General features: G+C 39.2%; 2 protein-coding genes across 2 annotated transcripts; both read left to right on the top strand.

Moving 5' to 3' along the window:
* Positions 1–4,165: 4,165 nt before the first annotated feature.
* LOC121393956 (interferon-induced very large GTPase 1-like) lies at positions 4,166–19,158 on the top strand. Its single transcript, XM_041563815.1, has 3 exons — positions 4,166–4,368; positions 5,339–5,402; positions 11,937–19,158. Exon 3 carries the CDS (start codon positions 11,944–11,946, stop codon positions 19,156–19,158), a length of 7,215 nt encoding a protein of 2,404 aa, XP_041419749.1. The 5' UTR covers positions 4,166–4,368; positions 5,339–5,402; positions 11,937–11,943.
* A 28,154-nt stretch (positions 19,159–47,312) lies between these two features.
* On the top strand, positions 47,313–66,009 carry LOC121393868 (interferon-induced very large GTPase 1-like). Its single transcript, XM_041563628.1, has 3 exons — positions 47,313–47,424; positions 52,108–52,171; positions 58,585–66,009. The coding sequence occupies exon 3, from the start codon at positions 58,592–58,594 to the stop codon at positions 65,858–65,860; it is 7,269 nt and encodes a 2,422-aa protein (XP_041419562.1). The 5' UTR covers positions 47,313–47,424; positions 52,108–52,171; positions 58,585–58,591; the 3' UTR covers positions 65,861–66,009.
* Positions 66,010–72,089: the final 6,080 nt, after the last annotated feature.

Genomic DNA, 72,089 nt, shown 5'->3' with positions numbered 1-72,089 from the left:
GTTGGCAGTTATAGATACAGTGGGGCTCATTTATCAACACTGGGCAAATTTGCCCATGGGCAGTTACCTATAGCAACCAATCAGTGATAAGCTTTTTAAAGTCAGCTGCAAGTAGAATAATAAATGCAGCAATCTGATTGGTTTCCAGGGGTTACTGCCCATGGGCAAATTTGCCCAGTGTTGATAAATGACCCCCATTGACGGTTACAACTGGAAAATAATCAACAGGACTAAACTGTCTAAAAACTGAGCAGGTAAGCGTTCTATTATAGACTCTTTCCATAATAAGTTGTATTTGTTGCACAAACTTACTTTCCCCTTCCAATGATAAGACACTTTCTTGTTAACATGTCCTACCCCATAGAACTGCATGATGAAGAATATGATAAACAATAATGCTGCATATTTAGGAAGGACTATAATCACACAGGTACAATAAGTACCGCAGAACTGGTTGTGAAGAAGAAAAACGGGACTCGTTTTATGAAGTAATCATGAGTTTTGTTATGTGGGGCAGGAACCATTTTGTTTTCCCCACCCTTAGCCATCACCTCAATCTTCCCCAACAGGCTGGACATGTACAGTAAATGGGTATGGGCAGACCCCTTGATACGCACATAATGAAGGCAGGGCAACTTGAATAACTGAGTTGGCTGTGATCTATAGCACAGATGCCATTTATTATAATGTTTTTTTCTTACTTTTCTCTTATCCTGATTTATTATGTTAAACCTACATCATTTGCAACATCTTATAACAGTTGAACACAGCAACTTTATCTGAACCTTTATTTCTTCATATAAGACAATTGTTAACGTAATCATTTCTTTGTCCTGTAATGCAAATCGCATACAAACGCCCTCTTTATCAGCAAAACTGCAAAGAAAATATGTTCTCCTTATTTTCTGGATCCACATAGGCAAAATTGCCACAGTTTCCACAACAAAAGTATTTACTGCTATATATTCACACGCGTGCTCCCTATTTGTTTAGCCAAAATAACTTTCAATAACTTTCTGCAAAGTGTTTTAAACTATATTTCACAATGCCAAATATCTTCTACTTGCGACATTACTTATCCCATTCTAGCACTTCATTTTCCTTTGCATTTGCACACAATGCTTTTAAACAAATAATATCACTTCCTATGAAAAAATAAGCATCTTATATAACTTGTATCATAACATTATGCTAACAGTAATACACCTGACATTAGCGGACATAACAACTGAAAGATCAGGGGCTCAAAAGTAATTGGGAAGATTAAAAAAATGAAAATAAAATGTTCATTAGTAATACTTGGTTGAAACCCCTTTGCTGGCAATGACAGGCTGAAGTGTTGAACTCATGGACATCATCAGATTCTGGGGTTCCTCCTGTTTAATGCTCTGCCAGGCCTTTACTGTAGTGGCTTTCACTTTCTGTCCCAAGTTTAGTCTTCAACAAGTGAAATGCAGCTCAATTGGCTTCAGATCAGGTGACTTGGCCATTCAACAATATTCCACTTCTTTGCTTTAATAAACTCCTGGGTTGCTTTGGCTGTATGTTTTGGCTCATTATGAGACGCCTCCCAATCAATGTGAGTGCATTTAGCTGGATTTGAGCAGACAGTGTCTCTGAAGAGCTCACAATTCATTCTTGTGCTTCTGTGTCACATGATGGATAAACACTAGTGTCCCAGTGCCACTGGCAGCCAATCACGCCCAAGCCATCACACTGCCTCCCAAATGTTTTATACACAACTGTGCTATGCTTTGGATCATCAGCTCTTCCACACCTTCTCCAGACTTTTTTCTTGCCATCATTCTGCTGGAGCTTCATCTTGGTTTCATCTGTATTTAGGAAAACAGGAACTGTGAATGAGCCAGTGAGCAGTACTTGCTGCAAAATTGTTTATTCCAACAGCGTTGGTTACTGGCTCATTCACAGTTCCTGTTTTCCTAAATGCTTATTGTTATTACACCTGTGTCAGGGGTGTGTACCGCAGAATTGAGCCTATAATTGACCCACACTTAGCCACCTCTACTCCTGGCTTGGTTTCATCTGTCCAAACAATGTTTTTCCACAACTGTGCTGGCTTTTTTAGATTTTTTTTTAGCCTTTGTATTGTTGATGCTTATGAGTGGCTTGTACCTTGCAGTGCAGCCTCTGTATTTACTTTCATGCAGTCTTCTCTTTATGGCAGACTTGGATATGGAGACTCTACCTCCTGGAGACTGTTGTTCACTTGTTTGGCTCTTGTGAAGGGCTTTCTCTTCACCATGGAAATGATTCTGAGATCATCCACCACTGTTGTCTTCCGTGGACGTCCAGGTCTTTTTGAGTTGCTGAATTCACCAGTGATTTCTTTCTTTCTTTCTCAGGATGTACCAAACTGTAGATTTTGCCTCTCCTAATATTGTGGCAATTTCTCGGATGGGTTTTTTCTGCTCTTGCAGCTTAAGGATGACTTGTTTCACCTGCATGAAGAGCCCCTTTGACCCCATGTTGTCTGTTCCACATACAACCCCCCCTCAAATCAACTTCAGGTCTTTTATCTGCTTCATTGATAATGACATAAAGGAATTGCCCAAACCTGCCCATGAAATAGCCTTTGAGTCAATTGTCCAATTACTTTTGAGCCCCTGAAATGAAGTGATTGTGTTAAAAAAAGGCTTTAGTTCCTCACATTTTTATGCAATCTTTTTGTTCAACCCACTGAATTAAAGCTGAACGTCTGCAGTTCAACTGCATCTGAGTTGTTTCATTTAAAATTCATTGTGGTCATGTACAGAACCAAAATTAGAAAAAAAGTTGTCTGTCCAAAAATGTATGTATCATATATATATATATATTTATATATATATATATATATATATATATATATATATATATATATATATATATATATATATATATATATATATATATATATATATATATATATATATACAGGCGATGAGGCCTCCCCTTTCCTGGTACCAACAGGTCTAGAACCACAACAGGCTTTAGTTCTATTCGAATAACTAGAAATAGTGCAGTTTATGGGAAATACATTAATTATGAAAGTGAAAGCAATTCCTGCCCTATATACACATATATATATATATACACTGCACATACAGCTGTGAGACTGTTCTTATTCACAGACTAGAAGAGACGCCCAGAGCTACTGGCAGAAGGTAAATATATATTTATTGTTTTATAGTTTATTCATCTTAAAAGGAATTATAAGCCTATATATATATACACACTCTACTTAAACACAGTTACACACTTCTTTACAGAGAATTTTAGTCTTTACCTCAGTCCCTGCCCCATGGAGCTTACAGTCTGATTCTTGAATAACAGGATATGAATCACACCATCCTCAGGCTTTGCCTTTAAAACATTTTATTTCAGCGGAATTTCACACACAAGCTTTCGGGGGAAAACCCCTTCCTCAGGTGCATTACACACAAAGTGAACCTCATGCTTTAAGTGCCCCTTACATCATGTGACCATTCACCAATTTCATTAACCCCTTAACATCTTAGTACAAAAAGTCCTTATTCCATAGTCATACAGTCTCAATTCATTTTAGGTGCATAATTCAATACCTGTAATACATAAATAAATAACTCATCTTAATTTAAAAACCAGTTAATACAGTTAGTACATCATACAAATTAATCCAATATCAAAGTCTTACATTATTCAGTTATAAAAATATAAAATTTTCATTTAATCCCATCGGCATAAGAGAATCTAGTCGTTTTATCCACACTGCCTCTTTTCTTATTAACTGTTTCCGTATGTTTCCTCCTCTGACAGAACTTACTTGCTCTAATATTGTCCATCTTAACTGCGACACTGTGTGTTTACTGTGAAAAAAATGTTTGGCTACTGATAATTCAGAGATTCTGTCTTTCTTTTCTTCCTGTTTATTTCTTTTTCTTTTTGTACTAAGATGTTAAGGGGTTAATGAAATTGGTGAATGGTCACATGATGTAAGGGGCACTTAAAACATGAGGTTCACTTTGTGTGTAATGCACCTGAGGAAGGGGTTTTCCCCCGAAAGCTTGTGTGTGAAATTCCGTTGAAATAAAATGTTTTAAAGGCAAAGCCTAAGGATGGTGTGATTCATATCCTGTTATTCAAGATAAGGAATTTGGCTGACTTGGAGGCACTTGGGAGTGGATGCACCCTGAAAAAAGTAAGTGTGTGCTGAAGAAAAATCATATTTGGGCTTACAGTCTATATCCCACCCCATTCATACTCACTGTTTTACATTATACATAGTTACATATGTGGGAGAGTGAGCATAGGAGTAAAGCTTGTTTTGCCTCTATTTTCTCCATAGTGTTGCTAAAGAGCCAGGAGGCTGAGTAATCCTCACAAAGAAGTACTGTGAGTACTGGGGTGACTCTAACATATGTGTTGTGTTACTGGTAGTCCTCGAGGGGCCCAGTTTAATGAGGGAACTTATCAAATCTTTAAAGGTAGAGACCAGTGGGCAGAAATTGTTTGTAAAATGGATCAGGCAAACCCTGTGTATCAATAAACTGCTTTACGGGGGAACTATCATTAACATGAAAATGTAATATAAGCTTCAGTATACTTTAGTAAGATCTTTTCTAAATATAATTCATAAAAACTTCTGTTTTTATAAAAACAACTTTTGATTGACAGTTGGAGTTGGGGTGGCTCATTTTGCCTAGAAGATGTATTAGGCTATGGACATACATGTGGATACTTGCCACTTTTTTGGCGCGGTCTGACCCACAGTTTTTTAAAAAAGTAAAGCGATGCAGAAATACGCTTGCGGTTTAAACTTTTGCCAATGACATTCTATGCTAGTGCATTTATGCCGCAGTCAGACTAGCGGTGTGGACCACGCCAAAAACGTGGCAAGTATCTGCATGTGTCTTCACTCTTTAAAAGTCACTAGACTGACTGTCTCTCTACATGCAGGATTTGTGCCAGTTATTTTGTGTCATATTTTGCCAGATTCAAACACTTTCCTCTGTGTTTCTTGGCCTGAGCAGTTTCCCACTGAGCCACCAGGGATTCTTTGTTCTCATGTTGTTTGATTTTCCCCAGTGTGTATTATTGTATTCCACTTTTCTGCTCTTTTCTCTGCCCCCCTCATTATCTTCAGATGTTAAGCAGGACTTTGAAAAACCAGCCTGTCTCATTTACCTCAACCTCCAACCCCTCAATCACCTGCTAATACCCCAGGCCTGTGATTGTTTTCTTTAAAAATTACCCAAGTTACTTTAAGAATACATTGAAAACTATTTATACTAATCCAGAGAAAGCAAATTCCCCAGAATGTCAACTTGGATGCTTATCCTATTTCATCTCTTTTTTTTAACAGGTACAGAATGGGCAGAGGCTACATGAAGGTTTTCTGAACTTCTTGTAGATAATAAAGAAGAAAGGTAATTCAAGTCATAGTTGCGCTATCCTTTTTTCCTCTTATTTATTGTTGTCAGAAACTTGTGATTATATTATCAATGTACCCAGGGTGGCCCCATTTGATTGCATAGCAAGCAGCATAAACAACTCTGAAAAATGGGGTTGACGCCACAGTAGCAACGCCAATTATTATTTTCTCAGCTATATAAAACTTATGTAACCCTTTTGACATTCCTTCTGTCAGTGTTATACTCCATGTGTGGCGCTTACCTGATGACACGGGACAAACCTGAGCCACTCCGCAGTGGTATTGGGAGAGACTGGGTACCTGGTACTTACTAGCAAAGTGCCTCCTCCTAGTGGGATCCGGGAATGCACCTACGGGTGGCCCCACTAGGAATACAGTAATAACACACACACAGTATTTGTGTATCTGAATAACGGTTTATCTAAAAATAAATGGATAATACAGACAGCACTCCTAACCAGGTGGCAATAGGGCCTCGCTATCTGATTAAGCAGGTGCTATTTGCCTAACTAAAGGAATTCAAAGTCCTGTAATGTATAACCAACAACACAGTCTCTGAATCTTCAAGCTCTCCTTAGGGTACTGTTCCTTTAAACAATATACCTACTCCAAAAGTCTCTTTGGATGATTCACACAGATCCTTCAGGTGAGTCCAACACTTGCAGCCCAGCAGTGTGACTACCAGCCCCTTTGGATATTCAGATAGAAATCCACTGCTTCACACTCTCTATTACTCCAGGTACAATATGTGGCTTCCCTGTGCCAGCCTGATCCAAATGACTGCTTTGGCGTTTCAGCTCTCTGGGCCCACTGGCAGCTCTCTAGTCTTTCTCTCTGTCCACCACATGGTTCTCTCTGCTACTTCCTCTTCCTGCCAGACACTCACTAGCTGCTCTGTCACTTCCTGCTGCACTGAGATCACAGAACAGCTGGTTGCTAGGTAACAGCTTAAAGCATCCAAACGCAGCCTCTATGCCTGATCTTACAGGGATAAGGGCGAGGATTTTGCCCTACTTCCCTACACTTACTAAATTATACTTATCTGTCCGTTAATATAAATATTCCTTGATAATATAATACTCAGTTTACGTGTCTATATTGTAAGATTGTACATCGCTGCATATCCTTGCAGTGCTTTATAAATAAAGTTATACATACATACTAATGCTATTCATGTAGGATTAATTATATTCCCAAACCTTTCCTTGATCTATGACTTTCTCCACTGCTTATTAATCTCTCTGAATTAGTGCATGGAATATGGCTTATTCCAGATAATACTGTAGGGACCCATAGGGTTAATATGCCCCTATGGCTTTAAATCCCTAAATATCCTGATCTCCCTCTTTGCTCTTCAGATGCCCATGTAGCTAGATGTAATTTACATATCCCAGTTATTGGCCAAGAGGTGTTGTGACCACTTCCTGTCACACTTTGGTATAGTGAGTGAGAAGGGGCAGATCTTTCTCTTTGGCTTCTGGGTGCTGATCCAGCTGGATGTTTCCAGAGAGCCTGGGTACAACAAGGCCCTGTAAAGCTTTATTCTCTGTTGTTTTCATAGTCTCCACTTCTCATCTTGTTAAAGCCAGGTGCTAACAATCTTGCCATCAAGACCCTGTATAAGCCAGTGCCTGTATCCCAGCTATTGCTGGATCATTAACTCTTGTTTGTGTTATAACCCCCTTTGTGCCCGAGTTCCTCATTTGCCATGTTCTTTGGTCCCAATTTGCCTTGTTCTTCAGTCCTGTTTGTCCCTTGTTCCTGCTACTCTGCCTTTATTCTGATCTCCTGGTTTTGACCCCTGGCCTGTTCCATGGACTTGTATTACCTACCGCCTGTCAAAGACCTCTCGCTTGCTTCAGTTTGCAGCCTACCCCCGACATCTGGCTTGTTATTCTGACTTATCGTCAGGTTATATTTTTCATCTTTATCATCTGTTTAAGTTCCTCATTAAATCTAATTCTGAGTGCATTATGTATTTCTGGTTCTTCTAAACACCAAACATGGAGACATCATGTTACCAAGCACTTAGGCTCATACCTGCCAGCCATCACCTGCAGTCCAGCCTGACATTACATGACACTTATAATCTGCAAGAAGCGGAGCATTTTCACACCCGTTATTACATTTTGTTGGAACCATTGAGAAATGGTGCATAGATGGGGTAACACCCCTGAGAGCTACCACATTTTTATATAGACATATTTATTCTTCCATATTAATTCTCCAAAGCAATTGTTAGACCTTCAACATGTTCAGTTTAGCACTCATGTATCCTGATTTTAGAGAAAGCTCCTTTAGAGGCTGCTCTACACCAGGAGCCATTGCCCACATATGGTGGTGCTGTCCTAGAGCGTCCAGCTATTGGATACAAGTCTAAAACTTCATATTTGTGGTATTGAATGTTAATGTACAAAAAATAATATATGAGGCACTGCTGCAAGACACAACAAAGGCACAAAAAAGGTTAGTCTATCAAATATTTTTAGCTGCTAGACAAGTTTTAGCAAAATCATGGAAGTCTCCCTTTATAAATTTCAAATTACTTAAACCCAAAATTGATTGTATATTTATTAATGAGAAGCTGATCAGTATTGCATTAGATAAATAGCCCTTATTTCTTAAAGTATTGCAACCCTGAGTAGACTTTAGGTTTAGAGAGGCTCTCTCTTCTCGTGTATTATCTAAACATTGGAGAGTAGAACTGAATTTTCAAAATGTGCTGGTCCACAGTTCTTTAGATTGAGAAGTTGTCTAGCTCACTTTCTTTTTTTTTTTTAATCTTATCCTTTTGTGTTCTGACGTAATATATGTCCTATTGTTGGAACTGGAATATTTGGTATCAGAGTGAATGGCAGTTTCTCCGATACCAAGACAAAATGTTTTCACACTTTCATAAGAATGCTTACTGTAATACATTATAGGGGAACTCCGGGTTCCAAACCAAAATTTGATAGAGACCCACATAACAGAGAAACCCCTAATATACCCATCACAGTTACCCGTTTCTTCAAAAATTTTGAATAAATGGCATTTTCTATGCTGAAATCCAGCTGTTTAACAGTTCTTCTCTTTCTGCATCATTTGAAATCCTGGCAGGGAAGAGGGGACTAAACACTGATGTTACAAATTGTAACAACTTCTCCACAGTTTACAGACAGCATACAGGAACTACATAACCCACAATGCATTGCACTGGGATGTCCTGTTCCTTATTGAAATCACGTGTGCAGGGAATTGTGGGGTTTGGAGGATACAGGCTGAGGACAGATGGCTGTTGATACAAAATAACAGTAGTCAGACAGCTCAGCAAAGTAGTCAGACAGTTTTAATTTTTATTATTTGTGGTTTTTGAGTTATTTAGTTTTTATTCAGCAGCTCTCCAGTTTGTAATGTTAACAATCTGGTTGCTAGGGTCCAAATTACTCTAGCAGCCATTTGAATAAGAAACTGGAGTATGAATAGGAGAGGCCTGAATAAAAATATGAGTAATCAAAAGTAGCAATAACAATACATTTATAGCCTTAAAGAGCATTTGTTTTTAGGTGGGGTCATTGACCCCAATTCGAAAGCTGGAAAGAGTCAGCAGAAGAAGGCAAATTCAAAAAACTCTAAAACAATAAATAATAAAGACCAATTGAAAAGTTGCTTAGAATTGGCCGTCCAGTAACATGCTAAAAGTTAACTCAAAGGTGATCCATGTCTTTAAAGAGTAATTCAGGGATCTAGGCTCGAAGATTAAGGGAAGTTCTTCCAATGTCATTTTTAGAGACATTTTGCAAGTTTAGGAAGACAGCAGGAGCTTTGGGAGCTAAATAAAATATAATATAATTATATAAATATGTGGCTCAAGTCTTGGTGTAGGAAGGAAGGGGTTGGGTTCCTAGAGCACTTGACTGATTTTTCCTTGGGGTACAAGCTATTCAATGACAGATTGCACCTCAATGGAAGGGTGTCCACTGTGCTAGGGGAAATAATGGCTTAAAGGTGGGAGGATTGTTTAAATTAGGCAGGGGTGAGCTAGGGTAATATGGGAAAGCTAGGGTTGACAGAGTAGTGGGATTAGTAAGAGGTCATGGGGAGAAGTGAGGGGGACATATAGTTTACTAACTAAGGAGGTCCCTCTGTTAGGAGGAAAACAGATTAATACTAACTCAATCTAATTCTCCATTAAATAGTGTGAATATCAGAGGGAAAATCAGCAGCCCCCACTGTATGCTGGTGTAACGCCCTCTTGGTTACCCCCCTTGTGCCAAGGTTATACACCCTTACCATATACCAGGTCCTGAGTCCCCTTTGCTAAGTGAAAGGCTACTGGGAATTACCTCTCATGGCAGTGCCTCCACCTAATGGAATCCAGGAATGCACCTGCGAGTGGCCCCATTAGGAAAACAATACTGTTTGCAATAAAACACATACCTTTATATAAAATTAAAGGCAAAGTAATTATTCATTCACATCATAATAATGACCCACTTTTATATTGGGAATATTTGCAGATCCATCCTGGCACCTCCTTGCCAGGCAAAGTCCCACACTCCACTCCTGGTGGACAAAGAGTCTCAGTCCCTATTCTCCAAAGAGCTCTTTAGTTTCTCAGGTAGCGCTACCTGCCTAAATACCTCTCCCACTGGACAAATGTATTTGCTCCCAAGTGGCAGGCACATGAACAAAGCCTGTATCTGTACAGGAACACATGCTGGATCCTTTCTCTCTCTACCCTCCCCTGGGCACAACTAACCCGGGGGTTCACTCAAATGGGTAGGCTCATCCAGAGCCAGAACAGGCATCCATTGTCTTTATGTAAAGCCAGAATTGAAACCATGTTGTAAAGCAGTGCTGAAATATTGCAGAAACAACTCTATATGGAAGGAACGAAAACACAAAATTTTAGATGTGTAAACTATGCCAGTATAAGGGCATTTCTGTAATACATTAACTGGTGAAGTTTTTCCCAGGGGTAGACACAGGCAAGAAAGGGGAATGTCTTTAGAATGCTGCTTAATAAATATACATGTCAGTGTATTCCACTTCTAAGCAAGGAACGTAGTTGCAAAGGAAAACCTTTATAGTTTGATAGAAGTGTTGGTGAAAATTGGTGTAGGGACCCATAGGGTTAATGTGCCCCTATGGCTTTAAATCCCTACACTTTCTCATTTCCCTAGTTGCTGGGCAAAAGCCCATGTATCTAGTTTACTTTCACCTATCCCAGTTATTGGCCAAGAGGTGTAATGGCCACTTGCCACACTTTAATATAGTCTTTGGAAAGGGATGGTCTTCCTCTTTGGCTCCTGGTGTCCTAATCATCTGGATGTTACCTCTGAACCTGGGTATACCAAGGCCCAGTAAAGCCCTTTTGCCCTAGAGGGACCAGTACCTCTAGAGAGACAAGTCGGGGAGCAGCGACCCTGTGAATGAGGTTAGCTAGAGACAGGATTAGATCTGTTATAGACTCTCTAGGAGAGTAAGACAGTGAGGAAAGAGAGAAAGAACAGCTTTGTGCTCCATCAAGGATTTGTAGCAGGGAGTAGCTTCCCTAGGTTCCTAGATTGCTTACAGTGAAGGGACACAGAGGATAGGGTGTCAGGCTTTAGGTTTGCCTCCCTGCCACTCCGCTGGGTGGGATCTGAACCACTTTTGAGGTATATCTGCCTGTAAGTCTGCCTTACTACTTGACTACATCCTAATTGACTACATCAGCTTGAGGAAGCGTCGCTGTATATCTGTCCAAGAAAAGCCCTTTTTAATAAAGGCCTTTTAAAGAAACTTTCCTGCTTGGTGCTGTCTAATTGAAAATTGTACATCTGCAGGGGAGTCACATTCTCAGCTGTCTCATCCAACCTGTCCTAGCCTGCTGATGTTATACTGCATATGCCTCTTTGTTTGTTAGTAACCCTGTGGGTCATTTGTCTCTGACAAATAAATTATCACATAGTTTTACTGCAAGAACCTCCTGGCATCCATTCTTTTACATTTTTATTGCACAGTAGCCTGTGGGAGTTATAGTTTCGCTACACTACACATTTATTCTTCCACTTAGCGAAGGCCCTGCCTTAAGTGTTAGAGTGACATGTAACCCATGCTGTAATCACTAGCTGGACATTAACCCCTGTTTGGTTTGTATAATCCAAAATAGTGTTACATTGGTAAGAAAAAAATTACTTTTAAGATATTCAATTTAGCTGGCTCTTTTATCAGGTTACCAGACAAGCTAAAATTGAGATGGAAAATGGTACTGCAGCAAGGAATAAACCAATCCAAAATTATTTTTTAAATACAGGTACGCTGTTAGGGACACTTTCAGAAGTAATGAACTAAGTGGGGGGGGGGTGCAGGTAGGGGGACTAGCTAGGGTAGTAGATAGGGCTTTTCTTATTGGGGGGTTTGTTCTTAAGTACACAACAATAAAACACTTATATTTTAAATTTAGTTCAAGGGTTAAATATACTGTACATCTTCTTTAGGTATATATTATTAAGTTGACAAATGACATTTTGTACAATTTATGCCAAATTCTGTTCTCTACTAGGAAATCAATGGAGGAAGAGCAAACTAAGCAAATGAATAGAAACAATGAGGAAATTTCACAGAAGCTCCTTGACACAGGTCTGGACACTGGTTATTGGATTCCCCTAATTACAGAAAAGATTGGTCTTCAGAGTTCTCAAGCATTACAATATTTGGATTATGACGATTATACAGAACTAGAAGTCAAAATCAAATATACCTGGGAGAAAATGGCTTTGCGGAAACTGTTTAACCTGCCAGACAGCAGCAACAACTTGACTGAAACCCTACAAATTCATTCGAAATCAATGAAAGCAAGAAATGAACATGCTGCTGAAATACTGAAGGAACTAAAAGAGTTAAATGATGAAGGAAAGAGTCAAGATGATGAAATTGTCAGATGGAAAGAGAAGAAATTAAGGAAAGCCATGCAGATCCCTAATGAATATCAACCACCCACAGACAAAAAATTAGTTGATTTAATAAATTTCTTCCAGGGTCAAATCAACATAATAGAGGAATCATTTTTACAAAGAGAAAATCTGTCAGATGAAGACATCCTAAAACTGGCGTCTGGAGGATTAGCTCTTGAGGGGATCTATATAACTAATAACAGGAATGATTTGCTTCAGAAACATGAGAAATTAATTTGTGTTCCCCATGGTTTCAAGATATTTGGACCAGAACAGGGAAAGTTTCTATGGCAAAGGGAATTTACATCCATTGATAAAGAAAAGGATTTTCAAAAGTCAGTTGAGAAACTTGGATTAAGTCTTAGTTGTTGTATCACGGGAGGCTTTTTGGATCTTGGTATTGAAAACCACCCAAACTGCAGTGATTCTAAAACAGCAAGTGACACATTTGATGAGCAGACTTACATTTCTGCAACTAAATTTAACTGCATTCCTCTAGCTTCCTGTTATTTTACAAAGGACCAAATCAGACTTTCTGAGGCTGCTTTACAATGTTTAAAGGAAATTGAGAATAAAATCGAAGATCCTAACACAGATAAAGAAACAATAACAAATCAATGTCAATATTTTTATAAACGATTTGGGTCACATGTCAACTTGGGCCCTATACATTTTGGAGGAATTTTCTGGTGGAAAGCATCAAGCAAGAGATTGAAGGTTGACCAGTTGCAGGAAGCCAAGAAAACAATATCTAAAGTGCTTGATGGCTTTATGGCAGCTACTTACTATGGATGGGGAGCAAACGTGGATGTTATAAGCTCAAAACCCCCACTTTACCTTGATAATTCAAACATTTCAGAAAACAATTCTGTTTTGGTGATGAAAACTGGAGGTCCTCCAATAAAAGATTCTCCACAACAATGGAAGGCAGGTCTTCTAAACAATAGTAAAACATGGAGTATTATTGACCGAGGTTTCCAGCTGATGCCCATATGGGAAGTCATTCTGTGTAATCACCGAGATGAATTTAATAATAGTCTGAAGATTGCAACATGTCTTGCTAATTCATACAAATTGCTGACTAATCTCCCCATAGAAACATTTTATGGAAAATATCTATGGTATGACATGGATAAAATAAAATATACCTTGCAGGGAATGAAGTCATTTAAAGTTGAAAATGCTAAAGAACACTTGATGGCTCTTCTTGACCATAAACATGCAATAAACCAAGCAACAAATAACTCCTATTCTTGTGTAGACCTATGCCTAGATGATAGAGACTTTCAGGACTTCCTGATAAAAGTTGCTGAAAAATACAAATCTTCCCCTGAAAATGATATGATAAAATTGCTACTTTGTGCAATCCTTAAGCCTGAAATTTATTCATCTAAATATTTTACAAAGAAGTCATTTATATTAAAATGGATTCATGATTCAAAAGTAGAAGAATATCAAGATATTTCCATTTCTGCATTGACACAGTTTACTGACAAAGTGAACAAATCAAAGGAAGATATTCATAGGGTGCTCAGTCATCATCATCCAAATGCAGAAGAGACTCACAAGGCAAAAGTAACAGCAACAATACAAATTACTCGTGCATTGTGTTCATTGCTGAAATCGAAGAGAATCGTCAATGAATTTGATGTAGAACTTCTATTTCTTTGTACTGCTAACAAATCAGGATTTTGTCTACAGAATTATGCATTTCAAAGCATTTTGGGATTAAAAGATATTGAACATCTGAATGACAGTATTTATATAGCCTTTGATCGTAAATACACAAAACTAAGAAAGGAAAGTAAACAGAAATCCCAGGCCTATGTATTGCTTGCTGGTTTGACCATCGTAGGAAACAGTGATCAGCCATCATCCAAAGACAAATTACAACGTCTTAATTTCATGGTTAATTTCCTGGGCAATTCAATTACTGTTACTGTAAAAAAAATTCTGAAAAAATATTCTGACAATTCAGATTTCATTAGTCTGGAAAATGACCTTCAAGCATTCATTTCATCACAAAGCAAAATAAATGATGCAGAATTAAATGTAGTTACTCAGGAACTCGAACTTATTAGTCAAAATATAAGAAATCTTGAAACTATTGCCTCAGAAATTAAAGTCCAGAACACAAATGTAGATTTCCAGAATTTACTTAAACAAATTGATCTTGAAAATTACTATTCAAAAAAACTGAAGATTTCTGACTTCCATATCATATGTAACATTGCTCATAAGTCTCTGGCATTCCAATTTTTGCAAAAACTGCTAAGTTTTGATTATCGGGCAAGATATTTAAAACACAGTTATGCCAATAAATCTGGTAAGTTCAGCACTGGGTTATGCACCCAAGAGAATGTAACAGAGAGACCCACCACTGAGAATCTCACTGACTCAGGCATGAATAGTTTTGATAGTTTTTTTACACTCACAGAAGTACAGTCTAACAAACTGAATACAAATACACAGTTTATCCACCCTATGGATCTCCAGATGGCAATTTTACACTGTGCTGATGATTTAACCAGACAATATATCTACAAAAAACTTTCATTTTGTCAATTTGCCCTTCCTCTCTTGGTACCTGATCCTAATACTGGGAATATAGAATTTCCACTCTGGGCATTCTGTGATGTACAAAAGAAATGGAAGAACAAACCTCAATGTGAAAGTAAGATACCAAAATCTAGCCAGAGATATGTAAACGATGCTCAAATTCCAATTGTAGGTTTCTTACGGTTTGGTGACTCTTGCACCTCAAAATCCCAACTTATTAATTCTTTGATGAGTAAGCGAAAACATGACATCTTTTATCATCGACACTGTGAAGGCAGCACAAAAAAATCAATACTAATGAAAGGTATTGCAGAAATTGCCTGGTATTGTCCGGGGGGTAGGGATGATGACTTGTTTGATGACTGCATCGCTTTTACAAATCTCCATGGGGATCTACGAGAGCATGATAAGCAAGTCAACTTCTTACTGGACATTGCCTCAGTCACTGTTATACTTTTAACAGAGGCTGACTTGAAAGATACAAAGAGCAGAGAATTTCTACTAAAGTTCTATCAATGTCCTAAATCTTTAATATTTTTGTTTACTGACAAAGAACATATCTTGCCAGGTGCTGGTAATAAAGTGAAAATTGGCACAAAGAATAAAAACGAGGCAGAATTACTTCAAGAACTAAAAACAATAATTACAAGCATGATAGGGAATACAGAGAGGCTTTGTTCTCTTGATGACTGTGTAGCCCTTGCACAAGAATATGGTATCACTGTTGATGTAGAAAGCCATTTATGTAAATCTACAAAGGAACAAGCTCAGACTCTAATGTCTTTGCTACAAGAAAAAAAAGCTGTAGAAATTAAGAAGGAGTTTCTTCCATTACAAGGGGATCTGTGGCACAAATGGTGTCAGAAAGACAAAGAACTCAATCGTCTCAAGGGAAACAGCAATCAAAGCATTGAGCAACAACGCAGTAACATTGAGTCAGAGAAGAGTCAACTCAGACAGAATCAGCTAGACAGAGCCTTTCCACTCAATGTATTTATGATGTGTTTTTTAAAAATATTACAGTCACACTCAGATTTCTCAAAAATGTACTTTCTGCAGTGGCTTAAAATACATTTAGACAAATTAACTGTGGAAGTTCTCCCACAACTAAACCAAAGATTTCATGCCTTGTGGTCAGATATTCAAAGAGCAAATGAAGAAGAGAAAGATAAAAAATCTGTAGAAATTAATCAAAAGGAATTAAACTGTCTATCAGATGAGATTAATGATTCAATGTTTGGACTTGAACACATTCTTAGGGAAGTGGGACAGATCTATGAGGTTTTAGTAACATATTCTAAAGTTGATAATGGTTTTGATTTGTTACCTGAAATTGGCGCCAATCTCATGGTCTCTGGGTACCCTATAGAACTGATGGATGGGGATTCTGCACATGTGCCTCTGAGATGGATAGGAGCTGTTTTAGATAAACTGGTAGAAATACTTGGAGATAAGAAACTTTTTGTTCTCTCTGTTCTTGGAATACAAAGTTCTGGGAAATCGACTCTGCTTAATGCCATGTTTGGCCTGGAATTTGCAGTAAGTGCAGGTAGATGTACTCGGGGGGCATTCATGCAGCTTGTGAAGGTTGATGAGCAACTAAAAAAAGAGACAAACTTTGACTTTGTGCTTATAATAGATACTGAAGGTTTAAGAGCCTTGGAACTGTCCAATGAAATAACTTTAAACCATGACAATGAACTGGCTGCTTTTGTAATTGGCTTGGGCAACATCACACTGATTAACATCTATGGGGAAAATCCATCGGAAATACAAGACATTCTACAGATAGCTGTTCAGGCATTCCTGAGAATGAAAATAGTAAATCTCAAACCAGGATGTCTATTTGTTCATCAGAATGTTGGGGAAATCACAGCAGCTGAGAAAAATATGAAGGGACAAAGGCGACTTCAGGAAAACCTGGATGAAATGACAAGAATTGCAGCAGAACAAGAACATTCAGACATTACTTGCTTTAATGATGTGATCAAATTTAATGTAAACACTCATATTCACTACTTTGCTCATCTCTGGGAAGGTGACCCTCCAATGGCTCCCCCCAATCCAAGCTACAGTCAGAATGTGCAGTCTCTAAAAAAAATTATACTGGATATTGGAAAGTCACAAGGCAGTATTTTAACTATTTCAGATTTTAAGACAAGTGTAACTGACTTGTGGAATGCTCTGCTGAATGAGAATTTTGTTTTCAGCTTCAAGAACTCTCTTGAGATTGCAGCCTACAACAAGCTAGAAATGAGATACAACAAGTGGACATGGGACATGAGAGAACATGTGCTTAGTCTACAGAACAAACTCAAAAATCAAATTCTAAACAATGAACTACAGAGTATAAATAAAATTTCTCTTCATGAGAATCTTAAAGAAACATTTACCAAAGTTATGGATGACCTAAGTAATTTTTTCACTGATGAGAAAGATGGCAATATATTGATTCAGTGGAAAGCAAACACTGAGATCAGGCTGGAAGGTGTTAAAAATGATCTTATAGATGAAGTAAAGAAAAACCTGGATGAGCAGATATGCATAAAGAACAGCAAGAGAGAAACTGACCAAATGAAAGAACAATATGAAGTTGAGTTGTTACGTAAAAGCAGAGATTTGGCTTTATTTCTGAAAGAACAAGCACCAAGTGAAGATGAGATAGAGATACAGTTTCATAAACTGTGGAGTGAATGGATTGAGAAAGTAAAGTCATCCAGACCAATATTTGATCTACCTAAGATTACTGTGGATATGGAAAATATCCTTCTAGATTATTTTAAACAAGAGACAGATCTGAGCAACAAGATCAGTAGTTCTTATGAATGGACCAATATGTGTCTGGAGTTTTCTAAATATATCAAGACAAAATCAAAGTGGCTTAGAATGCGATCTGAGAAACTCAAGGAAACTGAAGAAATGGAAATAAAACGAGAAACAGAAGAACTAAGACACATAATTAATAGTTATATTAACAAGAAGGAGAGGGATAATATGGACTATCAGCGCAGTTACTTTCATGAAATTCTGCACATCATAGACAAGGAACTGAGCACCGGGTTAAACCCAAAGTTCAGGTTCAAGAAGGAATTCAAGTTGTTTGTTTCCCTTTATTTCTTAAAAAATGCAGCAGAGAGATTTACCCACATGTCTATTGAATTCAGAATACTAAATGACCCAGTTAACCATTTTGAAATAAAAAAGAGTACTTTCTTAAAAATCTTTAAAAATTCCTTTGCAGAAAAGGCATCGATTGCCTCACTGGCTGAAATCTTAAGTGATAAACTGACTAATTCTATAAAGGAACAAGTATTTGCCCAGGCAGCTATTGACTTAGCCAGTGAAATGAAATCCAACCACCCGGCTCTTAATGGGAACAGATCTAAATTAGAGCTTCACCTCTTGAAATCTCTGGCTGAAAAGGAAGATTTCCAAACATACATTCAGTATATTGATCATACCAAAACTGCATTTGCTGTGTTTTTGCAAGAAAGTGTTACTGAATACTGCCAAAGTGATAATTCAAAGATTTTTAAAATTTTAATCAGAAATCTTGATAAATTTGAAATACTTATACAGGAAACTATTGAGAAATCAACTGAGGCTGTTAAACTCACAGGTGGTGATATTGATTCCTGGGTCGGTACATTCTGTAAAGAGCTTGGGGGGCACATTAAAATTTCACAGAGTGACTTTAAAAGTCTTCAGTACCAGAACATAACAGATGTAGATTTCCTACAAAAGGCAGTTACTATGGCCCTGGAAACTGGGACCCAGAGCCTAAAAGAAGAATTTGTTGATTTCTGCATGACAAACTTCAGGACACAGCCCCATGAAATATTATTTGAGCAGTTTAATGCATGTTGGCATCAGTGCCCTTTTTGTAAAGCTGTTTGTACTAACACTATAGCTGGGCATGATGGAGACCACAGTGTCCCATTTCACCGCCCTCAGGCATTAGCATGGTGGACCTTTAGTGGTACAGATCAGTTTGTCACAGACATCTGCACCACTCAGGTAGGGAGTGATAAGCATTTTCGCTTACCGGATAATCGTTTTTTATACAAGAATTACAGATCAGCAGGACCTCCATATCAAGATTGGTCTATTACACCAGATAACTCAGAGCAATGTTACTGGAAATGGTTTGTGTGTCGATTCAAGGAAGATCTGGAAAATCATGAAAATAAAACGTTTTCTGGTTACGGAGCCATCCCTGAACAATGGAGCAAATATACCAAGGATAATGCCATTGCTGAACTGAAAATCTAATACTGCATTATGATTTTTGTCTTATAATCCAATACAATATAAAACATCTTTAAGGAATATGCTGTACACAGCATTATTTCAAAACCGTATTACCGGTATATTCTTTATTTCTTGTAGTTTTTGAATTATTTCAATGATGTTTGTTTTGCAGCTCTGGTGCTTGAAATTTCAAATGTATTTAAACATATTACAAATCAAACTAGAAAAATAGGGGAGCATTTAAAGGATGATACACAATTAAAAATAATAATAACATTGTACCCATGATGCCGATCCATTCATTTTTTTATTTTGCTTGCCAGGGTCAGTGGCCTAGCAGGCTGGAAATAAAACATCAACCCCAAAATCAAAAAACAAAACAAATGAAGATCATTTGAAAAGTAAAGTAGTAAAAGTTAATTTGAAGGTCGAACTCTTTTAATGTCAATTACTTGTTATTATGTTTTCATAGAAAGTTAAGACACTAAGGGGGTTATTTACTAAAACTCAAATGAAAACAAACCCCGACCAAACTCCCATCTACAATTTTATCATATTTATTAATAAAATAACTCAAAAAATTCAGTTTGTGATAAAATCTTGAAAAAACTCGATTTGTATGATTCTTTTGGATTTGATCCAGAATTGCTTGTTTTTTATCACCCAAAATTTTTGGATTCTGGCATTTAGCAGCTTCAGGGTATTATAAATCTTGAAAATTTTTAGTTTTTTTCCCTCTATAAATTCTAATTTTCCCATTTAAAAGCCCGGACTAGAAAAATGTATAACCCCCTAGATGTGCACTTTGCTCTTGGAGCTAAATTATATGTGTTTTTTATAGAATAACTAGAAGAAGAGGGGAGTAATGATCACTTCTATCTGTTTACCCCTTTTACAAGTGCATGACTATTAGCAATGACTAGTAAAATCCAGTCAGTCTGACAGTTAATTTAATCCGTCAAGTTGCCTTTCTCTTTCATTTGTCTCCTCATATTTCCGTTATATGTAATTAATTTAGTGACACATCACAAATGTACCTCTTGTGTGCACAGACAGCACTGCAGCTCCAGGGATAATTGTATCTGGTGCCTGTTGTATAATTACCTCTGGCCATAATAAAAGTTGTGTATATTCAAAACAACCACCAGCAATAAAGTCATAATAAATCACAGAATTACTGCAAATAATAATACTCTTGTGCTTTGTTGTCAGACTCAGTAATTTACTTTATTCTCAGTTCTAGGCACTGAATTTATAAGAACAGTGAGAAACTATTGGGATTGTATAAATAATATGTATTTATATCTAATTATAACTCTATGCTGCATAGGTATCATTGGAACCAACGGTGTGAAGAAATTCATGGAAACTAAATATAAATGGACCAGACCCCAGTAAAGTGAGAACATTGTGGCCCCTTATCACATACTAAATGTTGGGCTTCAGGTCCTCAGCAATGACAACACTACAGTTTTATGACTTGTACCCTACTGACAGTTGCCACACTCAACCCTTACAGAGACCTTTAGTCATCATGGGAGTGGAGCAGAAATGGGCAATACTGGGGTGGGGTGCCAACAGGGAGCATCAGTAGCCCCAGCTACTACACTTTAGGCATAAGACTTGCTTTTTGCAACTGTAGTAAAATTACTTGTGCTCAGACTGATCTGACCATAGTCTTTGTTATTATATAAAGCAAGGGAGTGACAAGCACTTGCTGCCCCCCCCCCACCAGAAAAACTTTCAGAGGGCCCGGCGCACACAGCGCTCCCACCTACAACCCACCCTCATTGGCAACCCCTCCCCCATCACAAGCTCACACAGGCTCAAGCATATCAATTAGAAGATGAAGAAAAAGAGTGGTGGGGAGGGGGATATGAACACTATAGAAGAGGCAGACCCCACGGTCCGGGCCCCCTTTCCCCAGGAACCCCCACAGGGTCTGCTTCTTCTATAGTTTTACCATTGATTCAAAGTTATAGAAATTTCCCGTATTTATTCTTATTTTGCAGTGTATGCAACTTTATGACCAACAAAATGCACCAACACCACTTGGGTATGAAATGTGATGAACTTCTGTGTTAAAGGGATTCTGTCATGAGAAAACATGTTTTTTTACTAGATGAGTCAGATAATACTGCTCCTCCAGCACAATCCTGCATTGAAATGAATTCAGAAGAGAACATTTTTTTGTTATATTTAATTTTGAAATTTAACATGGAACTAGACATGCTTTTAGTGCCCCCAGTGATGTGATAAACTTCAGTGTCTCTCTATTGCTGTGCTGCAAGTTGGGGTGATATCACCCTCCTCATACTGTGAGAAAGTGTTTTTAAAAAGCTTGTGCTGTTGTGACTTTCCTAGGCCATTTTTTAGTCTGGGGGAGTTGTTTTATATCTGTTTTGAGGTTTTTAACCTGTTCTTTTTTTGAGGAATGGGTACAAAATTGCCCCCAGAGAAAGCTGGCTACCTCAGCAGAGGTTGGTGAATCACAAGTAAGCTGTCTCTCTGAGAGCTCCCATCCTTGTAATGAGCAGGTTCCCTATAGCTTCAATAGGGGTCCTTAAGCCAGCACAGACTGGAGCCCCTAGTCTTAGTAGGACCATCAGTCAGGGAGCCGAGGGAGTGGTGTTGTGCTGCAGTAGATGGAATCAGACAACAAGCTGATGTTGCTGCTATGGACAGTGACCCCCAGCTGAGGGAGAAAGCAGGTATAAGATATGTACATGTGCATGAGAAGAAGGGAGCCATCTTGGAATCAAGACAAGTCTGAGTACAGAAAAGGAGGACTGTAGAGAAATTAGCAGAGAGAGTGAGGGGAGGAAAAGCTTCCTGGAAAGAGAGCTGAGCAGCCAGGAAAAGTGAACGTTTCTGCACAGCTGTCACAGACTTCAGCTCCAGGGAAGGAACTGGTTGCTGGTTCCATAGAGGATGAATGCTAAACCTTAGCAATGAGAGTTGCTCTAAAGGGCTGGAGGAGGACACTGAAGAACGTGTTGCTACAGGTAATACAACTTTCTTGGGAGAAGGAGGGGTAAGGTTGCTACCAGTGGTGGAGAGAAGTCTATTGCATCCACTTCTAGTTACTGTATCTATAGCAATAAGTCAAATCCACTGAACTTGCTGTATTTTCTTTTTCATTGAAGACATTTCACTAGTCATCCAACTGGCTGACAAATATTTCAGGTTTTATACACTGAAACCTCACTCCAATCAGCATAATCTGTTTAGTAAAACCAGCATTGGGTTAGACTAGAGCCCATGGAGACAAGATGTTGATGGTACTGACTGTCCAGGGGAGGTGCTAAAACAGCATTGTATGTGACAGACAATGCGTCACACCCCCCAACTCCAATTCCAATGAGTATATAACCAGAAATATTTGTGTACAGGACAGTCTGAATTGAGAAAATGGTTGGGTGACTAGTGAAACTTCTTCAAGGAAAAATAAAATACAGCAAGTTCTGTTGATTTGACTTATTACTACAAATACAGTAACTAAGTCGGTTCAGCAAAAGCTGTTTCCACCGTGTGTGTTTTAATAAAGCCACCTTTTCAACACAACGACTGTGTCCTTACATGGATTTCCGGACTAGCGCCCAGTAATGTGGGAGTTTCAGTTGCACAAGGAATATACCGGCATGAAGTAGCTGGCGTTGCGCGAGGGCAGCAGCTGGGAAGACGTGGCGAAAAGGTTGAGCTCTGATGCGGTCTGCATTATCTGGATACAATAACCTTCTCTCCACCACTGGCATACCATGACCCGGATGAATGAGAACCTTCACAGACATATTCTAGTGACTTTGTTAATCAGGGGGGCATTATCAACCCTTTCACTGCCAGCTAATTTGGTCAATTTGATTTGGTAATTATATGACACAACATGTTTTGAGCTCTTTTTCAAGTGTAGCCCTTTTCTGCTTCTGCAGCAAATCTAACGCTTATTTTCTTCCTTGTGGCACTACAGGAGTCCTGTGTCTCCTCTACACAGATGGGCTGTAATACCCCTCCCTAGGCACTCTCCTTAAGAACAAATCACCCTTGCAAATGCTCACTCCCAGAAAATACTCTCCCCTAAAGATATCTTATAAATATGGAGACTAAAAACTGGGTACTGCTGCACACAGGTCTGGGGAATAACAATTGATTCTCCTGGGGGAAGGAAATCTGATTCTAAAGCCCAAAATTAAAGAATAGGAGGAAAGGAATTAAATATATCTATAGATAAATTACCAGTCACCAAGGTATCAAAGTATATGAAGTGTGTGTTTTTCATATAAATGAGTGTGTGCTCATCTCTCAGAGAGAGGGGTCTGTCTGTCCCTCCAGGGAGGAGAGATAGAGAAAGAAACTGTGTGTTCCAGAGTATATTCATGCATTCAGTAGTTTTACCCCAACCCCAAATATCTATAAAAGGCAAGATCATATGTTCCAAGTGTCCCCAGTCCTTCCAAAATTACTTACAAGTATGTGTGAATGAGTAAATAGGTGTACATACATTATGTTGTCAATACTACTTTGATACTGTATCAACAAATTCTACAGTGTCTGATTTACTTTGAGCAAATGTGACCCTTTTCTCATTCTTCTTTGGAATAGGATTTACACTTTCTTTAATTTTTCAAAATTCATGGCATGAATCCCCTTTGCTATGTGAAAGATACTTGGATTTTTAATGGCATCTAGTGGGCACTGAGGAAATACACATCAGGGGAATTCAGGAAAATGCAAACCACACAAGTTGCAGTAAACAAATACAACTTTATATAACTTGAAGAAAGTAAAATGCAATTACAACAATATCAATCCTTCATTTGGGGTGCCTGTTTGGTAATTCCCAACCCTAGAAAAGTCTTTTCTAGGACATAGTCATATACTCCACTCCAGGTGGACAAACACAGTTCAGTCCCTTCCCAAGAGTTCTTTACACTACCCCAGGTAGCGCTACCTGCCCCAAAGTGCCTCTCCCTTTGGACAAGGCAGTAGCTCCCATTTAGCAAGTTCTTGATCAAAACCTGTCCTCACACAGGGGACACACGTGGAGCCTTCCAATAACTTCCCTCAGGTAGAACACTCATGTGGACTCACAACAGTTACAGGCATCCACAAAATATATGCTGAAATATCTGCTTACATGGCTGAGCTCCCAAGTCTTCCAAGCTGAGCACTCAAAGCCAAATCATTCTTTCCATGGCTGAGCCCTAAGCATTCCAAGCTGAGCATGTAAAGTGAAATAACCAGATAGCTTACTCACTTTCTCTGCTGCCTCTGGGCTCCAGACCTCTCCCTGGTCAAGCTCTACACGATGCTCAGGGTTCTGGTATCCCAAGTTCACCAAGGGCCTCACTACTCTTGGGGTCTTTCCATTACTGGGGTCTACTCTCCAGGTTCCCAGTAGCATTCACTACCCCCTGGAGTGGAAGGCAAAAAAGGGAGAGCACATGATGTTATGTAACACCTCCTGGCCAAATCTGGAACTGCCAGTTCACACTTCAAGTAGGTTAAAGGAAACACTCCCCCATCATGTCTAAATTAGGCTCAACTCTTAGCTAGCCACACCAGGATATTTCCAACAATTAGGGGGATTGCCAGAACATAGGAGAAGTTAACTTTATGGATGTCTACAACAGTATTGTCAGCAATCTGACAGAGCAATTTGATTATAATGGATTTGAGACAACTGATATGGTGATCAAGGCCTTGTTTGAGGATATCCACATTAAACACAAATTTAGTATCAATTAAAGAGACAAGAAGATCAATACAATTTGGATTTTTTTGTAACTTACAATTTTTATTGTTTTTCAAGTGATAATACAATTTGGATTTTAACATTTTCATAAAACCAGTAGTAGAAAATGAAACAAATTAAACCTTGTTCAGTGGATACAAACATGTATGTAAAATAAAAAAAAAGGTAAGAGGTAATAGAAAGGTAATAGAAAGATATTGATCCTGAATAATTATGTCTTATAAATGATGGATCCATTAACATGAATGAAATCCATTAACAATTAGATCTTTAGCATTATGAAAATCTGATCTCTGTTTGTAGGGTAGACAACACTACAATAGAACAATCAAACCTTTTTGAAAAGTAACTTAAATTGATATCATTCGTTAGCAAAGATAGCCTCCTGCCAACACAATAGGTCAAGATCAGATAAGCTATCAGTTATAGCAGGAGCTTTAGTTTTCAACTAAAAGGAAAATAAAGCTTCTTTGGAGTTTGCCTTGAAAAGAACCATTACATAATTAAATTTTTGTACCAGAGAACCAGCTATTTTACTTTACAGAACCTTATCAAGCTTAAAATGCAACAAGGTAAAACAAGGAGATCGTTTTAGTGGTATTTTAAGTCTATGAATCAGAAAATTCTCCACCTTTTGCCAGTAACTAGTTGCTTTAAGGACAAGGATAATGAAATAGAGTCACATCAACTTTCTTGCATTCAGGGCAAAATGAAGAAATAGAAATAGATGTACTCTTAACAAACATTTTCTCAAATGAACTAGCTTGAAGTGTTGAACCCTCCCATTTTCAGCGTGAATCCATTCATTATAGTCATTCATAGATTTAATCAACTCAGCCATTACTGACACAGTTCAATCAGTATCCGTAAACTAAATAGCAAGAGTATGTTATAAATGTCAGAGCCAAAAGGTGAGTTTGGGAATAGTCAGGAGAAAGAAAGAGACTGCTCTGATGTTCTTCTGCTTAGGAATAAAATTAGAAACCTTTCTCACATCTTTCCTAAGCAGAAGAACATCAGCCTCTTTCTTTCTCCTGACAACTTCCTTGACTACTTGCTGGTCAGACTGGTGGGAAAATAACCAGCAGGTGGCGCTGTAATATCTTGGAATTAAAAAAAGAAAAATTAATGTACATTGCAAAAGTGCTTAGAATAGCACCCTCATCAATTTTACATTCACTTGTTTACTTATCCTTAAAACTGGCTTATAAATAATATAAGTGTAGAACCAGCCTCAATACATAAAGAAGGGCTGACCAGTCACCCAACTATTCCATTCTGACGCGCAGCCATTTTCTGTATTAAATATGTGATGCAGCAAATAATGGCAAATAATTTTGTTATGCAGTTTTTTGACCTACATATATGGGAGATTCACATATAAAAACGGATCAGCGCCTCTGGCAACGGAGAAAACAAACAACAAAAAACAAAAGGCAAAATATAGTGTAGTATTTCCAAAATTATTCAACTGAACACCAATGGGCAGATTTATCAATGATCGAATTCGAACTTTTTTTATCGAATTTGGGTATTCTGTGGTCAAAGTATAATCGAACGATTTGAGCAATTTTAACGCATGATCGAACGATTTTACTTCAAAAAACTTGCTCTAGAAGGTCCCCATAGGCTAACATAGCACTTTGGCAGGTTTAATTTGGCGAAGTATTGAAGTCGAAGTTTTTTTAAAGAGACAGTACTTCAAACTATTTTACTTCGAATCGAAGTCGTAGTATCCTATTTGATGGTTGAAGTATCCAAAAAATTACTTTGAATTTTGAATTTTTTTACTTCGAAAATTCCCTTGAATTCACTTCGACCCTTGATAAATCTGCCCCCATGTGTTGGAGTGGGGAAACAGTGATATGATGTATCACTTCCCCTTTATATGTTGATTTATTCTTTCAACTATAAGAGGATATTCCATGTGCTTCCCCTTTGGATGACCATTAAATCCTTTAGGCATGCATGCGTGATTGTTCCAAATACTTCCACCATGGTTACCCAAAATGCCTACTTACAAGAAGGTAATTTTAAATTGCATGTAATATCATCTGCACTCCTCTCTTCCTCTGTCACTTCATATGCTCCCACAAATAAAACAAAGCTTATATAGTGTAATTTTTTTTAATTATAAAATATTTCACTCACATTTTTTCATTTGTAAATGCATTCATATGTAAGCTTTTTTTGCAGGTTGCCCAGTTGGATTGGGGATAGGAGTAATGCTGGCGTCCCCTTCTCCCTCGTGGCTCTTCACTGCAGCTCACTGTTCTGTCCCCACTGCCTGACATGTTTTGCTGATGCCTCTGAGGAAGCTGATTGGACCAGCTGATTGGGACAGAACGGTAAGTTTTTCTGTATGGTTGATAATTGCACTTGTATTTATAATATGCGCCAGTACCGGGGAGCTCCAGAATGTCCCAGTTTGCTGGCAGTGAAGCCATTCCATTGCAACTTGATCAAAAAAATGACGTTTTCAACAACTTTCTTCTGTTTCTTTCTAAAGACACTGTGTTTTTTTTCAGTATTACCTTTATTTAAACAGCTCCTCCCCCTCCTTACATGCTAAATACAATCAGACAATACATTTGTGCAAATGATCAGTGTTGAAATTATGTTCTAGATCATTACATAGTTAATTTGGGATGAGACAAAGTCCATCAAGTTCAACTCCTCCAAATGAAAACCCAGCCCCATACACACACCCCTCCCTACTGTCACATAAATGATATATACCCATACCTATACTAACTATAGAGTTTAGTATCACAATAGCCTTTGTATTATGTCTGTCCAAGAAATCATCCAAGTCCCTCTTATAGTCATTAACTGAATCATCACCCGGCAGTGCATTCCCCAACCTCACTGTCCTCACTGTGATGAACCCCCTACTCTGTTCCTTTAAATGAAACTTCTTTTCCTCTAGTCTGAAGGGGAGGCCTCTGGTACGTGATTCTCTTTATGGGTAAAAAGGTCCCCTGCTATTTGTCTATAATAGATCCTCTTCAGAAGCTCTTCTTACCTTTGACATGCACAATAGACATGAAAATCAAACTGGCTCCAACTGCACATATGTGAAATAGTTATGTAGGGAAGTGTTATTTGCCCTTTCCCCAACTGCATAACCCTGTGACTTTAAATCTGGATCCACCAAAAACATGGCTGCTGCTTGCACTGCAGTGAGACAGTTTTCAGCCACAGCCTGGCCAATCAGCAAGAAGGATTTGCTTCTGACCTTGTGACCTCTCTGAAAGAAGTTTGGAAATGAAAGTGAGGCTTGGGTTAACCAGGAAGAAGAGAAGAGGAAAGCCTCGTCTCTGCACAGAACTACTGAGAACCAGCCTGAGATTTCTCCTCTCTGCTGTGAGTGTTCCTGCTGATTTATCTGAGTAGGAAGCCAGGGATTTCACCTATAGAACATTTACCCATATAGGGAATCCCATAGTCAGAGCACAGGGAGTTAGTTAACCCTTTCCAATCAGCCATCATAGTGAGTGGAAGTAGCTGAGCTATTGCTGGGGAAGTGATCCCTGTAGGATAGATAGGACTCTGTAGTGAGTTGCCAGCGTGTACACCCGATCTGTACTGTGGATTTCCCATCAGCCTCCGTGACACGTGGATCCTCAGGAATTCAGGAAGCCTTTCCCTATACCAGCATTCCAAGCTCAGTGTGGATTAAAGCTGCCAGACTGCTTCCCTGTATCTGCTCTGCCTCACAGGATCCTTCTTCTTTCACTTCTACTGGGAGTTGGTGAGACCATCACAAATTTACCGGCAATGTAGCTGCCGGTAATTTGTAATACCTATAACGAAAGCCCTTGGCCCTCTGGCAGAAACGTACCCCTCCTTCATCTTCTGCCCCTCTTGCGATGGGGCCCCGCCCCTTTTGCATCACGCTGCATGTGGCTCCGCCCCTTTTTACGTCACACCCACCTATTTATCCGTAACCCGCCCCTTTTTTCGTCACGGCGTTACCGCTCCCCATCACTGGCCGGTAAATTTTTTTAAAATAGATGGCAACCCTAGTTGCAACACATAACTCTGATTTTACTAATTAGGGATTACTAATATATCCCTGCAGACCCCTAGTGTGAACACTCACCATTCTTAAAGTGACAGTGGATATATTCATACAAAGGGTGATTCTTATTATATTGTCTAATATTCATTATATTATTGTTATTTCACTGTTCTTATTGCATTGCATATATTACTTACTTAATCCTGTGTCTCCCAATGGAGCAAAGGGCCTCAACAAATGTGTGCCACCGGTTTCTGTCCTGGGCGATTTTTTCTCTCAGTCCATGATGTCCCTGCTTTCTTTATTTCCTCTTCCACACTTCGTCTCCAAGTTGTCTTTGGTCTTCCTCTTTTCCTGCTGCCTTGAGGATTCCACTTTGCATTGCATATATTGCATTTCTAATATTACATATTACTGCATATCTGCCTATTGTGTGGTTTATTCTCTGCTACAATTGGTACCAAAATCACTGCTATTGCTGTTCCCAGGGAGTTGTATGCCACCGATATCTGGTTTTAGCCCTGGGTGGAGGCACTTAACTTATCCAAACCCCCCAAATCTCCCACTTAGCGGAGTCTTGGGATCTATACTGTTAGCACCACAGTGTGGCCCTGGATAATACTGCCAAGAAAGGGTTACACTTAGGGGCAGATTTACTAAGCTCGAGTGAATAAATCGAATGGAAAAATATTCAAATTTCGAGTATTTTTTGGGTACTTCGACCATCCAATTGGTCAAATTCGATCGAATTCCATTGAATCAAATGATTTAAACGATTCAAATTAACAATAGTTCGACTAGTGGACCATTCGATAATCGAAGTATTGTCTCTTTAAAAAATACTTTGACTTCATACTTCGCCACCGTGGTGCAATGTTAGCCTATGGGGACCTTCCCCAGCACTTTTCTAAGTGTTTTTTGGTTGAATAAAAATCCTTTGATCGATCACTTAAAATCGTTCGGTCGAACGTTTTTTATTCAATCGTTCGATCTAAGCTTTTGCACTAAAATCCTTCGAATTCAATATTTTTTTTTTACCCTCGAAATTCGACCCTTGATAAATCTGCCCCTTAGTATCTATGGTCTTTTAGCAAACGTATGAAAAGATGGCGCCCGTGAGCTCCACTGCGTTCCTCTGCATGGAGAGGTCTGTGCGACTTTGTGACACTTTAAGTAGTTGGCTATGCAGGGAGAAAGCGGGTAGGGGGGCCAATGGGGGATAGTAGATGGGGAGTCTCTTTAGGAAGGTGGTTTAGTTCTCCATTAAGTCTTCCCTCCCTCTAACCAGTTTAGTTGCACTTAGTCTCTGCACTCTCTCCAGCTCATTTATATCCCTCTTAAGGACTGGAGTCCAAAACTGCCCCCATACTCCAGATGAGGCCTCACCAGGGACCTATAAAGAGACACAATTATGTTTCATCCCTTGAGTTAATGCCCTTTTTTATACAAGAACTTTATTTGCTTTAGTAGCCACAGAATGACACTGCCCAGAATTAGACAACTTGTTATCTACAAAGACCCCAAGATCCTTCTCATTTAAGGAAACTCCCAACACACTGCCATTTAGTGTATAACTTGCATTTATATTATTTATAAGCACCACTCTTTGCAATATATACAGGAACTGAAAATCTGAGTTTGCTACTCCTCTAGCAGATTTTTGTTACCTGATGTTCCTATCTTTCAGCATCCTGAGAGTGGGAGAGAACATTTAGGGTAGGTGTCAGCTGATAGCTCTCCGTCTGGATGTTTCCCTTCAAATACATATTCTGGTGAGAATATTTATCCTGTAATGTCAAACATAAGTATCTCACAAAAGTCTTCTAGTTGAGTGGGCACTTATTTGAAAGAGCAATATAAGATTCTCTGTGATGACTGTTCCATCCCCTTTCGGGGAAACTTAAACAGTTCCAGGAGTTGAGAGAGGAGGTGAACTTAGGCAATCTTACTAAAATGCAGTATCTCCAACTGAGGCACTTTGCACTCTCCCACTGCCCGCGGGGTCAAGCCCCAGAAATCACTGCGGTTGTGAGAATCTGCAAGGCAGGGTTCTCCCAGAGGAAGCTGATATCCCAGTGGTATGGTCTCCTCAATGACAGGGATCTCGCTTCCGCTCCCCATGTGTATATGAAAAAATGGGAAGAGGCCTTGGGTCAACCCATAAACTTGGATACTTGGTATAATATATGGGAAAATGCTACAAAAACACCTATATGTGTCACCCTGAAGGAAAACATCTACAAAATATTAATGGGATGGTATCACACTCCTTCTTTATTGCATAAATGGTTCCCACAGTCTGTTTCGTCTCATTGTTGGAGGGGGTGTGGTCAGGAAGGCACATTACTACATATATTCTGGACTTGTCCAGTTATCAAGCCATTTTGGGAGGGAGTGACACGATGTTTGCTTAAAGTGTTATTGATTGATATTCCACTAGACCCTTTGATATTGGTACTGGGGAAGAGAATTCCTACTTTAAATACTCCAACCCAAAAGCTAGCTAACTCCATCTTGACAGCTGCCAGATGTACTATAGCGGGGAAATGGAAAAATACCCTCCCTCCGACGGAGGCGGACCTCCTGGAGAGGGTTCGGTATATTAGGAGGATGGAACAGCTGACTGCACTTCGAAATGATACTATAGATAACTTTACTAAAATTTGGTGTAGCTGGGACACAGCCCAACTGGGGGGACCACTGCAGGTGACTTAGTCTAGAGCGCTGGGCGGCTACTATATCTTGTATCCAGACCATTGGACTGATCTCCTATGGTAGGAGAATTGGTGGGGTTGGAACGTATTGGGGTCAGGGTGCCTATGAACTCACTGTGCCCGAGGGGGATACGAGGAGATATAGCCACTGATTGGAGCTTCTGCGATTTGCCTCTTTCAAAAAGCAATAGAGTTCTCTCTAGGTTTACCTTTATTACTGAACACTTTGTGCCCCACTGTTAACTTTTATGTATGTTTCATGAAAATGTTTGGTGGGTGTTCATTATACGACTCTGATGTACCTGTATATGTGTACCTCTTGCCCACTGGACAACTTTTGTTTTTGTATTATAAGAAAGTTATAAAAAAAGATTCTCTGTGATGTAGACCATCTGAATTCTCTTTTTGAGCCATTGAGCAATAGATGCTTTTGAAGGGTTCTTCCCAGAAAATACTCACAATACAATATATCATCAGCTTTCTAGAAGCTGCTCTCTTGATGAATGAGAATCTCCTGGTTAAAGGAGAACTAAAGATTAACTACTAGCTAGAAATCTTGTACATGATGTTTTGTGCTTCTGTACCAGCCCAAGGCAACCACAGCCCTTTAGCAGTAAAGATCTGTGTCTCCAAAGATGCCCCAGTAGCTCCCCATCTTCTTTTCTGCTGATTCACTGCACATGCTCTGTGCTGCTGTCACTTACTGAGCTTAGGGAGCCACTCACAATATACAGTACACTTAGAATAGAAAAGTCACAATATAAGGCTGATTAGTAATTAATACACATAATTACTACATGGCAGCACAGAAACCAGTGCAATTAGCATCAGAATTGAATAATTAGCAAACCTGTAGCATCAGCTTATATTACAGCCAGGGAAGCTCATTTTCTGCTGGATAATTAGTGACGAGCCCTAAGCTTAGCTTCTCAACAGCCAATCAGAGCCCACTGAGCATGTGAGTGTCACAGACACTTTCCAAGATGGTGACCCCCTGTGACAAGTTTGAAGTCCTGGATCATTGCTGCTATTGACAAGCTCAAACTCTAGGCTGGTGCAATAAGTTCAGTTTCTAAAACATGGCATTTTTAGCCACATTCATTTTCAGGGTTTAGTTCTCCTTTAACACTAGCATAGGAAGTGACTTTTGCTTGGAAGAAACACAAGACAAGGCTCTTAAATGGACAATTCCTGAAGTCCAACAAGTCTTCTGGCTGATGAAATTGCATGTAAAAACAATACTTTAACAGAAAAACTGAGCATTTTTCTGTTGGACAAAGGGTTCTCACATAGTTTATTTAGGACAAGACGCAATTCCCATTGGGGAACGAGTTTGTTAATCCTTGGGTGGATCTTCAAAATAACTTTAAAACTGTGGTTGGTAAAGGACCCGACCACAGCAATTTGATTATCATTGCTGAAAGAGAAGTCTCTACCTTCACAGTGTTAACTACAAGTTGACTTTGACCAAGGTTTGGCTGAATCAGTCTTCAGACACCATTCTTGAGAACCTCTCCAAACTCTACTGTAGATTTTATTGCTATAGACTTTCCATGATTGGATGAGTAAGTTAATCGCTTTAGGAAACAATCCTTATTTGTCTGAGAATCCAAGCTGTGATTCTCATTCTGGTGTGGTCCACCAGCTTCTCTTTGGTAATCATTATGGCTGGAAGTTGCACTCTCACTCTGGTTCAGAAAACAGACTTCATATGATTATGAAATTCATCTTTGTAATATATTCTATAAATTTTCCATTAGAAGTAATGTTGTGCAGTTCTCCCTGAAACAGGTTGCAGAGAGGTCCCAGGTCAAACTAGGCCCATTGTAAGGTCCCTCCCAGCTTGCAATCTCCCAATTTCTCACTGGTGACAGTCACTGGAGAACTTCTCCTCTGTGACTTCATCTCTGACATCAGAGGGGATGGGTCAGTGCTGTTTCTGAAGTCTTCTTATCAACTTTGGGCCTATTTGTACTGGAGTACAATTTCTACTGAGGGGATAAACTAGCTCAACTAGAAACAACTAGCTCACCATAAATTATTGTCATCAAAAATAATTTTTTTTTCTATTAAATTTTTTATGAACAGGAGGACTTTGTGCCTTGCTAAAGGGCTGTGGTTGCCTTATGCTGGTACAGAAGCACAAAACATAATGTACAAGTTCTATCTACTTCTTTAGTTAGGCTTTGAAGAGATATGCTTAATCAATAATCAATAGGATGCATAGATAAGTGCTAGAAACTGCTAATTGCAAGGCAAATGATTCTTCAGGCTAAATGGCTATGCCCAGTGCACAATATTATCAGACATACTTTAGCTGTAACTATGTGACTTACATAACTGGAAAACATATGTAACCACAGAAGTAACCACTTCTGCAGCTCATCCTGTCATTTTGCTCCTTTCTGCACGCAACCCTGAGGGGTGTATGAGGGTAAATAATTATGCTGCACAGAGAAATAAAGGAACACGTTTTGCCTCCTATTTCATCTGCTGTAATTCCTGTTCCCGGGATCCTGAGGTCCTTTGTGGGGTACTCACAGGGTGTGGCAGGTCAAGGCGGTCAAAAACTGCAACAGTTCTTGGTACCAGAAGTGGGGTGTGTGGAATAGTCATAAGAACGAGGCCCAAAACATCTGGCCATACAGGTATGGTTTCTGCACACACAGAGTCTATTTTTGCCAACTTTTCCACTTTCCCATTAACTTGTGGATGGTACTGCATTTGTAGACCTTGATCTATCCCAATATCTTTGCAAATTGATTGCATTACCTGTCTATGGACAATACCTTCTGGCAGTACATTATCTTTTTTTTTTGAATTCAGGTGTGGTTTATTGAACTCAATATAGAAGACATACAATGCAAGAGAACACATTGTCACATTTGGTTACACATAGAAAATAAAAGTCTTGTACAAAGGCACAGTCAGAGGTATCAGCGAATCCACACAGTAAACATGGCATCACAGCAAGTACATGGAATGCATATCAGTAAAATCCACTAGTCATGTACCCAATCCAGCCATTGAACCCAGATCTTATCAAACTTCTTAGAGCTACCCCTTTTTTTTATAAATCAAGGCCTCTAAACTGCATAGAGATTTAACCTCCTGCCTCCAGTGCACTGAGGAAGGAGGAAGGGCATCTTTCCACTTCCTCGTGATGAGCTTCCTAGCCAAGAACAAACATTCTTTCACAAACAGTGCTTGCAAAGTAAAGGTATCATTAAGGCCTATGCCAAAGAAGCAGGTTTTCACTGAACGTGGGATACTGGTTTCCATAATTGCATCAAGAGAATCAAGGATCTCAGACCAGTACTTAGCAAGAACCGGACAGTCCCATATCATATGGGTGAGAGAGGCATCCGAAACCTGGCACCTGGGGCATTCCGAGGATGAGTCAGGAAAAATTCGGTGCAATTTAGCTGGATAGTAGTATGCCCTATGTATTAGGTATAATTGTATCATTCTATCTCTATAGTTGACGGAAACCGTAAGAGGAGAGGCCACCAACTCATCCCACTCCTCATCCTCAAGCACCCCAACTTCACACTCCCATTTAGCCTTCAGGGATAGTAGAGGTTTATTAAAATGCACAGTGTGCAGTCCCGAATAAATCTTCGAGATAATGCCCTTTGTGGAGCCCTGTGAAAGGCAGTCCACCCAGCTATAATGAGCTAACTGAATAGGTTGCTGTCTGTTCTGATAGGACAGGCTCTGTTGCAGTTGAGTGTATCTTAACCATTGGTGCGAAGGTAAGCGAAAGTCTTCCTGCAGCTTAGCAAACGGGACCAACTCCCCTTCGTGCCAAACCTCCCCTATGGTAAGGATCCCGCACCTCGCCCAAATAGGATTCTTGCCCAGTCTACCCACGCCCGGAAACCAAAAGTTTTCCCAGAGTGGTGTCTGGGGAAGAAGTTTATCGATCATGGCAAGTTGAGAAGCCTTCCCCCAAATTGTGCGCATGAAACTCAACACTTGATTTGGGTATTGCAGGGGCCGCGGTTTTTTAATGAGAAGCCACTGAAATGGGGGGAAGGGGCCACCTATTATTAGCCTATGTAGGTGATAGAGAGTCTGATGGAAAGATTCTCCCACCCATACCACTAGGTGACTCAGCTGTGCTGCCAAGTAGTACAGGAAGACACTTGGGAAGGAAACCCCACTGTGGAACTTGTCCCTAGTAAGTGTGCTTAAACTCAATCGAGGGCGAGTGCCCACCCAAATCAGCCTACGGAAGCTAGAGTCAATTTTGGCAAAGAAGGACTTATTAATCCAAATCGGAGCTTGGAGAAGGATATAAAGCAGTTTAGGGAGAAGGATCATCTTTATGAGCTGTATCCTACCCATTGGGCTTAACATCAAGGATTCCCATACCTTAATTTTCTTTTCTACAATTGACAGCAGAGGCAGAACATTAGAACGATAATATTCAGAGATGGGTAGCTTGACCTCGACTCCCAAGTAAGTAAATTGAGCTACAATTGGAAATGGAGACTGCGGCTGTCCTGCTTGGGTCATTATGCAATCGACTAGGAGTATGTTGGATTTAGCAGCACTAGTGACCAATCCCGAAAGGCCCGCGAATGTCGTTATTATCTCAATTAAACAGTGTAAGGACGACCCCATATCCCCAAGATATATCAAGGTATCATCAGCATAAAGCTGGATCCTCTCCTCCCTATCCCCAAGGCGCCATCCTTGAAAATTAGCATGTATTCTGACTGCTTGAGCAAAGGGCGGCAGTACATTATCTTAGTGCAATGAAGTCATAACAACCAGTGGGTACCTGATACTTAAAGGGATACTGTCATGGGAAACATGTTTTTTTCAAAACACATCAGTTAATAGTGCTGCTCCAGCAGAATTCTGCACTGAAATCCATTTTTCAAAAGAGCAAACAGATTTTTTTATATTTAATTTTGAAATCTTACATAGGGCTAGACATATTGTCAGTTTCCCAGCTGACCCCAGTCATGTGACTCTGTGCTCTGATAAACTTCAGTCACTCTTTACTGCTGTACTGCAAGTTGGAGTGATATCACCCCTCCCTTCCCTCCCAGCAGCCTAACAACAGAACAATAGGAAGGTAACCAGAAAACAGCTCCCTAACACAAGATAACAGCTGCCTGGTAGATCTAAGAGCAGAACTCAATAGTAAAAGCCAAGTCCCACTGAGACACATTCAGTTACATTGAGTAGGAGAAATAACAGACTGTCAGAAAGTAGTTCCATCCTAAAGTGCAGGTATAAGTCACATGACTGGGGCAGCTGGGAAACTGACAATATGCCTAGCCCCATGTCAGATTTCAAAATTGAATATAAAAAAATCTGTTTGCTCTTTTGAGAATTGGATTTCAGTGCAGAATTCTAAGCTTAAGCTTTTTGGCAACCAGGCAGGGGTCAAAGTCCAGGAATAGCAATAATAAAGCACCCAGGAACACTAAATAACAGATCCTATAATTGGGCAGTCTCTAGGTGGCCAGAGCGCCCTTTTATTTACAATTTTGACACCATTAGTGACGTCACCACGTCAGCGTCAATGCATTCGCTCCCGTGCCAACGTCGTTGCGCTAATGTCATTGCGCCGGCACCGCTACCCACGTGGCAGCCATGGGCGCCACCATTTTGGGATCGATGCCGGTGGGAAAAGATGACTTGTGGTTGATAGTTTGTGACAGTACCCCCCTCCCCACGGGGGGCCACTGGACCACTAAATCTAGGTTTTTGAGGAAACTTAGTGTAGAATTCCCTCACAAGGCGGGGACATGAACATCGGAGTGTCTCTCCCAAGAACATTCTTCTGGACCAAAGCCCTTCCACTTGATGAGGTACTGAAGAGATTCTCTGGAGAGTCTGGAATCCAAGATCTTCTCCACTTCATACTCTAGTTGGCCGTCCACAGAGATGGCAGAAAGACGAGACTGATCAGAAAAGAAGTGGTTGGAAATAACTGGTTTCACCAGGGAGACATGAAACACATTAAGAATCCGCATCTCAGGAGGAAGTTGAAGTCAAACAGCCACAGGGTTGATAATCTCAGATGAGAAAAGGACCAATGAACTTTGGACCCAGCTTGGGAGAAGGGATCTTGAGACGAATGTTCTTAGAAGAAAGCCATACTTTATCTCCAACTTTATAAGGTGAAGAGGGCTTCCTTCTGCGGTCCGCAGAAATCTTATGCACCAGAGCACTCTTTTGAAGATTAGATCTGGTTGCCGCCCAAATAGCAGACATATGAGCCATGTGGTCATCAGCCGCGGGAACGTCAGATAGTAGGAAGTCCTATGGAAATGCTTGTGGATGCAGACCATGCAGATCTTCCAGTGGAAGTGTGACAAGCATTATTATCAGCGAATTCTGCCCACGGGAGGAGGTCAAACCAGTTGTCTTGACAGAGAGAAACATGATTCCTTAGGAATTGCTCAAGGGCTTGGTTCACTCACTCCGCTGCCCCATTAGTTTGAGGGTGATAGGCAGAGGAGAATTGGAGAGAAATGCCCAACGCTTTGCATAAAGAGCGCCAGAACCTGGATACGAACTGGGATCCTCTGTCAGAGACTATTTCCACTGGAAAATATACTGAATGAAGAGCTGGGATAATTCCACTGCAGAGGGAAGTTTTCGCAGGGGAATGAAATGTGCCATTTTACTAAAGCGGTCAATAACCACCAGATCACAGTGTTCCCTCTTGAGGGTGGTAACTCTTCAATAAAGTCGATTGCTAAGTGAGTTAATGGACGAGAGGGGATGGGTATAGGTTGTAATAATCCACTAGGGCGAGTATGGCTAGCCTTAGAAGTGGCACAAATGGTGCAGGCAGCAACAAAGTCTTTGACGTCTTTACGAATAGTCGGCAGCCAAACAAGTCGTCTTAATAACTCTAGAGTCTTTTCTGGACCAGGATGTCCAGCCTGCCAGGAACAATGAGTCTGTTGTAGGATGGACAGGCGAAGCTCAGAGGGTACAAACACCATCCCAATGGGAGTATCAGGAGGAGCAGATGACTGACCAGCCAAGATTTGTTCAGCAAATTGAGGAAACAGAGGTGCAATGATCTTGGCAGACAGATAATACCCTGTGTGCATCAATGATTGTCCCAGGGGAACTACCTTTGCTTCTACCAGAGAATACCACTTATATACACGCAATGCTGCTAGTACTTAAACTGACCTGTTTTCTGTAAGAAATCAGTCCCCATAGCCTGCGATATTTTTTTTCTTTTTAATAAAATTGCTATTTAATCTCATTTATACACAAACGACACACAATACCAGCTACAGGGATTTTATATGGTTTTGAGAAGTAGGGTACTATTACATATTACATATCGACCAAAAGCAGAATTCCCAGAGTACTGGCACACATGGAGATTTGTTGTGGTACAAGTATTTTATCCAGAGTGCTCAGGACCTGGGGTTTTCCAGATAGCGGATCTTTCCAGAATTTGGATCCTTATACCTTAAGTCGACTAGAAAAGGAAGTAAACATTAAAGAAACCCAAGTACAAGCTACTGTATTATTACTACTGAGAAAAAGGAAATCATTTTTAAAAATTTGGATAGAATGGAGTCTTTGAGAGACAGTCTTTCTGTGATTCAGATCTTTCTGGTTAATGGGTTTCTGAATTATGCATCCCATACCTGTAGTTCATGTTTACTATGGGCAAGAAATCTCATGAAAATGCTTTCTCCTTGCCAAAACATCATAGCGGTGATCCAGCTTAATATCAGGAAAAGAAGGCAATGTTACTGGGATTCATTTGGATTGCTGCATAATGTATTTTAGGCACATAGAAGCATTTTTGGAAGGATAGATTTACTACAGGCATCAAATATCTGTGTGTTTGGGCGATACTATAATATATACCAAACCGAAAGTATGATTTATCTACGGAAGAGCACTGGGGCCAGCAAAAAAAAAAAAATTATGGTAAATTATGACTTTTAAAAGTCATAATTATGACTTTAAATCTCATAATTATGACTTTTAAACTCATAATTATGACTTTAAAAAGTCGAAATTATGACTTTTAATCTCATAATTATGACTTTTATTCTCATAATTATGACTTTAAAAAATCGAAATTATGACTTTTAATCTCATAATTATGACTTTTATTCTCATAATTATGACTTTATAAAGTCGAAATTATGACTTTTAATCTCGTAATTATGACTTTAAAAAGTCAAAATTATGATTTTTAATCTCATAATTATGACTTTTATTCTCATAATTATGACTTTAAAAAGTCAAAATTATGATTTTTAATCTCATAATTATGACTTTTATTCTCATAATTATGACTTTAAAAAATCGAAATTATGACTTTTAAACTAAATTATGACTTTAAAAAGTCGAAATTATGATTTTTAATCTCATAATTATGACTTTTATTCTCATAATTATGACTTTAAAAAGTCAAAATTATGATTTTTAATCTCATAATTATGACTTTTAATCTCATAATTATGACTTTAAAAAGTCGAAATTATGACTTTTAAACTCTAAATTATGACTTTAAAAAGTCGAAATTATGACTTTTAATCTCATAATTATGACTTTTATTCTCATAATAGCATTTTTCTGTTGGACAAAGGGTTCTCACATAGTTTATTTAGGACAAGACGCAATTCCCATTGGGGAACGAGTTTGTTAATCCTTGGATGGATCTTCAAAATAACTTTAAAACTGTGGTTTGTAAAGGACCCGACCACAGCAATTTGATTATCATTGCTGAAAGAGAAGTCTCTACAGTACCTTCACAGTGTTAACTACAAGTTGACTTTGACCAAGGTTTGGCTGAATCAGTCTTCAGACACCATTCTTGAGAACCTCTCCAAACTCTACTGTAGATTTTATTGCTATAGAATTTCCATGATTGGATGAGTAAGTTAATCGCTTTAGGAAACAATCCTTATTTGTCTGAGAATCCAAGCTGTGATTCTCATTCTGGTGTGGTCCACCAGCTTCTCTTTGGTAATCATTATGGCTGGAAGTTGCACTCTCACTCTGGTTCAGAAAACAGACTTCATATGATTATGAAATTCATCTTTGTAATATATTCTATAAATTTTCCATTAGAAGTAATGTTGTGCAGTTCTCCCTGAAACAGGTTGCAGAGAGGTCCCAAGTCAAACTAGGCCCGTTGTAAAGTCCCTCCCAGCTTGCAATCTCCCAATTTCTCACTGGTGACAGTCACTGGAGAACTTCTCCTCTGTGACTTCATCTCTGACATCAGAGGGGATGGGTCAGTGCTGTTTCTGAAGTCTTCTTATCAACTTTGGGCCTATTTGTACTGGAGTACAATTTCTACTGAGGGGATAAACTAGCTCAACTAGAAACAACTAGCTCACCATAAATTATTGTCATCAAAAATAATTTTTTTTTCTATTAAATTTTTTATGAACAGGAGGACTTTGTGCCTTGCTAAAGGGCTGTGGTTGCCTTATGCTGGTACAGAAGCACAAAACATAATGTACAAGTTCTATCTACTTCTTTAGTTAGGCTTTGAAGAGATATGCTTAATCAATAATCAATAGGATGCATAGATAAGTGCTAGAAACTGCTAATTGCAAGGCAAATGATTCTTCAGGCTAAATGGCTACGCCCAGTGCACAATATTATCGGACATACTTTAGCTGTAACTATGTGACTTACATAACTGGAAAACATATGTAACCACAGAAGTAACCACTTCTGCAGCTCATCCTGTCATTTTGCTCCTTTCTGCACGCAGCCCTGAGGGGTGTATGAGGGTAAATAATTATGCTGCACAGAGAAATAAAGGAACAAGTTTTGCCTCCTATTTCATCTGCTGTAATTCTTGTTCCCGGGATCCTGAGGTCCTTTGTGGGGTACTCACAGGGTGTGGCAGGTCAAGGCGGTCAAAAACTGCAACAGTTCTTGGTACCAGAAGTGGGGTGTGTGGAATAGTCATAAGAACGAGGCCCAAAACATCTGGCCATACAGGTGTGGTTTGTGCACACACACAGTCTATTTTTGCCAACTTTAAAAAGTCGAAATTATGACTTTTAATCTCATAATTACGGAAGAGCACTGGGGCCAGCAAAAAAAAGAAAATTATGGTGAATTATGACTTTTAAAAGTCATAATTATGAGATTAAAAATCATAATTTCGACTTTTTAAAGTCATAATTATGAGATTTAAAGTCATAATTATGACTTTTAAAAGTCATAATTCACCATAAATTTATTTTTTTTTTGCTGGCCCCAGTGCTCTTCCGTACTTCAGATCAGATTGTCTATTTACAGAAAATTCACTCCTAGGGCTCATACACAGGGGTATTATTTTATGCATTTGATGTGCAGGTTTGAGTATTTCATCAAGATGCCACATGCTGCATTTTCTTTCCGATACTGACACAGACACATGTAAACTCTGAATGCAGGTGCAATGCAACATTCTGTGTTTGGCGCCTGTGTCAGTACTGGGGGGCCATTGAAAAGACTTGTGTGTGTTTCTATCTTTGCTGCACTGGCTGAATGCACTGGAGCGCAGGTTTAATGCACTTGAGGAAGAGCCACTAGTTGCTTTTACAAATGCATATAAATGCCAAAAATGCATTTTTGCAGTTGAAAATCGCACAAAAAAGAGCCCTAAGGGACGTTTTTGGGGAGTGTAAGTTAAATCACCCCAAATATATCAAATTGCTTCCAGAGATTGTGGTATATGGGCAAATGTAAGCAGCGTCATTTGGTTGTACATCTCAATGATTTAATTATCTAAAGATCGTCAAGTTATTCTACTATAACCTCCAACCTGCTATGTATAGCCTGCGGGCAAGGAGAAAAGTGTCTTGTAAGTAAATCAGACTGAAACCCCCAATAAGCACAACCACATGTATCTGATCCACTTGCTGTTTTGATTCCCCTCTGACAGGATAAAATGTGCCCTCATGTACTTCATCTATTACATATACTGGCCTTGTACACCTATAGCCCAAGGTTACTGTGTAATGAGAGATACTACACCACCATTCTCATTCTTCCTCCCAAGTGTCCCCTGTTCTAGTCTGGTGCATTTGCAGTAGATCCATTGCAGGAGCCTTATGTACTGTGCATGCAAAAAACATGGTACATCACTTGTGTGTTTTGCATTTGCATCCTTCTCTGCACTAAAAATTGCCGCAAATCTCTGCAATCTCCAAAGCAAAGTGCAAAGACCTGCTTCCCCCAAACAATACCGGACTACATGCGTTTCCAGTTCAGTGGAGCCCTGTACTTTAACACTTTGTTTGCCAAGCACACACACTATATATGCTGGCAGGCAAGGGCTCTATCTGCCAATAATGTACTAGGAACATATTGAGCAGATTTGCACTTCTCTCTGCATTGGTGGCTTCTGCTGCCTCTACATAGAGTTACACGCATGTATGAGTGAGTGGGATTAAATGGATTAGTGGGATTATATGTATGAGTGGGATTATGCATATGAGTGAGTGGGATTATACATGTAGGAGTGAGTAGGATTACACATACTTAATAAAGTTACAGTTCAAAACAAAACTTCTGAGCAAGGTCATCAGGTATGGCTGGATATACAAATATAAATGATGAAGTATCTGATAGAAAATGCCTGGTTGAAGCAGATCTTGCATTCAGGAAAACACTACAGTGCGGCTAATGGAGGGGATACAGATACTACCTGACCCAATACAGAGACAATGAGGCATTTTGTGTGGGGAATATGTGCCCAATCTAAAGACATGGTAAGGGTTTATAGGGTTTACATGTACATTAATGTATATGATTATTAGCATAGTAAAAATGTGTGAGATTTGGGATATGCTGGTCTTTTTGAGACTCTCAAGTAATGCACACAAGATGGCAGCCAATACAAGGCTGCTTACAAGTGCACAAGCAACCAATGAATTACAAGGGGAGGGCAGTATCAATGTCCAATAAGAAGCAAGTAAGGGCAAAGCCTGAGAGTGATGATGTAATCATATAGGAAGTGCAGGTGTAAAACAGGCCACTCCCATCCTTCAGAAAACTGATCAGTGAGACAGGAGAAGGGAAGATTTAAATGGTATATAAACTAGCTTTTACAAGGACATTTTTACTTTTTTTGATGGCAAATGGGTTTTCTAACACTATGAGAGCATTTTTAGTGGTTTCATAAGATTTGGGCATTGAAGGTGAACAAGCCCTTTAATGATAGCAATTGTAGATGGAAGAAATAGGACTTAGAACAGGTGATCATTTATACAATAAATCAACCCTTAAAGGAACAGTTCAATGTAGAAGTAAAAACCTGGGTATATAGATAGGCTGTACAAAATAAAAATTGTATCTAATATAGTTAGTTAGGGAAAAATGTAATGTATAAAGGCTGGAGTGACTGGATGTGTAACATAATAGCCAGGAACCTACTGCTAGCTATTCAGCTCTCTTGGTTTACACTGACTGGTTACCCTGGTTACCAGGCAGTAACCAATCAGAGACTTGAGGGGGGGCACATGGGTCATTACTGAATCTGAGCTGAATGCTGAGGATCAATTGCAAACTCACTGAACAGTTATGTCCCATGTGGCCCCCCTTATAGTCACTGACTAACTCAGAGTTAGAGAGCTGAAAAGCAGGAAGTAGTGTTCTGGCTATTATGTTACACATCCAGTCACTCCAGCCTTTATACATTAAATTTTTGGCTAACTAACTATATTAGACACATTATTTATTTTGCACAGCCTATTTATTTACCCAGTTTTTATTTTTATACTGAACTATTCCTTTAAAGGAGTGATCCCCAGCCAGTAGCTCGTGTTGCTCTTCAACCCCTTGGATGTTGCTCCCAGTGGCCTCAAAGCAGATGATTATTTTTGAATTCCAGGCTTGGAGGCAAGTTTTGGTCATAAAAACCAGATGTACTGCCAAACAGAGCTTCAATGTAGGTTGACAATCCACATAGGGGCTATGAAATGGCCAATCACAGCCCTTATTTGGCACCGCAAGAACATTTCTCATGCTAGTGTTGCTCCTTTTACTTTTTAATGTTGCTCATGGGTTCCAAACATTGGGGATCCCTGCTTTAAAGGGATACTGTCATAGGAAAAAATTTTCAGTGCTGCTCCAGCAGAATTCTGCACTAAAATCAGTTTTTTCAAAAGAGCACATCTTTTTTTTATATTTGATTTTGAAATCTGACATGGGGCTAGACATATTGTCATACCTCCCAACATTTAGGAAACAGAAAGAGGGACAAAAAGATTTGGCACACGTAATTTGTTGGCCATGCCCATTTTGTGGCCACACCCCCTAATTACCATGTTCATTTTATATAATTTGGCAGTTTGAATACATTTCTGTGGTTTTTATATGTTATTACAGTTTTGCAAATGAAGGTGAATTGCCCTTTAAGAGTCTTCGTTCTTATCAAACTGTTACAAAAGTATGTGAAGTATCTATTCTGGGCTGTCTGCCAAGACCCAATTAAGTTAGAAACGTTGTATCTGTTTCCGGCTGTTCAGTGCAGCAGATCATAGAGAAACTTGGGATTTATCAGTACAAATCTGTGACAGCGGGTTGAGCTATCAAAAAAAAAACGGGACTGTCCCGTTCAAAATGGGACAGTTGGGAGGTATGTATTGTCAGTTTCCCAGCTGCCCCCAGTCATGTGACTTGTGCTCTGATAAACTTCAGTCTCTCTTTACTGCTGTAAATGATAGTGGCAATAGAACAATGGCAGTATATCTAACAAGGGATAAAGGTTTTTTTTGTTGGCAGTTATAGATACAGTGACGGTTAGAACTGGAAAATAATCAACAGGACTAAACTGTCTAAAAACTGAGCAGGTAAGCGTTCCGTTATCATAGACTCTTTCCATAATAAGTTGTATTTGTTGCACAAACTTACTTTCCCCTTCCAATGATAAGACACTTTCTTGTTAACATGTCCTACCCCATAGAACTGCATGATGAAGAATATGATAAACAATAATGCTGCATATTTAGGAAGGACTATAATCACACAGGTACAATAAGTATGTGCAGAACTGGTTGTGAAGAAGAAAAACGGGACTCGTTTTATGAAGTAATCATGAGTTTTGTTATGTGGGGCAGGAACCATTTTGTTTTCCCCACCCTTAGCCATCACCTCTATCTTCCCCAACAGGCTGGACATGTAAATGGGTATGGGCAGACCCCTTGATACGCACATAATATAGGCAGGGCAACTTGAATAACTGAGTTGGCTGTGATCTATAGCACAGATGCCATCTTAGTTATATTTTCATAATAACACCTTCCACATTTATTATAATGTTTTTTTTCTTACTTTTCTCTGATCCTGATTTATTATGTTAAACCTACATCATTTGCAACATCTTATAACAGTTGAACACAGCAACTTTATCAGAACCTTTATTTCTTCATATAAGACAATTGTTAACGTAATCATTTCTTTGTCCTCTAATGCAAATCGCATACAAACGCCCTTGTTCTCCTTATTTTCTGGATCCACATAGGCAGAATTGCCACAGTTTCCAAAACAAAAGTATTTACTGCTATATATTCACATGCGTGCTCCCTATTTGTTTAGCCAAAATAACTTTCAATAACTTTCTGCAAAATGTTTTAAACTATAATTCACAATGCCACACCTTCTCCAGACTTTTTTCTTGCCATCATTCTGCTGGAGCTTCATCTTGGTTTCATCTGTATTTAGGAAAACAGGAACTGTGAATGAGCCAGTGAGCAGTACTTGCTGCAAAAGTGTTTATTCCAACAGCGTTGGTTACTGGCTCATTCACAGTTCCTGTTTTCCTAAATACATATTGTTATTACACCTGTGGCAGGGGTGTGCACTGCAGAATTGAGCCTATAATTGACCCACACTTAGCCACCTCTACTCCTGGCTTGGTTTCATTTGTCCAAAGAATGTTTTTCCAGAACTGTGCGGCTTTTTTAGATTTTTTTTAGCAAAATCCAATGTAGCCTTTGTATTGTTGATGCTTATGAGTGGCTTGTACCTTGCAGTGCCCCCTCTGTATTTACTTTCATGCAGTCTTCTCTTTATGGTAGACTTGGATATGGAGACTCTACCTCCTGGAGACTGTTCTTCACTTGTTTGGCTCTTGTGAAGGGCTTTCTCTTCCCCATGGAAATGATTCTGAGATCATCCACCACTGTTGTCTTCCGTGGACGTCCAGGTCTTTTTGAGTTGCTGAGTTCACCGGTGATTTCTTTCTTTCTCACCATGTACCAAACTGTAGATTTTGCCTCTCCTAATATTGGAGCAATTTCTCGGATGGGTTTTTCCTGCTCTTGCAGCTTAAGGATGACTTGTTTTACCTGCATGGAGAGCACCTTCAACTGCAGCTGTTGTTTCAACTAAAATTCATTGTGGTAATGTACAGAACCAAAATTAGAAAAAAAAAGTCATCTGTCCAAAAATGTATGTATCTAACTGTATATATATATATATATATATATATATATATATATATATATATATATATATATAGAGGCGATGAGGCCTCCCCTTTCCTGGTACCAAGAGGTCTAGAACCTCAACAGGCTTTAGTTCTCCTTTAACCCTCCCTTCTTCCCTGTGTGGCAAAGTATCAGACAATCTCATGACTGAGCCAAACCACATCCCACAGTGTCCATATTGCAACACAAATAACTAGAGAGAGTGCAGTTTATGGGGAATCCATTGATTATGAATGTGAAAGCAATTCCTGCCCTATATACACATATATACATACACTGCACATACAGCTGTGAGACTGTTCTGATTCACAGACTAGAAGAGACGCCCAGAGCTACTGGCAGAAGGTAACTGTATAATTATTGTTTTATAGTTTATTCATCTTAAAAGGAATTATAAGCCTATATATATACACCCTACTTAAACACAGTTACACACTTCTTTACAGAGAATTTTAGTCTTCACCTCAGTCCCTGCCCCAGTGGAGCTTACAGTCTGATTCTTGAATAACAGGATATGAATCACACCATCCTCAGGCTTTGCCTTTAAAACATTTTATTTCAGCGGAATTTCACACACAAGCTTTCGGGGGAAAACCCCTTCCTCAGGTGCATTACACACAAAGTGAACCTCATGCTTTAAGTGCCCCTTTGACCTGTTATCCAGAATGCTCGGGACCTGGGGTTTTCCGGATAATGAATCTTTCTGTAATTCATATTTTTATACTTTAATCGACTAGAAAATTATGTAAACCTCAAATAAACCCAATAGGCTGGTTTTGCTTCCAATAAGGATTAATTATATCTTAGTTGGGATCAAGTATAAGCTGCTGTTTTATTATTACACAGAAAAAAGGAAATTATTTTTAAAAATTAGAATTATTTGGATAAAATGGAGTCTATGGGAGACAGCCATTCCGTAATTCAGAGCTTTTTGGATATGGGGTTTCTGGATAAGGGATCCTATACCTGTACATGTAAAGTGCCCATTAATCCTAATGGGAAAACCTTTTGTTGGGTGCGCTATTGTCTCCCCGCGTATGATTCCATTACAGTGTTCACAATCTCCACATCCAAAAGTGCCATTTTTAGGGGTGCCAATAATCCCATATTCCTATCTTTTCTTAGGACTTTTTTGGATACCATTTTTCCTTTTGTTCTCCCTGTTCTATATGAAAATAAAGGTGGAGTTTACCAATTTCTCTATCCGTTTGCAATAGTTTCCATTTTTTTAAAAAATTATTCGTTTTACAAAAGGTGTTAACCGGCCAAATGAAAGGATATGAAAGGAATTTTAGTTCATTTTGGTTTATCTTGTTTCTGTTCATTATTTAACAATTCCTTACATTTCCACACTTTTTATTTCTTGTTTTATTTGATTTCATTGGTTTACAAATAGCCTCTCTTTACACATTTAGTAATCATCGCATCTGCCTCCATTTCATAAGTACTATCTTTGCAAGTATTCCGTTTAACTCTGTTTAGCTGGCTCCGTGGAAGACCTTTAGATACACCTGGTGGATGACAACTTGATGATAATAATACAGTATTACAATCTGTGGGTTTATAGTGCATTGATGTTGTTAATACACTTTCCTCAATTCTCACTTTTAAGTCCAAATATGCAAGTTCTTCATCCGAATATTCATAGGTAAACTTAATAGTATCATGTATTTGGTTAATATCCTTAACCATACATTCAAATTGCTCAGTAGTCCCGTCTCATATCAGAAAGACGTCATTCACATAGCGCCAATAGTATAAAATATGGTTACTCCACTTACTGTTTAGAATCTGCCTACCGTATATACTCGAGTATAAGCCGTCCCAAGTATAAGTCGAGGTACCTAATTTTACCTCCAAAAACTGGGAAAGCTTATTGACTCGAGTATAAGCCGAGAGTGAGAAATGAAGCAGCTTCTGGTAAGTTTCAATCAAAAAATTGAGGGTTTCTGCTCCCATTGGAGGTGCCGGCGTCTCGTTTTCGGATGCCGGCGAATATTTTTGGAGACTATTCTTGGACGCCAGCGACTATTCTTGGACACCGGCGACTATTCTTAGGCGCCGGCGACTATTCTTAGATGCCGGCGACCGTTTTTGCGCTTGACCCGAGTATAAGCCGAGGTTTTCAGCATATACATGAAGGTATTGGCATATATGGGAGCCATATTAGCCATATAGCCATATTAGCTCCCATAGCGCACCCTACCTGTTGTACATAGTATTGCTCCAAAAACATGAAATAGAAATAGCAGTAGATCCATTAAGGCTCGGTTAAATGAACATAAAAGCAAAATAAGAAATTATACAGCAGAGCTGGAAGAAAGAAATAAACAGCAAGAAAAGAAAGGCAGAATCTCTGAATTATCAGTAGCCAAACGTTTTTTCACATTAAATAAAAAGGGGCACATTTACTAAGGGTCGAATATCGAGGGTTAATTAACCCTCGATATTCGACCCTCAAAGTAAAATCCTTTGACTTTGAATATCGAAGTAGAAGGATTTACCAGAAATTCTTCGATTGAACGATTAAATCCTTCAAATCGAACGATTCGAAGGATTTTAATCCATCAATCGAAGGATTTTCCTTCAATCAAAAAACCCTTAGAAAAGTAATGGGGAAGGTCCCCATAGGCTAACATTGTAGCTCGGTAGGTTTAAAGTGGCGAAGTAGGTAGTCAAAGTTTTTTTTAAAGAGACAGTACTTCGACTATCGAATGGTCGAATAGTCAAACGATTTTTAGTTTGAATCGTTCAAATTGAAGTCGAAGTCGTAGTCAGAGGTGGAAGTAGCCTATCTGATGGTCGAAGTACCCAAAAAAACCTACGAAATTCAAAGTTTTTTTACTTCGAATCCTTCACTCGAGCTTAGTAAATGTGCCCCACAGTGTCGCAGTTAAGATGGACAATATTAGAGCAAGTAAGTTCTGTCAGAGGAGGAAACATAAGGAAACAGTTACTAAGAAAAGAGGCAGTGTGGATAAAACGACTAGATTCTCTTATGCCGATGAGATTAAATGAAAATTTTAGTTTGCAATGTTTTTTATAACTGAATAATGTAAGACTTTGATATTGGATTGATTTGTATGATGTACTAACTGTATTAACTAGTTTTTCAATTAAGATGAGTTATTTATTTATGTATTACAGGTATTGAATTATGCACCTAAAATGAATTGAGACTGTATGACTATGGAATAAGGACTTTTTGTACTAAGATGTTAAGGGGTTAATGAAATTGGTGAATGGTCACATGATGTAAGGGGCACTTAAAGCATGAGGTTCACTTTGTGTGTAATGCACCTGAGGAAGGGGTTTTCCCCCAAAAGCTTGTGTGTGAAATTCCGCTGAAATAAAATGGAATTTTATTTCAGCGGAGGATGGTGTGATTCATATCCTGTTATTCAAGATAAGGAATTTGGCTGACTTGGAGGCACTTGGGAGTGGATGCACCCTGAAAAACGTAAGTGGTGTGCTGAAGAAAAATCGTATTTGGGCTTACAGTCTGAGGCCGCCACCCCATTCATACTCACTGTTTTACATTATACACAGTAACATATGTGGGAGAGTGAGCATAGGAGTAAAGCTTGTTTTGCCTTTATGTTCTACATAGTGTTGCTAAAGAGCCAGGAGGCTGCGTAATCCCCACAAAGAAGTACTGTGAGTACTGGGGTGACTAACATATGTGTTGTGTTACTGGTAGTCCTCGAGGGGCCCAGTTTAGTGAGGGAATTTATCAAATCTTTAAGGGCTCTTACTCACGAGCGGTTGTAGCTGCGCTCCCCTGCGTTCCGTTTTTCTGCGTTCAGCCGCAGGGGAGCGCAGGAATAGACGCATTAAGTTCTTTTCAATGGGGCTGTACTCACACAGGCGCATGTAGGCGACGAACGCAGGTTGAGACGCAACATGCTGCATTTTTCCTGCGTTCGGCGCCTACACGTGCCTGTATGAGTAAAGCCCCATTGGAAAAAATGAAATGCGTCTATTCCTGCGCTAAAGAGCCCTAAAGGTAGAGACCAGTGGGCAGAAATTGTTTGTAAAATGGAACAGGCAAACCTGTGTATCAATAAACTGCCTTAAAGGGGAACTATCATGAACATGAAAATGTAATATAAGCTTCAGTGTACTGGAGTAAGATCTTTTCTAAATCTAATTCATAAAAACTTCTGTTTTCATAAAAACAACTTTTGATTGACAGTTGGAGTTGGGGGGGCTCATTTTGCATAGAAGATGTATTCGGCTATGGACATACATGTGGATACTTGCCACTTTTTTGGGGCGGGCTGACCCACAGTTTTTTAAAAAAGTAAACCGATGCATAAATACGCTTGCGGTTTCAACTTTTGCCAATGGCATTCTTTGCTAGTGCATTTGTGCCACAAACAGCTAGCGGTGTGGACCGACCAAAAACGTGGCAAGTATCTGCATGTGTCTTCACTCTTTAAAATTCACTAGACTGACTGTCTCTCTACATGCAGGATTTGTGCCAGTTATTTTGTGTGATGGAATTGCCAGATTCAAACACTTTCCTGTGTGTTTCTTGGCCTGATCAGGTTCCCACTGAGCCACCAGGGATTCTTTGTTCTCATGTTGTTTGATTTTCCCCAGTGTGTATTATTGTAACTTTTCTGCTCTTTTCTCTGCCCCCCCCTCATTATCCTCAGAAGTTCCAATTAAGCAGGACTTTGACAAACCATCCTGTCTCATTTACCTCAACCTCCACCCCCTCAATCACCTGCTAATACCCCAGGCCTGTGATCATTTTCATTATAAATCACCCACAGTTACTTTAAGAATACATTGAAAACTATTTATACTGATCCAGAGAAAGCAAATTCCCCAGAATGTCAACTGCCTATTCAGTCTCACAAGGTAAAAATTCCTTTTTGACTCAAAAAGGCCAGTTTCATTGATCCCTGCGATTTCAAATTGACAGTCAGGTTGGTGTTTGGACCAACTGTATATCCAAAGGTCTGTTTCTGTCTGTTTGCCCTTGGATGCTTATCCTATTTCATCTCTTTTGTTTAACAGGTACAGAATGGGCAGAGGCTACATGAAGGTTTTCTGAACTTCTTGTAGATAATAAAGAAGAAAGGTAATTCAAGTCATAGTGGCACTATGCTTTTTTCCTCTTATTTATTGTCTGAAACGTGTGATTATATTATCGATGTACCCAGGGTGGCCCCATTTGATTACATAGCAAGCAGCATAAACAACTCTGAAAAATGGGGTTGATACCACAGTAGCAACACCAATTACCAATTGTCTAGTATTATTTTCTCAGCTATATAAAACTTATGTAACCCTTTTGACACCCCTTCTGTCAGTGTTATACTCCATGTGTGGCGCTTACCTGATGACACGGGACAAACCTGAGCCCCTCTGCAGTGGTATTGGGAGAGACTGGGTACCTGGTACTTACTAGCAAAGAGCCTCCACCTAGTGGAATCCGGGAATGCACCTATGGGTGACCCCACTAGGAATACAGTAATAACACACACACAGTATTGGTTAAACTAAATAACGGTTTATCTAAAATAAATGGAAAAAATAATACAGATAGCACTCCTAACCAGGTGGCAACTCACTAGCTGCTGTGTCACTTCCTGCTGCACTGAGATCACAGAACAGCTGGTTGCTAGGTAACAGCTTAAAGCATACAAACGCAGCCTCTATGCCTGATCTTACAGGGATAAGGGCAAGGGTTTTGCCCTACTTCCCTACACTTACTAAATTATACTTATCTGTCCATTAATATAAATATTCCTTGATAATATAATACTCAGTTTACGTGTCTATATTGTAAGATTGTACATATCGCTGCATATCCTTGCAGTGCTTTAGAAATAAAGTTATACATACATACTAATGCTATTCATGTAGGATTAATTATATTCCCAAACCTTTCCTTGATCCATGACTTTCTCCGCTGCTAATAAATCTCTCTGAATTAGTGCATGGAATTTGGCTTATTCCAGATAATACTGTAGGGACCCATAGGGTTAATATGCCCCTATGGCTTTAAATCCCTAAAATTCCTGATCTCCCTATTTGCTCTTCAGATGCCCATGTAGCTAGATGTAATTTACATATCCCAGTTATTGGCCAAGAGGTGTTGTGACCACTTCCTGTCACACTTTGGTATAGTGAGTGAGAAGGGGCAGATCTTTCTCTTTGGCTTCTGGGTGCTGATCCAGCTGGATGTTTCCAGAGAGCCTGGGTACAACAAGGCCCAGTAAAGCTTTATTCTCTGTTGTTTTCATAGTCTCCACTTCTCATCTTGTTAAAGCCAGGTGCTAACAATCTTGCCATCAAGACCCTGTATAAGCCAGTGCCTGTATCCCAGCTATTGCTGCATCATTAACTCTTGTTTGTGTTATAACCCCCTTTGTGCCCGAGTTCCTCATTTGCCATGTTCTTTGGTCCCAATTTGCCTTGTTCCTCAGTCCTGTTTGTCCCTTGTTCCTGCTACTCTGCCTTTATTCTGATCTCCTGGTTTTGACCCCTGGCCTGTTCCATGGACTTGTATTACCTACCGCCTGTCAAAGACCTCTCGCTTGCTTCAGCTTGCAGCCTACCCCCAACATCTGTCTTGTTATTCTGACTTATCGTCAGGTTATATTTTTCATCTTTATCATCTGTTTAAGTTCCTCATTAAATCTAATTCTGAGTGCATTATGTATTTCTGGTTCTTCTAGACACCAAACATGGAGACATCATGTTACCAAGCACTTAGGCTCATACTTGCCAGCCACTCACCTGCAGTCCAGCCTGACATTACATGACACTTATAATCTGCAAGAAGCAGAGCATTTTCACACCCACTAATTGTTACATGAATGGCAGTTTCTCCGATAACAAGACAAAATGTTTTCACACTTTCATAAGAATGCTTACTGTAATACATTAAAGGGAACTCCGGGTTCCAAACCAAAATTTGATAGAGACCCACATAACACAGAAACTCCTAATATACCCATCACAGTTACCCGTTTCTTCAAAAATTTTGAATAAATGGCATTTTCTATGCTGAAATCCAGCTGTTTAACAGTTCTTCTCTTTCTGCATCATTTGAAATCCTGGCAGGGAAGGAGGGACTAAACACTGATGTAACAAATTGTAACAACTTCTCCACACCTTACAGACAGCATACAGGAACTACATAACCCACAATGCATTGCACTGGGATGTTCCTTTCCTTACTGAAATCACGTGTGCAGGGAATTGTGGGGTTTGGAGGATACAGGCTGAGGACAGATGGCTGTTGATACAAAATAACAGTAGTCGGACAGCTCAGCAAAGTAGTTAGACAGTTTTAATTTTTATTATTTATGGTTTTTGAGTTATTTAGTTTTTATTCAGCAGCTCTCCAGTTTGTAATGTTAACAATCTGGTTGCTAGGGTCCAAATTACTCTAGCAACCATTTGAATAAGAAACTGGAGTATGAATAGGAGAGGCCTTAATAAAAAGATGAGTAATCAAAAGTAGCAATAACAATACATTTATAGCCTTACAGAGCATTTGTGGGGTCATTGACCCCAATTCGAAAGCTGGAAAGAGTCAGCAGAAGAAGGCAAATTCAAAAAACTATAAAACAATAAATACTTAAGACCAATTGAAAAGTTGCTTAGAATTGGCCATCCTGTAACATGCTAAAGTTAACTCAAATGTGATCCATGTCTTTAAAGGGAAGGTCTTCCAATGTCATTTTCAGAGACATTTTGCAAGTTTAGGAAGACAGCAGGAGCTTTGGGAGCTAAATAAAATATAATATAATTATATAAATATGTGGCTCAAGTCTTGGTGTAGGAAGGAAGGGGTTGGGTTCCTAGAGCACTTGACTGATTTTTCCTTGGGGTACAACCTATTCAATGACGGATTGCACCTCAATGGAAGGGTGTCCACTGTCCTAGGGGAAATAATGGCTAAAAGGTGGGAGAAGTGTTTAAATTAGGCGGGGGTGAGCTAGGGTATTATGGGAAAGCTAGGGTTGACAGAGTAGTGGGATTAGTAAGAGGTCATGGGGAGAAGTGAGGGGGACATACAGTTTACTAACTAAGGAGGTCCCTCTGTTAGGAGGAAAACAGATTAATACTCAGCAGCCCCCACTGTATGCTGGTTTAACGCCCTCTTGGTTACCCCCCTTGTGCCAAGGTTATACACCCTTACAATATACCAGGTCCTGAGTCCCCTTTGTTAAGTGAAAGGCTACTGGAAATTACCTCTCATGGCAGTGCCTCCACCTAATGGAATCCAGGAATGCACCTGTGAGTGGCCCCATTAGGAAAACAATACTGTTTGCAAAAAAACACATTCCTTTATATAAAATTAAAGGCAAAGTAATTATTCATTCACATCATAATTGTCACGGCCGGCACCCGATACCAGAACAAATGCCAAGCACCCTGGTCTCGGCTCGTCTTCAATAGTAGTGTGACCACCGTTGGGCTTCGGGAGGAGCCCTCAGCTTACTTGGGTGCCACCTGGACTTAACGAGGGGTGCAAGGCGAGATGTTCTGGCTGGCAAAGGGGCACGGCTGTTAGCAGAGTCTTTAGGCCGAAGGTCACGGTACAGAGGTCAAGGCAATCGGATGGTCAGACAGGCTGGATCGAGGCAGGCGGATATCAGAATCGTCAGGCAGGCAAGGGTCAAAACCGGGTATCAATCAGACAGATGGGATCAGGCAAGAGAGTGGTCAAAGTTCAGGCTGGGTCAATATTCAGAGTTCAGAGTAGTCAGTATACAAGCAGGGTCAAACACGGGTAATCAAACAAGAATCAAGGTCAGGATCAGCAAGCACAAGCACAGGAAGCACCAGGATATCAATCCTATCACGGGCAATCTACAATTACAAACTGTCCCTTTAAATATATTCAAAACTCACGCCATTGCGCGCTGACATCACACGTCAGCGCGCCTGCGCCTTTAAGACGCGGGCGGAAGCGGTGCGCGCGCCCTAGGTGCAGAAGATCCCTGCGGGCATCCCCGCTTGGAGTGCGGCGGGCGTCCCTGCCGAACTCCACAACCCCTACCGGGGTAAGTTATTACAATAATAATGACCCACTTTTACATTGGGAATATTTGCAGATCCATCCTGGCACCTCCTTGCCAGGCAAAGTCCCACACTCCACTCCTGGTGGACAAAGAGTCTCAGTCCCTTTTCTCCAAAGAGCTCTTTAGTTTCTCAGGTAGTGCTACCTGCCTAAATACCTCTCCCACTGGACAAATGTATTTTCTCCCAAGTGGCAGGCACATGAACAAAGCCTGTATCTGTACAGGAACACATGCTGGATCCTTTCTCTCTCTACCCTCCCCTGGGCACAACTAACCCGGGGGTTCACTCAAATGGGTAGGCTCATCCAGAGCCAAAACAGTACCCAGTACTCTCCATAGTGTGAGCACACAAAGTCCTCCTCTGCTGACTTACAGCTCCCAGCACTCTCCATAGTGCTAGCATACAAAAAGTTCATCCGAAGTCTCTAAACCTGCATGGTTAAGCTTACAGGATTTGGAGTACCCTGCCTCAGCATGCAGGGCTATCAAACTCATTTTAGCCCCTACATCTTAAAGCAGCTCATAATCACTCTATCCCTAGTGAAATAGAAATCAGCAATGGCAGGGTGAGCACATGGCTCTGCCTATATAAAATAGCGCAGTAGCGACAGCTTGTGAAACCCTCCGGTATCTGTCAGACACACTGCACAGGGACAAGGGCTCCTGCTCTTCCCTTCACTCTAACTTCAAGCTGTAGCTGGACAGGCAGGGGATTCCCAACATGTGGTTTCAGACCATAGGGGAATTAACCCTACGGATCCCTACATTGGCAAAATGGGAGAGTTTATTTATATAATTGGTATCACTGAGACCTGGTGGGTGGAGGAGTTTGTCTTTATGTAAAACCCGAATTAAAACCATGTTGTAAAGCAGTGCTGTCCAACTTCTGTGGTACAGAGGGCTGAAATATTGCAGAAACAACTCTATAAGGAAGGAACGAAAACACAAAATTTTAGACGTGTAAACTTTGCCAGTATAAGGGCATTTCTGTAATACATTAACTGGGGAAGTTTTTCCCAGGGGTAGACACAGGCAAGAAAGGGGAATGTCTTTAGAATGCTGCTTAATAAATATACATGTCAGTATATTCCCCTTCTAAGCAAGGAACGTAGTTCCAAAGGAAAACCTTTATAGTTTGATAGAAGTGTTGGTGAAAATTTGTGTAGGGACCCATAGGGTTAATGTGCCCCTATGGCTTTAAATCCCTACACTTTCTGATTTCCCTAGTTGCTGGGCAAAAGCCCATGTATCTAGTTTACTTTCACCTATCCCAGTTATTGGCCAAAAGGTGTAATGGCCACTTGCCACACTTTAATATAGTCTTTGGAAAGGGATGGTCTTCCTCTTTGGCTCCTGGTGTCCTAATCATCTGGATGTTTCCTCTGAACCTGGGTATACCAAGGCCCAGTAAAGCCCTTTTGCCCTAGAGTGACCAGTACCTCTAGAGAGTCAAGTCGGGGAGCATGGACCCTATGATCGAGGTTAGCTAGAGACAGGATTAGATCTGTTATAGACTCTCTAGGAGAGTAAGACAGTGAGGAAAGAAAGAAAGAACAGCTCTGTGCTCCATCATTTGAGGTATATCTGCCTGTAAGTCTGCCTTACTACTTGACTACATCCTAATTGACTACATCAGCTTGAGGAAGCGTTGCTGTATATCTGTCCAAGAAAAGCCCTTTTTAATAAAGGCCTTTTAAAGAAACTTTCCTGCTTGGTGCTATCTAATTGAAAATTGTACATCTGCAGGGGAGTCACATTCTCAGCTGTCTCATCCAACCTGTCCTAGCCTGCTGATGTTATACTGCATATGCCTCTTTGTTTGTTAGTAACCCTGTGGGTCAAATAAATTATCACATAGTTTTACTGCAAGAACCTCCTGGCATCCATTCTTTTACATTTTTATTGCACAGTAGCCTGTGGGAGTTATAGTTTCGCTACACTACACGTTTATTCTTCCACTTAGCGAAGGCCCTACCTTAAGTGTTAGAGTGACATGTAACCCATGCTGTAATCACTAGCTGGACATTAACCCCTGTTTGGTTTGTATAATCCAAAATAGTGTTACATTGGTAAGAAAAAAATTACTTTTAAGATATTCAATTTAGCTGGCTCTTTTATCAGGTTACCAGACAAGCTAAAATTGAGATGGAAAATGGTACTGCAGCAAGGAATAAATCAATCCAAAATTATTTTTTAAATACAGGTACGCTATTAGGGACACTTTCAGGAGTAATGAACTAAGTGGGGGGGGGTGCAGGTAGGGGGACTAGCTAGGGTAGTAGATAGGGCTTTTCTTATTGGGGGGGTTTGTTCTTAAGTACACAACAATAAAACACTTATATTTTAAATTTAGTTCAAGGGTTAAATATACTGTACATCTTCTTTAGGTATATATTATTAAGTTGACAAATGACATTTTGTACAATTTATGCCAAATTCTGTGCTCTACTAGGAAATCAATGGAGGAAGAGCAAACTAAGCAAATGAATAGAAACAATGAGGAAATTTCACAGAAGCTCCTTGACACAGGTCTGGACACTGGTTATTGGATTACCCTAATTACAGAAAAGATTGGTCTTCAGAGTTCTCAAGCATTACAATATTTGGATTATGACGATTATACAGAACTAGAAGTCAAAATCAAATTTGCCTCTGAGAAAATGGCTTTGCGGAAACTGTTTAACCTGCCAGACAGCAGCAATGACTTGACTGAAACCCTACAAATTCATTCGAAATCATTGAAAGCAAGAAATGAACATGCTGCTGAAATACTGAAGGAACTGAAACAGTTAAATGATGAAGGAAAGAGTAAAGATGATGAAATTGTCAGATGGAAAGAGAAGAAATTAAGGAAAGCCATGCAGATCCCTAATGAATATCAACCACCCACAGACAAAAAATTAGTTGATTTAATAAATTTCTTCCAGGGTCAAATCAACACAATAGAGGAATCATTTTTACAAAGAGAAAATCTGTCAGATGAAGACATCCTAAAACTGGCGTCAGGAGGATTAGCTCTTGAGGGGATCTATATAACTAATAACAGGAATGATTTGCTTCAGAAACATGAGAAATTAATTTGTGTTCCCCATGGTTTCAAGATATTTGGACCAGAACAGGGAAAGTTTCTATGGCAAAGGGAATTTACATCCATTGATAAAGAAAAGGATTTTCAAATGTCAGTTGAGAAACTTGGATTAAGTCTTAGTTGTTGTATCACAGGTGGCTTTTTGGATCTTGGTATTGAAAACCACCCAAACTGTAGTGATTCTAAAACAGCAAGTGACACATTTGATGAGCAGACTTACATTTCTGCAACTAAATTTAACTGCATTCCTCTAGCTTCCTGTTATTTTACAAAGGACCAAATCAGGCTTTCCGAAGCTGCTTTACAATGTTTAAAAGAAATTGAGAATAAAATTGAAGATCCTAACACAGATAACGAAACAATAACAAATGAATGTCAATATTTTTATAAACGATTTGGGTCACATGTCAACTTGGGCCCTATACATTTTGGAGGAATTTTCTGGTGGAAAGCATCAAGCAAGAGATTGAAGGTTGACCAGTTGCATGAAGCCAAGAAAACAATATCTAAAGTGCTTGATGGCTTTATGGCAGCTACTTACTATGGGCGGGGAGCAAACTTGGATGTTATAAGCTCAAAACCCCCACTTTACATTGATGATTCAAATATTTCAAAAAACATTTCTGTTTTGGTGATGAAAACTGGAGGTCCTCCAATAAAAGATTCTCCACAACAATGGAAGGCAGGTCTTCTAAACAATAGTAAAACATGGAGTATTATTGACCGAGGTTTCCAGCTGATGCCCATATGGGAAGTCATTCTGTGTAATCACAGAGATGAATTTAATAATAGTCTGAAGATTGCAACATGTCTTGCTAATTCATACAAATTGCTGACTAATCTCCCCATAGAAACATTTTATGGAAAATATCTATGGTATGACATGGATAAAATAAAAAATACTTTGCAGGGAATGAAGTCATTTAAAGTTGAAAATGCTAAAGAACACTTGATGGCTCTTCTTGACCATAAACATGCAATAAACCAAGCCACAAATAACTCTCATTCTTGGGTAGACCTATGCCTAGATGATAGAGACTTTCAGGACTTCCTGACAAAAGTTGCTGAAAAATACAAATCTTCCCCTGAAAATGATATGATAAAATTGCTACTTTGTGCAATTCTTGAGCCTGAAATTTATTCATCTAAAGATTTTACAAAGAAGTCATTTATATTAAAATGGATTCATGATTCAAAGATAAAAGAATATCAAGATATTTCCATTTCTGCATATACACAGTTTACTGACAAAGTGCACGAATCAAAGGAAGATATTCGTAGGGTGCTCAGTCATCATCATCCAAATGAAGAAGAGACTCACAAGGCAAAAGTAAAAGCAACAATACAAATTACTCGTGCATTGTGTTCATTGCTGAAATCCAAGAGAATCGTCAATGAATTTGATGCAGAACTTCTATTTCTTTGTACGGCTAACAAATCAGGATTTTCTCTACAGAATTATGCATTTCAAGGTATTTTGGTATTGAAAGATATTGAACATCTGGATGACAATATTTATATAGCCTATCATCGTAAATACACAAAACTAAGAAAGGAAAGTAAACAGAAATCCCAGGCCTATGTATTGCTTGCTGGTTTGACCATTGTAGGAAACCGTGATCAGCCATCAACGGAAGACAAAATACAACGTCTTAATTTCATGGTTAAATTCCTGGGCAATTCAATTTCTGTTACTGTAAAAAAAATTCTGAAAAAAAATTCTGAAAATTCAGATTCCATTAGTCTGGAAAATGACCTTCAAGCATTCATTTCATCACAAAACAAAATAAATGATGCAGAATTAAATGTCGTTTCTCAGGAACTGGAACGTATTAGTCAAAATAAAAGAAATCATGAAATTTTTGCCTCAGAAATCAAAGTCCAGAACACAAATGTAGATTTCCAGAATTTACTTAAACAAATTGATCTTGAATGTTACTATTCAAAAAAACTGAAGATTTCTGACTTCCATATCATATGTAATATTGCTCATAAGTCTCCAGCATTCCAATTTTTGCAAAAACTGCTAAGTTTTGATTACCGGGCAAGATATTTAAAACACAGTTATGACAATACATCTGGTAAGTTCAGCACTGGGCCATGCACCCAAGAGAATGTAACAGAGAGACCCACCACTGAGAATCTTACTGACTCAGGCATGAATAGTTTTGATAGTTTTTTTACACTCACAGAAGTACAGTGTAACAAACTGAATACAAATGCACAGACTATCAACCCCATGGATCTCCAGATGGCAATTTTACACTGTGCTGATGATTTAACCAGACAATACATCTACAAAAAACTTTCATTTTGTCAATTTGCCCTTCCCCTCTTGGTGCCTGATCCTAATACTGGGAATATAGAATTTCCACTCTGGGCATTCTGTGATGTACAAAAGAAATGGCAGAACAAACCTCAATGTGAAAGTAAGATACCAAAATCTAGCCAGAGATATGTAAATGATGCTCAAATTCCAATTGTAGGTTTCTTACGGTTTGGTGACTCTTGCACCTCAAAATCCCAACTTATTAATTCTTTGATGAGTAAGCGAAAACATGACATCTTTTATCATCGACACTGTGAAGGCAGCACAAAAAAATCAATACTAATGAAAGGTATTGCAGAGATTGCCTGGTATTGTCCAGGGGGTAGGGATGATGACTTGTTTGATGACTGCATCGCTTTTACAAATCTCCATGGGGATCTACGAGAGCATGATAAGCAAGTCAACTTCTTACTGGACATTGCCTCAGTCATTGTCATACTTTTAACAGAGGCTGACTTGAAAGATACAAAGAGCAGAGAATTTCTACTAAAGTTCTATCAATGTCCTAAATCTTTAATATTTTTGTTTACTGACAAAGAACATATCTTGCCAGGTGCTGGTAATAAAGTGAAAATTGGCACAAAGAATAAAAACGAGGCAGAATTACTTCAAGAACTAAAAACAATAATTGCAAGCAGGATAGGGAATACAGAGAGGCCTTGTTCTCTTGATGACTGTGTAGGCCTTGCACAAGACTATGGTATCACTGTTGATGTAAAAAGCCAAATATGTAAATCTACAAAGGAACAAGCTCAGACTCTAATGTCTTTGCTACAAGAAAAAAAAGCTGTAGAAATTAAGAAGGAGTTTCTTCCATTACAAGGGGATCTGTGGCACAAATGGTGTCAGAAAGACAAAGAACTCAATCGTCTCAAGGGAAACAGCAATCAAAGCATTGAGCAACAACGCAGTAACATTGAGTCAGAGAAGAGTCAACTCAGACAGAATCAGCTAGACAGAGCCTTTCCACTCAATGTATTTATGATGTGTTTTTTAAAAATATTACAGTCACACTCAGATTTCTCAAAAATGTACTTTCTGCAGTGGCTTAAAATAAATTTAGACAAATTAACTGTGGAAGTTCTCCCACAACTAAACCAAAGATTTCATGACTTGTGGTCAGATATTCAAAGAGCAAATGAAGAAGAGAAAGATAAAAAATCTGTAGAAGTTATGCAAAAGGAATTAAACTGTCTATCAGATGAGATTAATGATTCAATGTTTGGACTTGAACACATCCTTAGGGAAGTGGGACAGATCTATGAGGCTTTAGTAACATATTCTAAAGATGATAATGGTTTTGATTTGTTACCTGAAATTGGCGCCAATCTCATGGTCTCTGGGTACCCAATAGAACTGATGGATGGGGATTCTGCACATGTGCCTCTGAGATGGATAGGAGCTGTTTTAGATAAACTGGTAGAAATACTTGGAGATAAGAAACTTTTTGTTCTCTCTGTTCTTGGAATACAAAGTTCTGGGAAATCGACTCTGCTTAATGCCATGTTTGGCCTGGAATTTGCAGTAAGTGCAGGCAGATGCACTCGGGGGGCATTTATGCAGCTTGTGAAGGTTGATGAGCAACTAAATAAAGAAACAAACTTTGACTTTGTGCTTATAATAGATACTGAAGGTTTAAGAGCCATGGAACTGTCCAATGAAATAACTTTAAACCATGACAATGAACTGGCTGCTTTTGTAATTGGCTTGGGCAACATCACACTGATTAACATCTATGGGGAAAATCCATCGGAAATGCAAGACATTCTACAGATAGCTGTTCAGGCATTCCTGAGAATGAAAATAGTAAATCTCAAACCAGGATGCCTATTTGTTCATCAGAATGTTGGGGAAATCACAGCAGCTGAGAAAAATATGAAGGGACAAAGGCGACTTCAGGAAAACCTGGATGAAATGACAAGAATTGCAGCAGAACAAGAACATTCAGACATTACTTGCTTTAATGATGTGATCAAATTTAATGTAAACACTCATATTCACTACTTTGCTCATCTCTGGGAAGGTGACCCTCCAATGGCTCCCCCCAATCCAAGCTACAGTCAGAATGTGCAGTCTCTAAAGAAAATTATACTGGATACTGGAAAGTTACAAGGCCATATTTTAACTATTTCAGATTTTAAGACAAGTGTAACTGACTTGTGGAATGCTCTTCTGAATGAGAATTTTGTTTTCAGCTTCAAGAACTCTCTTGAGATTGCAGCCTACAACAAGCTAGAAATGAGATACAACAAGTGGACATGGGACATGAGAGAACATGTGCTTAATCTACAGAACAAACTCAAAAACCAAATTCTTAACAGTGAAATACACGACATAGACAAAGTTTTTCTTCATGGGAAACTTGAAGAGAAATATTCCCAAGTTATCGAGGACCTGAATGTTTTTTTCAGTGATGAGAAAGATGGCAAAATATTGATCCAGTGGAGAGCAAAAACTGAGATCAGGCTGGAAGGTGTTAGAAATGATCTTATCGATGAGGTAAAGAAAAATCTGGATGAGCAGATACACATAAAAAATAGTAGAAAAAAAACTGACCAAATGAAAGAACAATATGAAATTCAGCTATTAAATAAAAGCAGAGATTTGGCTTTATGTCTGAAGGAGCAAGTCTCAAATGAAGTTGAGGTAGAAGCAAGTTTTAATAAATTGTGGAGTGACTGGATTGAAAAAGTGAAGGAATCCAGGCCCAAACTGGAACTACCTGAGATTACTGTGGATATGGACAATATCCTGCTAGAGTATTTTAAAAAAGAGACAGATCTGATCAACAAGATGAGGAGTTCTTCTGAATGGACTAATTTCTATGTAGGGTTTTCCAAATATATTCAGACAAAAGAAAAGTGGTATGAAATAGGTTCTGAAAAATGCAACAAAACCGAAAAAATGGAAATAAAACAGGAAACAGAAAAACTAAGATACATAATTAATAGTTATATTGATAAGAAGGAGAGGGATAATATGGACTATCAGCGCAGCTACTTTCATGAAATCCTGCACATCATAGAGAAAGAACTGAGCACCGGACTAAACCCAATGTTCAGGTTCAGGAAGGAATTCACATTGTTTGTTTCCCTGTATTTATTGAAAGAGGCAGCAACAAGATTTTCACACATTTCTACTGAATTTAGAAAACAAAATGACCCAGTTAACCATTTTGAAACAAAAAAGAATCATTTCTTAAAAATCTTTAAAAATTCTTTTGCAGAAAAGACATCGATTGCCTCACTGGCTGAAATCTTAAGTGATAAACTGACTGATTCTATAAAGGAACAAGTATTTGCCCAGGCAGCTATTGACTTAGTCAGTGAAATGAAATCCAACCACCCGGCTCTTAATGGGAACAGATCTAAATTAGAGCTTCACCTCTTGAAATCTCTGGCTGAAAAGGAAGATTTCCAAACATACATTCAGTATATTGATCATCCCAAAATGGCTTTTACTGAGTATTTGCAGGAATGTGTTACTGAATATGGTAAAAGTGATAAATCAAAGGTTTTTAACATTTTAATAAGTAACCTTGATAAATACAAAAGAATTTTACTAGAAACAATTAAGAAATCCAATATTGCTGTTGAGGAATCCGCTCATTCTTTTGAGGAATGTATAAATTCTGTTGAGGAATCCAATGACACTAATATTGATTCATGGGTCGGTACATTCTGTCAAGAGCTCGAAGGAAACCTTAATATTTCACAAAATGACTTTAAAAGTCTTCAGTACCAGAACATAACAGATGTAGATTTCCTACAAAAAGCAGTTACTATGGCCCTAGAAAGTGGAACGGAAAACCTAAAAGAAGAATTTGCTGATTTCTGCATGAGAAACTTCAGGACACAGCCCCATGAAATATTATTTGAGCAGTTTAATGCATGTTGGCATCAGTGCCCTTTTTGTAAAGCTGTTTGTACTAACACTATAGCTGGGCATGATGGAGACCACAGTGTCCCATTTCACCGCACTCAGGCAGTAAACGGTTGTCGTTATCGTGGTACAGATCAGTTTGTCACAGACTTCTGCACCACTCAGGTTGCAAGTGATAAGAAATTTTACCGGGATGCCACCTCTAATGACCTCTTTCCATTCAACAATTACAAAGCAGCAGGACCCCCATATTCTGATTGGTCTATTACACCAGATAAATCAGAGCAATGTTACTGGAAATGGTTTGTGTGTCGATTCAAGGAAGATCTAGAAACTCATTACAAATATAAGTTTTATGACAGGGGGGCCATCCCTAATCAATGGAATAACTATAGCAAGGATGATGCCATTGCTGAACTGAAAATCTAATACAATATTTAAAGGAGATGCGTCATTGCACTTTTTGTCTTTTAAAATGATAATGTGATACATCTTTAAGGGATTGTATACCTTTAAATTAACTTTAATAGTTGCAGTTGTTGGGAATTTGCATGGAGCCTTTATATTTGTTTTTTGTTCTTCAGACTTTTTTCAGAAATAAAGGAAGGAAAAGGAACTCCAGCAGAGTAACTGCAAATTAACTTTTATTCTTAAGTCATGGCAAACACAACATGTCTTGGGTACAACACCATTTATCAAGTGAATACAGGACCATTAACAAGTGCACCTATTTAAGGCTCATGTGAACTTTGACCTATACAACTCAATGCAGTCTGGGTAATCCATTTAAAGGGAAATACACTCCTTACATCAGAAGTGCCCATACTTTACTAATGTGAGGTCTACTTTTAGTCATGATTTCCCATTATGATCTACATCCATAAAAGCTTTACCATTCTGCTCCATTACTTAAATATTGATTTATACCTTTGATATAAATGATTTATGAGAAAATGAATATTTAACAAATTACTATTTATTATGTAACCATAACATAATAAATATCTGAATTAAAATAATTAAACAGGAGGGTGATTTAGACAAGCTGATTGTTGACAGTGTCTTGAGATCTACTGATCCCCAGCTAAAGGTCTACTGGTAGATCCCGATCTAACTTTTGGGCACCTCTGCCTTACATATTCAAAAGTATTGGTGTGTATAGAAGGTCTATTACAGCCTATCTATAGCAATAAAAAACAACATATACTATATTAACACATTGGTTAGTAACAGCAACCATGCTCAAGCAGTAATACTGGGCACCAATAACGAAAAAAATGGAAACATTTAAAAAATTGAAAAATTGAAAATCAAAACAAATGTCCATTTTTTGCCCGTGTATGTCCATTTTTTGTGTAAGTCCAAGATATTTGTGAATCTAAGTGTCCAATTTTGTAAAAAAGGTGAATAAAAAGTCTCACTTTAGACAGGCCACTGCATACCCAAGCCTGACCTTTTTAATGATGGAAAAACTGCACTAAGTGCCTATCCCAGGTAAAGATAACATACACGGGCAATAAATGGACGTTTGTTTTGATTTTCTATTTTTAATTTTATTAATTACGTTTTTTTCGTTATCGGTGCCCATTATTACTGCTTGAGCACGGTTGCTGTTACTAACTAATGTGTTAATATAGTATACATTGTTTTTTATTGCTATGGATAGGCTGTAATAGACCTTCTATACACACCAATGCTTTTGAATATGTAAGAAGTGTATTCCCCTTTAAATGGATTACCCAGACTGCATTGAGTTGTATAGGTCAAAGTTCACAGCCTTAAATAGGTGCACTTGTTAATAGTCCTGTATTCACTTGATAAAGGATATTGTACCCGAAACATGTCGTGTTTGCCACCACTTAGAATAAAAGTTAATTTGCAGTAACTCTGCTGGAGTTCCTTTTCCTTCCTTTATTTCTAAATTTGTACTGACCATCACCCACCTTCTTCTATTTGGACTACAGACTTTTTGGATTACAGACTTTTTTCAATTACTTTCCTTTTTTTTACCATTTTTCCAAAACTGAAGTCCAAATTTCGTGTTCCTGTCTCTCGTGTATTAGTCTGGCAGCTCAGTGATCCAGGTGCAGAATCTGAACTATTACAATTTACTACATTAATTGCTAGGTTTTTCTGCAGCATTTATTGAAATATTAGCAACTATTGTATCAAATCTAACAGCTGCCTTTAATAAAACATAGGGCTTCTGCTCAGCAGGGCTAAAGATAAAAAATGTACCAACTTAATTTATTAAGTTGGTACAAAATCATAATCAGATCAGGCTGGGTCGAGGCAGGCAGAGAATAAGCGTAGTCAGGCAGGCAAGGGTCAAACCGGGAGATCAGAAAGGATATAGCAGAAGAGGTAGTCGGTATTCAGGCAAGGGGTCAGGATCCAGAGGTCAGAATAGTCATAAGCCAGGCAGGGGTCACAACAAGAATCAAAACAGGTTCAGACAGATTAGCTTAAAGCTCAGAAGCACCAGGAACAAACTCCTATAACGGGCAGTGTGGAAATGAAAAATGTACCTTTAAGTACATAAATTTCGCGCCATTTCTCGCTGGCATCATCACGCCAGCACACCCGCGCCTATAATTAAAGAAGAGGCGCACGGCGCGCACCCTAGAGAACCGGCGCCATTGAAGAATTCCGGCGCGGCGGGCGTCCCTGCCGAGGGGGCAGCAGCCTTCCCTACCATCCGCCACTAGACTACCAGGATGAGTTGTCACATTACCTGGGGGGGGCCACTGGACCCCCAGGTCTCTCAGGAAACTTACGATGAAATTGGTTCCTGAGACGATCAGCCCTAACATCACCAACAGGAACCGAAGAATTCTCCTCATGGCCATAGCCCTTCCAATAAACAAGGTATTGTTACTTACCCCGCACAAGGCGAGAGTCAAGGAGTAGAGTCATGCAGCGGGTCGGGTACCCGCGGGTTACTCGCAAAAACCTGCAGTACCATGCGGGTTTTTCGTTGAAGTTCAAGGTGCGGGTATAGCCGCGGGTCGGCGGTTCTGCGGGTTGCGGGTCGGGCTGCGGATCTTCTCAATATAAATATTTGCTCCTTTTTTCTGGTCACGCCCACTTCCGATGATGTCATTTCCGGTACACAATGACAGCACTTCCGGTTTTACTCCCTTTTTTTCTGATCATATCTACTTTAGATGATGTCACTTCCGGTTTATAATGACAGCACTTCCTGATTCTTGATGGTCAGCGGGTCCGGGTTGCAGAGAAGGTACTTGCGGGTCGGGTCGGGTTGCGGGTCCAAGCGTGTAAGAATGCGGGTTGCGGATTGCAGGTTGCGGGTACGTGTTGGGTTAGGGTCCCAAAAAATGGACCCGTGCAGGACTCTATCAAGGAGTTCTTGGATTTCAAATTCAGGCTGACCTTCTACCAACACTGGGGGAGCCAAAGACTGTTGGTGCACCTGTGTACTTGGTTTCAGGAGAGACACATGAAAGGAATTAGAAATCTTGAAGTTATCAGGTAGTTTGAGACGAACAGATGAAGGATTAATTATTTCAATGATGGGGTATGGACCAATTGGAAGTCCAGTTTCAGAAAAAGTAGCAAAATGTATCCTCAGATAGGCTGTAAAAAAAGGAAAATATTAAAACCAAATTAAAATCATATAAATTATCTAAAAACAGGAGATAAGTCATATTCCAGATTTAACCCATTTGGTGTTAAACTATCCAATTTTCTAATCCACCGTGCCTCTTTATATAATAACTTTTTAACCCTGTTGCCTCCCCTACATTTTATGGCTAATTTATGTTCCCTGATCCTATCTCTGGCCATATGTGAGGTCTGCCCCACATAGACTAAGCCACACGGGCATTTTATTGCATTAACCACAAATGTGGTAGTACATGAATAATGGCCAGAGATAGGAACAGGAATTCCACTTCTGGGATGGTAAATAACTTCTCCTTTTTGTATGTTATCACAACAGTTACATGAACAACAGGCAAACGTTCCCTTTTTCACCGTGCGCAACACTGTCTGTCTGTTCTCCTTTCCTGGACCCAAATCTGCCTTCACCAACATGGAACATCGTGCGGGCCTTTCTATAAGACATAACTGGTGGATTTTGAAAAGCCGGGATTTCTCCCAGATTTGTTTTCAGGATATCCCAATGTTTTCTAATGATTTTACTAATGTCACTTAATGTATTATACACCGAAATAAAAGGGATTCTGGAATTATGTTATCTCTTTTCTTTAGAAGCTGCTCCCTATCCACCTTCTCCACTTCCCCTCTTTGTCTATGTACTATTGTCCTTGGATAATGTCTAGAAAGAAATTTCTCAGCCATTTCATCCATTCTTACTTGAGACACATTGTCTTACACGTGTAAATTGTGACTTGGGCAATGATCTTTTGATCTGTGGTGGATGAAAAGAGGAGAAATGAAGCAGAATATTTTTATCCGTCTCTTTGGTAAATAAATCAGTTTGAAGTTTATTACCAGCCACATATACTCTGGTGTCAAGGAAAGCAATCTCCTGTGAATCTATATGTACAGTAAACTTGATATGTGAGCATGCTGAATTAATTTTCCTATAAAAATGGTTCTAAGGACAAACGTGGCCCCTCCCATGTTACAAACACATCATCTATGTAGCGTAGCCATTTTATACAGTGTCTCATAAACAACTGATTAGCTTCAAATTTTCCCATAAATATGTTTGCATAGGAGGGAGCCACGTTTGATCCCATGGCCGTCCCTTTTAATTGCAGAAAAAACTCGTCCCAGAACATGAAGTAGTTCCATCTTAACACTAATTCAAGACAACTATAAAATGCCCGTGTGGCTTAGTCTATGTGGGGCAGACCTCACGTATGGATCAGGGAACATAACTCAACCATAAAATGTAAAAGACTGGACCAACCGGTAGCTAAACATTTTGTGGAATTAGGGCATACTGTACAACAATGTACAACAAAGGATGAGAAGGGGAGGCAACAGGGTTAAAAAGATATTATATTAAGAGGCACGGTGGATTAGAAAATTGGATAGTTTAACACCAAATGGCAGTGGCGTAACTAGATGTTGCTGGGCCCCACAGCAAATTAATTTTAGGGCCCCCAACATAAACCTTTGCAATGATTTTTCAGAATTTTGAATTTTTTTTTGAAAAACCGCTATGTTCAGACAAGCTTTTATGTTTGGTAGTTGGGATTAGAGAGACATAGTTACCCATTTTGTAATCGGCAGAATGTGTACTTTTCAAAAATGTATGGTTTTCTGGGGTAAACCTACGTTTCAGGAGTTTTTGCCTTGGAATCTAAAGCATGCCGTTTTCTGCCTTAGTGCTTTCAAAATTCGGCAAAATATTAAAACCAAATTAAAATCATATAAATTATCTAAAAACAGGAGATAAGTCATATTCCAGATTTAACCCATTTGGTGTTAAACTATCCAATTTTCTAATCCACCGTGCCTCTTTATATAATAACTTTTTAACCCTGTTGCCTCCCCTACATTTTATGGCTAATTTATGTTCCCTGATCCTATCTCTGGCCATATGTGAGGTCTGCCCCACATAGACTAAGCCACACGGGCATTTTATTGCATTAACCACAAATGTGGTAGTACATGAATAATGGCCAGAGATAGGAACAGGAATTCCACTTCTGGGATGGTAAATAACTTCTCCTTTTTGTATGTTATCACAACAGTTACATGAACAACAGGCAAACGTTCCCTTTTTCACCGTGCGCAACACTGTCTGTCTGTTCTCCTTTCCTGGACCCAAATCTGCCTTCACCAACATGGAACATCGTGCGGGCCTTTCTATAAGACATAACTGGTGGATTTTGAAAAGCCGGGATTTCTCCCAGATTTGTTTTCAGGATATCCCAATGTTTTCTAATGATTTTACTAATGTCACTTAATGTATTATACACCGAAATAAAAGGGATTCTGGAATTATGTTATCTCTTTTCTTTAGAAGCTGCTCCCTATCCACCTTCTCCACTTCCCCTCTTTGTCTATGTACTATTGTCCTTGGATAATGTCTAGAAAGAAATTTCTCAGCCATTTCATCCATTCTTACTTGAGACACATTGTCTTACACGTGTAAATTGTGACTTGGGCAATGATCTTTTGATCTGTGGTGGATGAAAAGAGGAGAAATGAAGCAGAATATTTTTATCCGTCTCTTTGGTAAATAAATCAGTTTGAAGTTTATTACCAGCCACATATACTCTGGTGTCAAGGAAAGCAATCTCCTGTGAATCTATATGTACAGTAAACTTGATATGTGAGCATGCTGAATTAATTTTCCTATAAAAATGGTTCTAAGGACAAACGTGGCCCCTCCCATGTTACAAACACATCATCTATGTAGCGTAGCCATTTTATACAGTGTCTCATAAACAACTGATTAGCTTCAAATTTTCCCATAAATATGTTTGCATAGGAGGGAGCCACGTTTGATCCCATGGCCGTCCCTTTTAATTGCAGAAAAAACTCGTCCCAGAACATGAAGTAGTTCCATCTTAACACTAATTCAAGACAACTATAAAATGCCCGTGTGGCTTAGTCTATGTGGGGCAGACCTCACGTATGGATCAGGGAACATAACTCAACCATAAAATGTAAAAGACTGGACCAACCGGTAGCTAAACATTTTGTGGAATTAGGG

This window comes from Xenopus laevis, chromosome 5L, assembly GCF_017654675.1.
Source record: "Xenopus laevis strain J_2021 chromosome 5L, Xenopus_laevis_v10.1, whole genome shotgun sequence".
NCBI lineage: Eukaryota > Metazoa > Chordata > Amphibia > Anura > Pipidae > Xenopus > Xenopus laevis.
This window is presented reverse-complemented; position numbering and strand designations above follow the sequence as displayed.

Bases quoted from the DNA above. Each gene is read 5' to 3' on its own strand.
- LOC121393956 (XM_041563815.1), top strand. From the start codon at position 11,944: ATGGAGGAAGAGCAAACTAAGCAAATGAATAGAAACAATGAGGAAATT.
- LOC121393868 (XM_041563628.1), top strand. From the start codon at position 58,592: ATGGAGGAAGAGCAAACTAAGCAAATGAATAGAAACAATGAGGAAATT.